Here is a 72,089-nt window from a genome sequence, read left to right as displayed (position 1 = left end):
ATAAATTGGCCTAAGTTTCTTGCAAGTGATCTTGCGTTCCTATGTCAGTCTGGTTGTTTTGCTTCATTGTTGATTTGTTTGATCAGAACCATAGCCAGACCTATGCAGTAAAAACATGCTGATTTTTGTTTCTTTAGTGTATGTTGCACTTGTGTTAGTTGATGTCTCTACTGCATCACACTTTGTTAGTCTGTGATGAGTTTAGTGTGTTACATCTTGTTATTTAATCAGCCATTCCATATATTTGTCATTCCATATATCTGCCCTATTTGTGCTGGACTTCTTTTGATTTGATTTCAATTCAATATCTTTATTCATTGATTCAGTTTGTGTTATTGAACTTATTACACTCTCTATATCACACTGAATTCTCTTGTTTCAGATTCTGCTTTGAATCCATTTTGTCTCCAACTGTGGTGTGACATTATAATGCATTATTTGAGGCTTTACTTGGCAGATTATTCATATTTGTGTGCAATTTGATGCATAGGTTGAGTGCATTTGTCTGCCTGGTCTCCTTACTTGTTGCTTTGTAGTCTTTGTTTTGGTCAATTACTGTGTTCATATCAGTTCACATTACTGTTGTTGGTTATTTGCCAAATTTTTGCTTGGTAGTTTCTATTAGCAGATTTGTGTGAACTTTGCTGCCTATTGTTGATTCTTAATATGCTAATCTGTTCATGCCCTGTTTTTTGTTCCTGCTCTGTTCTTTCTCATTTTTTTTAGTTGAATCATTTGATTTCCACATGACCGTGCCATTTCTTTTGCCCGCTGATTTGAAGTGAAATAAAAAATCTTGGAGTTGTGAATTGTAGCAAGATTATTTCAACATATAAAGTGTGAACTGTATGGCCTTGTGATCTGATAAAATCATAAACAAAAATCTTGAAAAGAAAAATATGATGGCTTGTTGAGTAAAAAAAAATGATAGTGCAATTCACAACTCCATCAAACACTCTTGATAACTTATTCACTTGCTAACTGAGCTTGCTTGTGAGCATCATTGAGTTTTCTTTCTTTTAGTTTCATTTCAGCTACAATCATTTTGTCATGTATGATTCAACTGGTTTTTTAGTCTTGTTTGATTTTGGTTTTGTTAATCATATTCTAGACACCTTCCTTATGTTCCTTTTATGTGCCTTCTTTATTTGTTGGCTTGTTTTCTGGCTTGTCTTTATTGATTACTCTTTGAGTTTGTCTGTTAATCCATCACTTGATGTAGTCTAGTTTTAAATTCGTACTTTTCTTGAGTTTCTATTTTTTTTACTCTCAAGTGGCTGACTTCTCATTTGCTTTTGTTCCTTTTTGGAAACTGGTAACTCACTGTGTTTGGCAGCCTTGTAGGTGATAACCTTTATTAAAGGTGCAACTGTGGTGAGGAAAACAATTGAGTGGCTACCCGAGCGGAATTGTGGAGTGAGCTGGGACTTCAAAGAAGACAAAACACTAGAGAGAATACCATTTTGGGGGCTGGACCGAGAGGGAGAATAGCAAAGAAAACTGCAGTCCGAGGCCTTTTTCTTTTATTGTGTTGTTGTTTTGATGTCACGACATTTTGAGTTGTATATATTTTTTTTTAGTTTGTTGTTTTGCTTCATTTGGCTTAGGTGAGAAAATGCTTTAGAGCAATCTCATCCTTAGCATTGAATTGTAATAGTTTTAACGTGTGTAGTGTGAAGCATGAAGGGGTTCCAAAGGCCATTTGCATCTTCCCTTAGGTGTTAATTTTTGTCTAGTTTATGTTTTCAGTCTTTATGTTTTCGGATTTTATGTTTTTTGTCTTTATGTTTTAAATGTCCAGGTTATGTGTATGATTTGTTTGTTTGCCTTTCTGTTTTAGGTCACCGTGATATCTAGGTGCCATACCTTTAACACCTAGTTTACCTTCTTTCGGTCTTTAGGTTTTAATTAGTCTACACACTTTGAAAAATTGCTTTTCACAATTAAGTTGTTTTTCTTAGAATTTTCATTGAGAAATTTTGTGAAAGTTGTTTAGAGATCTCTAGCTAGGAAAGGCTTGGTTTCTAAGTTTGTCCAAAAGACTCACCTCCCTTTCCTGAGAGTATTTCTAGATCACTTTCATTTCATTTTCTCTTTAGGAATTCTTCAAGTATCTTGTGAAAAATTGATTTCCTAAAAGTGTTTCAAAAACTTTTGAAAATAAGTTTTCCTTCTTACTGTAACATCCCAGCCGGATATTACTAATATAAATAATTAGAATAGGGATATAAGTATAAAATCACATTTATGATAATTCCTTTTCCTAAAAAGTGAGAAAATTTAAAACTTTATTTCAACGTGCCAATTATAAAATTCATACAGCGTTCAATTATTACAAAGATTAATTGTTCATAATATTCATTACAAAATAGTTCATGAAGAAAACTAGTAAAAACTCCCATAGCTGGCCTCACTCTGAATCTAAGCATCCATGTGCTCACCTGCATCCACATCTGCTCCCATGTAACAAGTTATATGATCATCGCCAAACACACACAGATAGGGTGAGCTCAAATACAAGAAAGATAAATATAACATAAGTAATAAAGCAATTCAAACTATGACCCAGGTTAGCACCCCAATCCTTAATCCTCAACTCCCAAACCTTATGTTGGATGCATCTTGATTCTACACCTTTGATGAGTACACTGATCGATCTTTGTTGCACGAGTGTCTACTCGCCCCTCCGACTACATGCCACCACCTAATAGTCCACACGTGGCAATAAATTACCACAGCCACAATCCACAACACCAAGTGGAGTTCCCCAAAATGAACCGCAGCCCGTAGTTGTCCCCAGACTACCAAACTCAATCAGTTACACTGAAGAGGGAGATCTTCCGGAACCCCGCCGTATGAGCCACAATCTTGCACACTCCATTGGACTTCCAAAACCATCAGGCTACAACCTCGAGGGGCCACGTGTTACCCCATTAAAAGTTACACTCGTAACTAGGCCCCAGTAAAGCATCGCCTCATGACCTCCATCCAAAGCGGTGCATGAATCCTCCTCGCGATCCAACTCTGCATCCAAAACTGCCTGACGCACCTCTTGCGTCGCTAGGCGGAACTTGGATCTAGATCGCTTCACAGACACCTTACACCGCCTGGCGGGATCACATTTTCCGCCAGGCGCCATGCGTTCCAAGCTTCTCTGGTTTTCCCTTATCACCTGGCAGCACACCCCAAGCCGCTAGGCAGCACACTCCAAGCCGCCAGGCAACACACCCCAAGCCGCTAGGCGCCACAGTAGTAGCGTCACTACTACTTGTTTTTGGCAATTTGAAGCAAGTTCCAAAAAACCCCAAGCACTATACATAAAATCCATAACATGAAATATGCTTATCTAGTCATAATCACATGACTGGATCATAGTCCAACACAATCTTGAACAACCACACAATATACAAAAGCAGGAAAAATACATAAAAATTGCCCCAAAATATCGCACGAACAATACAATAGTAATAATGATAATAATAAAAAAACAACAACAATAACAATAATAATAATAATACAAAACAATGTAAAAAATAATAATAAAATAAAATGAAACACTAATAGTAAAACAATAATACTAATAAAATAAAATAATAAAAATAAAATAAAGCAATAATAATGAATAATAATGATAATAAAATCATAAATAAAATAAAACAATGATAATAATAAAATAAAATAAATAAAATGATAATAATAAAGATAAAGATAATTATAAAATAAAATAAAATGAAATGAAAATAAAAATAATAACAATAATAATAATAAATAGTAATAAAAATAATAACAAAAATAATAACAAAATAATAATATAAATAATATAAATAATAATAATAACTATAATAATAATAATAGTAATAAAACGAAAATTTAAAAATAAAAATAATGATAATGAAAATAATAATAAAATAAAATGAAACAATAATAATAAAACTGTAATATTTGATGTGACCCCAACAAGCCCAAGCTCAAGTGCATCAACAAGCCCAAGCCCACATCAAGGTCCAATCACTAGAAGCATGATGAGGAAGATTCACATGGGCCTCTCCCAAGATGATCAAGTCAATCATGGGCTTTTTACATTATTCACATGGGCTAAAGAAATCTCTAAAATATGAGATGATCCATGAAGGACATAGTCTAGATTTAAATTGGGTCATTGTTTAAGCTTTGCTTTCAATAAAAGCTAGAACACTTTTTGGGATCAATTGGGCCGAGCCCAATTTGCTACCTTTTGCCAAGAATTGCTTGAGTGACTCTCCATTTGGATGCAAGCAAAGCATGAACTAAGCAAGAAGAATGTGATGGAAGCATGGTGCGTATGACTTGGGCAAGGAGAGTGTGATATGCCACTTAGCATCATAAAGGCTACTCTTCTACGTCACATGGTCTCCAATCAAGCTTCTTCTCCAAGCTACATTTGCATTTCATCTTTGTTGCATTTTCTTTTCATTTGGCCGACCATGTGCCTATAAATAGAGCCACTCAACTATTGTAATGGTAACTCTTCAATTGCTAATAGATGCTAGTGTTTGCGATCACTCTACACTTCTATTAATTTGAGAGCATACATGGCTAACCTTCTCCTTCATCTCCTCTAGCCATCTTCCATACCATAGATCCACTTCTACTCTTCATCTTCACCTAATTCCCCATTTTCGAGAGCTAGTTACATCTCTTTCTCCAAATTCCGCTGTACTCCATCTCCTCCTAATCATTCTCCATGGATTTCCTTCCTCTCCTCCACCAAGGACGTCCACTAATTGGTATCTAAAGCCATCCAAGCCTTTGGTGCATCCATCCTCTTGGTTTGGGTAAGGTTCTTGGTCCATACTTGTGTCTTGTTTCAATTTTCGTTTTGTCTCTTCTTCTCCACTGTTTTCTTCAATTTTTTTGTTTTTTTTTCATGTTCTTGTTGCTCTACACCGTTTGACATTGAGGCTACATGAATCTCCATTGATTCATCTTGTAGTACTCCTTGCTTCATTGGTGCAAATCTGTTTTATATTCCATTTTTGTTTTCCAACACTTGTTCTTTTTTTCTTTGAGTTTTCTTCATTTTTATTCGGAGAAGTCAGTTCTTCTTTACATTTTATCATTCCAGTTATGTCTAAGTCATGTTCTATACTTTGTTTGTGTTTTAATTCCTCTTTTCCACCGTTTAATTTCGTTGCTTATTGATTTGGTTTAGTTTCCAAGCCACATACATCTCACAACCAAAACACTATGATCTTTCAAGGAAGTGTGTGAATGTTTAAGGCCTGAATTCTCACTATTTTTCATCCATTTCATCGATTGGATTGTGCCTTTGAGTGTTTAAGATGTTCTTCTATGATTCATGCTTGATTTCAGTCCATAATCAAGTTCTTTAGCTACACTTTCCATAGAACATCTCTTTCAATTTCAGAGAGCAACTCTGCTCTAGTTTTCCTCTATTTTCTAGCAAATCACTGCACGCACAGTCTCTATTTTTGATTTATCATGAGTAACTCAATGCACAAAAATTCAATTTGAGGCTATGTACAAAAAATTTAGCTAACATCTAGACGAAAAATACAAAAAAATAATCATTCAAAAATGTTGAGTACAAAAAAAATGAAAAATCGCGCAAGTTGAGGCTCATGTTTCCATTTTATAGCACTGCAGTTTTCGAAAATTCACTGTTCCATTGCTGTTTTGTGTGTGTTTGTGTGTTTTAAGTTCTCGTTTTCACCTGAATTTTGGCTTGAGTTTGTACTCTATATTGCTTCATTATTGATTTGCTTTGGAAGTCATTTCATCACTTCATTTGTTACTGCTTTGCAATGAGTACTTCAGCCATATGATTGAGCACTTTTGTTTTGCTGTTTTTGTTGTTTTCATATATTCTAGCACATTTCTAGGTCCCTTTTGTGGTACTTACTTTTATTTTCCATCCTTTAATTTCTTGCTTGTCACTTCTTGAATCTCTTTCTAGTCATGTTTCATTGCAATTCTCTTTTGGTTTAGCATTTCTAATTAGCTTTTCTTGCTTTCTCCTTTGTTTGGGTTTATCTACTTGTCTCTCGTTTTGGTTGATTAATGATGCTATGGAGTTTAGAATGGTTTGTATGATATGGTAGCATCTTAGGTGGTGGATATTGAAGTAGAATTTTAGCTTGTGTGTTTTCTATAAGATTGTCTTCTCCTCACCTTTGAGAGTTTGAGAGTTTTAAGCCTATTCGTTTGAGAGAGTGTGTGCTAACTAGCTTACTTGCCATAGTTTGTTTTGTTTCTTTCTTTCACTCTTTTGCAGATTTGGTTGCTCTTTTTAGGTGTTGTAGTAGTGTGGTGTTGCAAAGGAAACTTTTACACACTTTGGTGCTTGAATTTGGTCATATACAAAGGCTACCAAAGCCTCATTTGCTCTCAGGATAGTGCATTTTCCAGAACCTGTGATCTTTGGAGAGCTTGTTTTGGTGCTATTTTGGAGTCTATGGCTGCACATTTTGGACCTCATTTTAGCAACACCTTTTAGTTCTTTAATTATGTATAATTTGGACACTTATTTTGGTACAATTGAAGCATTCTAAGGCATTTTATTAGTTCTCCAAAAAGCCTTAAAATCTTATTTTCTAGCATCCAATTTGCTCTCAGTTTGCTTCACTTTGTACCAAAACTTGTGCATCAATTTCTTTTGCTTTGAACATTCCATTGTATCCATGGCCTACTTAGGTGTCTTGGGGAACCAAAGGTGTTCAATCCCATCTCCTGAGTAGAACATTTTTCATATTATAGTGCAATGTTTTAGTAAGTGAATGTGTTGAAAGTTCTAAGTGCTTTCTCACCTTGCTTCTAGGCCGCATAGTTAGACGCTTAGTGGTTTAAATTTGTGAGACCCAAGTCTCTAAAATTTTTTCCATTTAGGGGTCCGTTCTTAGTGTTAGCCTTTTCTTTTCTGTGGGTCTTGTTTGTGTTTGTTTGTGCTTAGTGTCTCAAGTGATTCTATTTACTTAGCCTTAGACAATTGTGTGTTCTTTGAAACCTTTTGCAAGTACATCTTGGCAAGGATTGACCTTGGTACTTAAGAAGTCTTTTAGACTCACCTCGCCTAACCTGGAGGTCTACTTGTGCTTGGTTTCTTCTTTCACCATTTGTTAAAGTTTCTAAGTTCTTTCAATCACCATGAGTACATATTCTACATATAGTTATACGTTGTATGGGCATAGTAATAATGTGTTGCATCATACCATTCATAGTGACATTCCATTCTTTGGGGAGGATACAGGACCAATATCATTCATAGATTGGATGTGGGATACAAAGAAGTTGGTGCAACCTTTGTTTTGTAAATATAGTCAATCATACATTCTTAGCCATGTTATTTCTAGATTTGTAAGACGTGCATGTGAGTGGTGGCATCACAGGCAATTTCAAGTGGAAAAGGGAAGAGCATCATGCATTAATACCTTTTATGAATTGAAAGCATGCATGTACATTTTCCCCTCTTCATATAGGATCACTCGAGAGCAACAGTCTCGACTAAAAAACTTCATTGATATAGGAGATGCATTCATTCAAAATCTAAAAAAGTTTTCTCGTCAAGAAAGAGATTTTAAAGATAAACTTGACTTGCTCTTGAGTAAGAAAAGAGAAATTGAAAAACAAAGAGAAATTAAAAAGCAAAGAGACCATGTACAAAAAGAGAAAAAGGAGAAGGAAAGAAGAGATAGAGAGGACAACGAAAGGAAAGAATCTAACAGGGCGTTGAGAGAAAAGAGAGAAAAAAATAGAGTTTGAAAAGAAAGAGAAAGAGGAAGAAGAAATCCTAATCAAGAAAGGAGTGCTACTAAAGGCACCTCCCACACCCACAATTCTCATTGAATTAGGAATTTTAAAGGGAGTGCTCAAATCTTTTAACTTTTCTCATTTCATCAATCATTCTCATTTTTTCAAACCAATCTTTACTTTTGCTGAGTTTTTCAAGCCAATTTCCCTTCCTATTGTTTTAAACTCCTCAAAAGATTTTGCAAAATCATACTTTGAGTTAATGTTGCCTACTAGGTTTGAGATAACTCAAAGTACACCCAATTATTTTGGTGAAGTAGGTCTTGTTCATTTTCAACTAACTTTCAACAATACAACAAGAACTTCTTTTGTCCTTTACTTTAGATATACTTTTGCTTATCAATTAGATCTTCCTGATGAGTATGGTGTTCATTCCACTTTTAATATACCACATTTAATTCCTTTTGTAGGATCCATGGATGATGAACACCAAGATTTGAGGGCAAATCCTCTTCAAGGGGAAGAGGATGATGTGACCGCAACAAGCCCAAGCTCAAGTGCATGAACAAGCCCAAGCCCACATTAAGGCCCAATCACTAGAAGCATGATTAGAAAGATTCACATGGGCCTCTCACAAGATGATCAAGTCAATCATGTGCTTTTTACATTATTCACATGGGCTAAAGAAATCTCTAAAATATGAGATGATGCATGAAGGAAGTAGTCTAGATTTAAATTGGGCCATTGTTTAGGCTTTGCTTTCAATAAAAGCTAGAACACTTTTTGGGATCAATTGGGCCGAGCCCAATTTGCTACCTTTGGCCGAGAATTGCTTGAGTGACTCTCCATTTGGATGTAAGCAAAGCATGAACTAAGCAAGGAGAGTGTGATGGAAGCATGGTGCGTATGACTTGGGCAAGGAGAGTGTGATATGCCACTTGGCATCATCAAGGCTCATCTACTACATCACATGGTCTCCAATCAAGCTTCTTCTCCAAGCTACATTTGCATTTCATCTTTGTTGCATTTTCTTTTCATTTGGTCGGCCATGTGCCTATAAATAGAGCCACTCAACTATTGTAATGGTAACTCTTGAATTGCTAATATATGCTAGTGTTTGAGATCACTCCACACTTCTATTAATTTGAGAGCATACATGGCTAACCGTCTCCTTCATCTCCTCTAGCCACCTTCCATACCATAGCTCCACTTCTACTCTTCATCTTCACCAAATTCTCCATTTCCGAGAGCTAGTTACATCTCTTTCTCCAAATTTTGTTGCACTTCATCTCCTCCTAATCATTCTCCATGGATTTCCATCCTCTCCTCCACCAAGGACGTCCATCAATATTAATAAAATATTAATAATAAAATAATAATAATAATAATAATAATAATGATGATGATGATGATGATGATGATGATAAAATAAAGCAATAATAATAAAACAATAATAATGATAATAAAATCATCAATAAAACAAAGATAATAATAAAATAATAGTAAAATAAATAAAATAATATTAATAATAAACATAAATATAAAATAAAATAAAATAAAATGAGAATAATAGTAATAATAATAATAATAATAATAAAAATAGTAATACAAATAATAATAATAATAATAAATAATAATAATAATATAAATAATGATAATAATAATAATAATAATGATAAAATGAAACAATAATAATGATAATAAAATCATCAATAAAACAAAACAATGATAATAAAAATAATATGATAAAATAATACAAAAAAAATACTAATACTAATAAATATAATTATAAAATAAAATGAAATGAAATTAATAATAATAATCAAAAGAATAATAATAAATAATAAAAATAAAAATAATAAAAATAAAAATAAGAATAATAATAAAAATAAAAATAACAATAACAATAATAGAAATAATAATAATAATTAATATTATTATAATTATAATTATAATAAAATAATAAAATAGTAATAATAAAATAATAATAATAAAATAATAATAATAAAATAATAATAATAATAATAATAGTAAAATTAATAATAAGAATAATATGAATAATATTAAGTGTGCCATATTTAGAAGAAAACTTTAAATATCTCGTCAACCCAAAAAGAAGAATCATATAATCATAGCAATGATTGGGTCACAAAAGTCAAAAAGAAGAATCATGATAATCATAGCAATGATTAGGTCACAAAGAGAACTCAATACAACGGAAACCACAAACACACATATACTCTCTCTAAAACCACATACACCAAACATCAAGAAGTTAAACGATATAAGAATTTGATTCAGGATAAAGCTTTCATGCATCAATATATAATGCAATTGCATATAATATCATTAAAATAGGAACTGGCAACTCCCCTAACCTGGTACTCCTTGCTCAAACATGATGATTTTAAATTCCTTAATCACCAATGGCTTCCTTTGCTCTTCCTCAATTCAGCTCTCCCTCTCACTCGCTAAACACAATTGTTGCTCTACAACTCCTCTCTTCTTAGTACTCACCAAAAGCATCTTCCAAAACACATTGTATCCCTCTTAATTTTCCCCTTAGTTATCCCTTAATTGTGGTTTGTTGCAAGAAAATGAAAATGCATTGAAATGGGGTTTAATTGCCATTCAACAACCATTATGAGATGGTTTTCCAGCCCTTCCATCTGCTCCTCAAGATGGCTAGGGTTTTTTTATCCCCTCATTCATGCCAAAAATAATTTTAGCAAAAAGAAAACTTAATCCATGTGATGAAGGATTATCTTGTTCCTTTTTAAGATGATTGAATATGGTGTGAGTTGATTAAGAAAGCTAAGTGAAATCCCCACTGGACATTAAGATAGCAAGCTATCTAGATGTGAAAGTTCCTTTCACAAAGCTCAAGAGAAGAAGATGATGGATTGATTCAAAACAAAAAGGAAATGGAAAGCACATAAACCATAGAAAATCAAGAATAATTAAAGGAAGAAGAAAACATAAAATGGAATGGAAAGGAATGGTAAAAATGTGAGAAGCACGCCACTACAAGGCTAGGCTAGAAGCCATGGCAACCTTGAAGATGAGTGGATGTGTGCCGCCACTTGCTATGCAAGATAAGGCTTAAAAGTATTCACTCCCAAGGGAGGAAACTCTCACAAATGGTTGAGACACAAGAGTGTTTTTACTTCAAAATGTTCAACCCTTTTACATGTCTAGGAGCACCCCTTATATAGAAGAGTTTAGGGGCCTCTAAGCAAATAAAAGATACCTAAGGATGTCTCTACAAAAACCTAACCCCAGCTTCTAGAAACTAGGTCAAATAAGGTTACAAAAAATGAAAGACAAAAGAGCTAACTATGGTGTGTGCAAGGCTAATTTCGTTCTAGCACAAAAGGAGACAAAGAATGTGTCTCATATGTCTCCAAAAAGTGGCCAAAGTGCGCTAAAAACAAAGGAGACCAAAGGTACATAGGTACACTTGCTTCATGCCTTTTACTTTATGCTTTATGCCTTTGCTTTACTCTCTCCTCCACATCATTTATGCTCCCCAATCACCATGTGCCACCTAGCATTGCTTTCTTACTCCTAATTAACCTACAAAGCAAATAAACATAGATTAGCATGTTGGCTTAAGTCAAGTCAACTATAGTCAACAAGTCAAACCTAGTCAAAGGTCAACAAGTCAACTAAAGTTGAATCAACTAAGTCAACTTTGGGAATCAAAAATAACAAACACAAATGAAAGGGATGAAGGATTAGTGAACTTCCTTTCTAAACATGCTTATTCTTCTTAAGCATGTGCCTCCATCCTTGGTTGGGGTCAATCCTTCATCACCATGTCTACCAAGGTTCAAACCCACAACCATGTCAAATCCAAGTCAATGCACCACCATTAAGCCAATTCATGTTTCTTGACATTTCATGCGCACCATGCCTTATAACCTCTTATCCCACAACCATGCTTGTATGCAAAATAATTAAATAATAAAAATAACCCACAAATGGCATTCATAAGACTCAAACCCAAGTCATTCCCACACCATCAACATGCTCTACCACTTGAGCTACCATTGTTCATTGTCTTCTCTCTCTACATTAAATAACTTACGGATTCCCGCTGTTGCATTTATTAAATAAATATTTATTAATTTATTTAATTTTCCCGGGTCTTACACTTACAGTAGTGTGCATATAGGTAGGCATAATAGTAATGATTTGCATCACACAATCCATAGTGACATTCCATTCTTTGGGGAAGATATATGACCAATATCATTTAGACATTGGATGTGGGATATAGAGAAATTGGTGTAACCATTGTTTAGTAAATATAGTCAATTTGACACTCTTAGGCATGTTACTTCTAGGTTTATAGGACGTCCATCTGAGTGGTGGCAAAGGAGACAATCTAGAGTGCAAAAGGGGAGAGAATCATGCATTAACACATTTTATGAATTGAAAGCATGCATATGGAAACATTTCATTCCCCCTTCATTTAGGATAACTCGAGAGCAACAATCTAGGATAGAAAACTTCATTGATGTAGGTGATGCATTCATCAAAAATCTTACTAAGTTTTCTAGACAAGGAAAAGATTTTAAGAACAATCTAGACTTGTTCTTAAGTAAGCAAAGAGAGAGAGAGAGAGAGAGAGAGAGAGAGAAATAAAAGAGAGCAAGAGAAAAGCTTGAGAAGCTCCGTGCTAAGGAAAAGAAAAGAGAACAAGAGGAATGTGAGAAAAATGAAAAGAAGAAAAGAGATGAAGAAGAAAAGGCAAAAAAGGAGAATGTTAGAAAAGTCAAAGAAGGGAATGAGAGGAAAGAATTTGAAGAAAGAAAGATAATTAGACAAGAGAGTGAGTTTGAAAGAAAATCAAAAGTGGAAGAGTTAAAGAGCAATTCAAACCTAAGGGAACTCATTGTTAAGGATTTGGTGTTCAATCCTTCACCAATTCCCAAAGGGAGTTCTCCCCTCTTTAAATTCTTCTTACTTTTTCATTAAATCTTTTTTTTTATTTCCCTCTCAAACATTTTGTTCTCCATCTCATTCACTTATTTCATACTTCTCAACATATTGTGCCAAAACACCCTTTGACTTTAAAACTCTTTTCAAAAATCATCTAATTCAAAGTGCAAGACACTTTTTTTGTGAAGTGGGTCATATATCACATTTTCACAAATTTCAAAGACCATGTTCAAACATCTTATCTCCATATCTTATGCATGGTCTTTATGATTTTATTGTAATTTTATTTGATGACTATTGCAAATATGTGTTTGATCCTGGTGGAACCTTCAAAAGTGGTTGTTGTGAGCCTTTAACCAACCCTCTTGATCTGAGGACAGATCCTCTTCAAGAGGGAGGGGATAATGTGATCCCAACAAGGCCCATAGCTTGGGCCATTAGCCAGGCCCATTTCTCTTATTTTCTTTATTTTTAATTAAATAAATGTTGTTCTAATTGGGTTTGTTTTATTAAATGCAACCCATTTTCCAAACCATTTTCCACGTTGCCATTCAAGGAAAACAACTTCATCATTCCATTAATTGCAATGCCTTTGTACAAGGGCAACTCAATTGGGCTTGCAAGTAGCAACCCAATTTCATCAACGAAGCAGCCATGTGGCATCCAAATGTGAAACTAGTAATCAACTTTGCATCCACGTTCATAACACGTGTTAGGCTTCAGAATGTCTCTACTAAACAACAGCCCATTTTGATGAAGGCTTGATCCCTACCAATCATGATGGACCATGGCACGTGCCTAGAAGAAAGGGAGTTCCTTGATCACTTCCTTTGCTTTTATTTTCTTTAGTTTAAAATTCCATTAAGTTGGCTTGGTTGGCTATTTTTAAGTTGACTTGTTGACCTTGACTTTGGGTTGACTTGTTGACTCAAAAGATTAGCTTAACCATAAACCAACATGCTAATAATTTCCTTAATTTGCTATTGTAGGAATAAGAAAGGAGGAAGACCACATAGGAGACTTGGCGTCCTAAGGGAGAGAAAGAAGGAACAAGACTTTCTAGAAGCATCTAGAAAGGGGAGGCTACATACCTTGGACACTAAGTCTTCTAGAAAGTTCTTGAACCCTCCATTGGGAGCCTTGGCCATGAAAACTTGCCACCTAGATGGCTTGGACGAAACTTCACCCATGTGCACCCTAGGATGACCTACTTTCTAGAACATGCTAGGTTTCTTTTGTAATCCTTTAACTTAGTTATTTTGCTAAGGGCCCTCTAGACTTGTCTATTTAAGGGGACCTCTAACACTTGTAGAGGGGTTGAACATTTTGAAGAACTTATATACTTTGTTTTTCAACCTTTTGTGAGAGCATTCCTCCTTAGGGAGTGGAGTTCTTTCAAGCCTTATCTTGCCTTGGCAAGTGGCGGCATACACCACTCATCTTCAAGGTTGTCATGGCTTTTTCTAGCCTAACCTTGTAGTGGCGTGAATCCTTCATTCCTCCCCTTTCCCTTGCTTTTCATTTTATATTTTTTACCCTTCTTGGTTTATATTTTTCTATTATATGTTTTTCCTTTTGATTTCTTACTTTCCATCAATCCATCCTCCTCCTCTCTAGAACCTTGGAAAGGAACCTTCACATCTAGATAGCTAGCTATCTTAATGTCTAGTGGGGATTTCCTTGGTTTTCTTAATCAATCATCACCATATTCATTAAACTTCTAAAAGGAACAAGATAATCCTACATCATTTGGTATCTAGAGCTTAGGTTGTCCTTGAATATAGTGTTTTCGTGTTCTAACCTTGTCTTGTGTAGCTATCTTTGAATGGTTCACATAAAAACAGTGTTGGCAGCAACGTGTTCGATTTTCAAAAAAGCTAGCTCAATGATCGAAAAGTAACGTTCTTTATATCAAAAGAAAGCTCTGCGAGTCTAGTTTCTAACAATAAAAGAATGAACACATTTGGAGTTCTGTGGAGAGAGTTATGATCAAATGAGTGAGCAAAGGTCAGAGTTGTGGAGAATACGAAAAACAACGTTTTCAGGTTATGTTGTGGCAATTTTGGCTTCGGTTTTGTGACTCTTTTGCTCCTAAATGTGGTTGGATAACATGTCTTTGGATGCTTAGCTACATGTTTATGTCTTTGTGTATGTCATGTTGAGTCTTTAAATGTGCCTAACTTTTGCTTGAGTCATATGTCATATGTTAGCTTGAAGTTTTCTTGTTCTTGTTATTCCAAGTATTTGAATATTGCATTCACCTTATGTCTTGTTTGATGCATGCTCCTTGAACTTGATTTTGGCCTAAAAATTTGGGAACTAAGTGTCCAAGCCACCCAAAACACCTTTCTCATCATTTTGTGAAACTAGTTTTTGAAAGAAGAAAAATTTTGGTACACTTTTACAATCTTACCGAGAGCAATATGGCTCTTTGATGAACCAAAATTGTGTTTCCACTAAGTATTATGCTATTAGTTTTCATATTTGGATGTTGGGTGATATTGGCTAATTAGTTCCATGCTTAAAACTTGGTTATGATCTTTCTTGGTGTATGCATGATTTGAGACTTGGTGATGCATAGTTCAAGTATTTTTCCACTAGTGTCTATTCATGTGCTTTTCTTGCTTGTTTTGATTTAAAGTTTTGTCACCTTGATATCCTTTTCTTAGAGTTTAGCTTTCTTGGTTTTAAGTACTTTTATTGCTTATCCTTAGGTTCTTTGTTTTGTCTTAGTTGTTTTCTTCCTTTCCTTTCCTTTGAGTGTAGTGGCCAAGCCACTTGAACTTGTCTTGAAAAGGTTTCCAAAAACTTTGAAAGCATTTCACTCCTTTTTGGTGGATTTGAGTGTAGCCTTGCCTTGTTTCTTTGGAGGAGAGTGATCTAAACACTTGGGTGAATTTCTTTGGACCATACTTGGTCTCGGGTTTGGTTACCAATTGTCACTAACACCTCCTTTTCTCGGATTTTGAGTTTTGTTGTAGGAAAGTGAGATGGTGACTCCCATGGCCAATCAAGGTGCATTAGTAGACATTGGTAAAATCTTACAAGAAATGGAGCTTAAGAGAGAAAAAGATAGAGAACAACAAGAAAGAACCCTTCAAGTTTACATGAAACAAATGCAATAACAAATTCAACAACAATTGCAACCATTCCAAAGAGAGGCTAAGAAAAGAGAGCACTCTAGGCGCCAACCAACACAAAAGAAGGAAACTCCAAAGATTCCTAAGTTCTATGGTGGATGTGATCCCAAAATCTACCATGATTAGGAAGCTCAAGTGGAACAAATTTTCAATGAAAATCATGTAAAGGATCAAACACAAGTTGATATAGTAGTGTTAGGATTTTTTGAGTATGCCAAAACTTGGTGGCATAAAGTTTGTAAAAATTATGACCAAGGGTCACCCGTGACTTCTTGGATGGACATTAAAACTCTTATGCGCACTAGATTTGTTCCTCCCTCCTATAGGAAGGAACTTCTTTTGAAGCTTCAAAGGCTTCACCAAGGTCCTATGTGTGTGAGTGAGTACTTTAAAGAATTAGAGTCTCAAATGTTTAGGTTTGGAATAAAAGAAACTAACAAAGAAAAAATAAAAAGGTTTGTGAATGGTCTTAGGAGAGACATACAAGACCAAGAAGAGTTCTATGAGTACTCCGCTCTTCAAAATGTTTCACACTTGCCCTTAGGATTGAAACTCATTTGAAAAGAAAGAATAAGGCAAGGAAGAGTTACTCAACCACTACTATAGTCACTCATGGAAGGGAAAAGCTAAAGAGAAACATGATAAATCTCCTTCTAAGTCTCACCAAGCACCATCAAGTAAAAATAAGTCACCAAGTGGTCACGCTCACCATTCCACTTCTTAAAGATCAAGTTCCATTAAATGTTTTAAATGTTTGGGGTATAAACACATTGCTTTGAATTGCCCAATCAAGATGACAATGATCTTAAAGAAGAGTGATGAAAAGAGTGAACATTTTTCTTCCCCTTCCCCCCAAAGTACTTCTTCCCACACTTCTTCCCACACTTCTTCTTCTTTAATTGAAAGGACTCACTAGTGCAGAATGGGGTTTTTAACTCGCCTTATAGGCCTCGGTTACTGCGGGACCGAAGCCTATAAGGAGGCGGTGGCATTTTTGAAATTTTTCTCAGCATTTTGCCTCGGGTCCCAAATCAACCGAAGCATATAACCAGTTTTATGCTTCGGTTCTCAAACAACCGAAGCATATAACCCATCTGTGGCCCCCAAATTTACAAAACTGCCACTGACAGCGCACACTTTGGCCTCGGGTGACAAAGGACCGAGGCCTATAACTTCGATTTGGCCTCGGGTGGCGAAAAACCGAGGCCTATCATTCTTTCTGCCTCGGGTGTTTACAGAACCGAGGCCATATCCTTTATTTAGGTTCCCAAATCGCGCGAACCCTCACTGTTCATCATCTTCTCTCTCGCGAAGCGATCCCCCACCGTGCCCTCCGTCAGGCGCCCTCTCCATCGCCCTCTCCGTCGCCGATTGCGCCTCCATCCACGAAGTTTGGGTCGCCGGTCTTGCTCCGCCACCGAACAGCAGGCGAAAAGGAGGCAGCCACCGTTGCGCCACCGTCGAAAATGAAGCAGCCACCGTCGCGCCACCGTCCAGTCCTCGTTGCGGCCTCTGTCGCGCCACCGTCGCTCCTCCGTTGCGGCCTCCTGCGCGCCACTGTCACGTTGCCTATAGTTGCGCCCTCTTTCGCGCGTACGTCGCGGCCTCCGTCTCGTCCTCCGTCGTGCCTCCGTCGCCCCACTTCGCCACGGTGCCCCACAGCCAACACTTGGCGACAAACGTTGCACTGCTGCTCCGTGTGACTGCTCCGACGAGTATCTTGCGCCTCGTTCGCCATTTCCAGCCACCGTTGCACCGCCAATTCTGTCTGGGGTAAATTCAAAACGCGTTATTTTTTCTTTCGTTTTGTATATTTTTTTATGATTTAGGTAATTGTTTTGCATTTTGATGAGATTTTTGGTTGATTTTTGCGTTGTTCTTTTACTATTTTTACGGTCTCTTATTTATTTTATTACCTTTTATAGCTTTTGAAGACCTGAGTATCGTGGGTGTGCATCATCTTCCATTGTCATTCAATTTTCACGCTCCCAGGTTCTTAATTCTATTATTTTGTAAGATTTTGTTGTTTATTATGTATTAGTAATATGTTATATATATATATATATATATATATATATATATATATATATATATATATATATATATATATATATGTGGTTTATTATTTACTTAAATATTTGTTTGATTTGTGAGTTAGCCTTAGTTTCCCGTTTGAGATTCAATACGAAAATTATGTATTATCCCCGAGTTTTCATTTTGAAAAAACTACATATTTTTTAAATTAGATATAAGTGGATACAATACTAATAATTTAAATGTATTGAATCTTGAATTGTCGGATTGGACAGTTTAAGAAGATTAATCACTTTTTAGTAATTTATTAGTGCATATATATATATATATACATATATATATATATATATATATATATATATATATATATATATATATTTTAAAATACAGATCTTAAAATTCATGAATATTTGTCAATTGTGTTTTGTATTGATCTTCGGGTGCATATTTGATTGTGGTTTATAATCACTTTCATTTCGTGTATCCTGAAGGCCAATGCGAAATGCTGGCAAAATTTCGTGAAATTTAAGATTTGTATTTTAAAAGTAATATGTACCAATAAAATAAAAAAAGTGAATCTTCTTAAATGGGATAGGGTCACACCTTCATTACGACGTGAGCATTGATTCAAAGATTACTGAAATTATTCACGCAATTTCAATATGGATCGAGATTGGATTAATTTACCACGTATTAGCACTGAGTATGAGAATGGAGTAGAGGAATTTATAAAATTTGCGCAACGTTATGAGGGGAGAAGTGATGATGAGGTGAAGTTCAGATGTCCTTGTGTCAACTGTTTGAATGGAAGAAAATTGAATGCAACTCAAGTTAGGGAACATCTTATTTGTGATGGTTTCCTTAGAAGTTATACAATATGGACATGGCACGGCGAATTAATACACATTCCAACTGTTTCTCGGACTGAATATCTTGCTAATTCCTCCATGAAAGAGCGACGGGAAGAGCGACGGGAAGAGCAATTTGAAGAGCGGGTAGAAGTAGAAGAAGACAATATGGAGGACATGATACGGGATGTTGGCGCAGAAGCTTTTGCACAAGCGCATGTGTATGAGACGATGTCTGCTGATGCGGAAACTCCGTTGTATGTTGGTTCAACTAAGTTCACGCGATTATCAGCGGTTTTAAGACTTATGAATTTGAAAGCGACCAACAGTTGGACAGATAAAAGCTTCATAGAATTGCTCGTGCTCTTGAATGAAATGCTTCCCGAAGGAAATACTCTACCCACTCGAAACTATGACGCCAAGAAAATTCTTTGTCCGATGGGTATGGAGTATAAAAGGATACACGCATGTCCTAATGATTGCATATTATACAGAAAAGAATTTGAAGATTTGAAAAAATGTCCAAAGTGTGGATCATCACGGTACAAGCAGAAAAGAAACAGTGAATATAATGGTCAAATAGAGAAGGAAGGATCTGCTTTGAAAGTAGTCTGGTACCTGTCAATCGTGCCTGAAGGAATATAATTGGCTCACCACGAGCCGGGTTCAAAATGAGTGAACCCAACCCTGCTCACTTTCTGGTGAGCTAGAAATTTTGTAACCCGGCTCAACCCACCACGGGTTGGTGGGTTAAGTGGGTTGGCTCACCAACCCACCTAATTTTATTTTTTTTAGTATTCAAATATTTAAATAAATTTTTAAGTAATCCATGAGATGACAATCATAGTAAAATCAAGAACCAATGTTTTGATCATCCTCACCACCAATATATGAAGAATTATTTCCAAGAAAGTATCCATTAGTCTAAGATAGACATGTCAAAGTGAGCCAACCCGGCTCACACGGGTTGGCTCACCACGAGCTGGGTTGAAAATGAATGAACCCAACCCGGCTCACTTTCTGGTGAGCCAGAAATTTTGTAACCCGGCTCAACCCACCACGGGTTGGTGGGTTAAGTGGGTTGGCTCACCAACCCACCTCATTTCTTTTTAGTATTCAAATATTTAAATAAATTTTTAAGTAACCCATGAAATGACAATCATAGTAAAATCAAGAACTAATGTTTTGATCATGCTCACCACCAATATATAAAGAATTATTTCCAAGAAAGTATCCATTAGTCTAAGAAAGCATGGCTAATATTACAAATTTTTTGTCATGCTATTGAACAAAATATAAATAAAAAAACTATTCATTTTTTTATGCTAATTTAGAAAAAATTGTTTATAAGATTATTCGAGTAATTTATTATAAAGATTATACTTAAAGATTAAAGTATTAACATATATATAACTTGACAATCAAATTAATTAAACATTCAAACTATTCAAATATAATCAAGCAACATTCTAGCATTTAAAAATATGAAATTGTGAACAAATATAATAGGAGTAGTAAATAATTATTAAAAAAAATTAAAAAAAATAAAAGAAAATTAAAAAAAAATTAAAAAAAATTGTAAAAAAATGTTGGTGGGTTAAGTGGGCCAACCCACCTACAACCCGGCTCGAACCCGTTTAAGCCGTGGGTTAAGTGAGCCGGGTTGAGTTCAACCCACTTTTAAAAAAGTTGAATTTTTCTCAACCCAACCCGGCTCGAACCCGTGGTGAGCCGGGTTGGCTCACGGGTTGAAACCCATTTTGACATCTCTAGTCTAAGAAAGCATGACTAATATTACAAATTTTTTGTCATGCTATTCAACAAAATATAAATAAAAAAAACTATACATTTTTTTCATGCTAATTTAGAAAAAATTGTTTATAAGATGGTTACTTGAGTAATTTACTATAAAGATTATAGTTAAAGATTAAAGTATCAACATATATATAACTTGACAATCAAATTAATTAAACATTCAAATAATTCAAATATAATTAAGCAACATTCTAGCATTTAAAAATATGAAATTGTGAACAAATATAATAGGAGTAGTAAATAATTATTAAAAAAAAATTAAAAAAAATTTAAAGAAAATTTAAAAAAATTAAAAAGATTGTAAAAAAATGTTGGTGGGTTAAGTGGGTCAACCTACCTTCAACCCGGCTGGAACCCGTTTAACCCATGGGTTAAGTGAGCCGGGTTGAGTTCAACCCACTTTTGAAAAAGTTGAATTTTTCTCAACCCAACCCGGCTCGAACCCGTGGTGAGCCGGGTTGGCTCACGGGTTGAAACCCATTTTGACATCTCTAAGCGTTTGTTTGCAAATCCTAAAGACGCTAAAAACCTTAGATGGCATGCAACTGAGAGAAGATGTGACGGACTCCTTCGTCATCCAGCTGATTCAATGCAATGGAAAAATATTGATCAGGAATTTCCCAAGTTCGGTGAAGAATGTAAAAATATTCGTTTTGGCTTAGCTACCGATGGAATGAATCCATTTGGTAATTTAAGTACAAACCACAGTTGTTGGCCTGTTATATTATTCATTTACAACTTATCTCCTGGACTCTGCATGAAGAGAAAATACATGATGTTGTCTATGATGATATCTGGTCCAAAGCAGCCTGGAAATGACATAGATGTATATCTCAATCCTCTAGTTGAAGACTTGAAGTTGTTGTGGGTTGATGGTGTTGAAGTATTTGATGTTGTTGCTTCTGAAACTTTCATGATGCATGCAATGTTATTTTGCACCATTAATGACTTTCCAGCTTATGGTAATTTGTCAGGGTACAGTGTCAAGGGTCATAAAGCATGTCCTATATGTGAAGAAAACACTGCATCTCATCAATTGAAAAACGGAAAGAAGACCGTGTATCTGCGCCATCGAAGGTTTTTACAAGCTAATCATCCTTATCGAAAGTTAAAGAAAGCATTCAATGGACATCAAGAGAATGACAAAGCACCAACTCCATTAACTGGAATTCAAATTCATGAAAAAGTTAATAAAGTACATCATGTATTTGGTAAAACGTCCAAGAAGTCATCTGCATCGAGCCCTTGGAAGAAAAAATCAATATTCTTTGACCTTCCATATTGGTCGAAGTTAGAAGTTAGGCATTGCATAGATGTCATGCATGTAGAGAAGAATGTGTGTGATAGCTTGATTGGTACACTACTCAACATTCAGGGAAAGACAAAAGATGGAGTAAATGCTCGTTTGGATTTGGTTGAAATGAAGATCCGAGAAGACTTGGCACCAAGGGAGGTTGGTAGGCGCACTTATTTGCCCCCTGCATGTTACACTATGTCCAAACAAGAGAAGATAAGTTTTTGCTTATGTTTAAAGAGTGTCAAAGTACCTCAAGGATACTCTTCAAATATTCAGAGTTTAGTGTCCATGCAAGACTTGAAGCTTATTGGCCTAAAGTCTCACGATTGCCACATCTTAATGCAACAATTGTTACCTGTAGCTATTCGTGGAATTTTACCCAAAAATGTTAGACAAACTATAACGCGTTTGTGTGCATTCTTCTCTTCAATTTGTACCAAAGTCATTGATCCTTTAAAGTTAGATGAACTTCAAGCCGAAATTGTTATCATCTTGTGTCAGCTAGAGATGTTTTTCCCTCCATCATTTTTTGACATCATGATACATTTACTTGTTCATGTGGTGAGAGAAATCAAGTTTTGTGGACCAGTATACTTAAGATGGATGTATCCCATTGAACGTTACATGAAGATTTTGAAAGGGTATGTGAAAAATCAATATTGTCCAGAAGCTTCAATGATCGAAAGATATATTGCTGAAGAAAGTGTCGAGTTTTGTTCAGATTACATGGCAAAAGCAAAACCGATAGGAGTTCCTCACAGATCATGGTTGAACAGGTGTTCTATAAGTAACAGCATACGAGGTGTGAGTGTGGTTACCAAAAATCGCGAAGAGTTGATGCAAGCACACCTATACATATTGAACAACACAAATGAGGTAATGCCTTACTTATCTGCACACAAAGTCATTGTGAAAGAGAACAATCCAAGACAATCAGAGAAATGGCATTTGATGGAGCATAATAGAACATTCATGCCTTGGTTTAAATCTGAGGTTTTGAAAGATTCGCAATGCTCTGAGACTTTGATGTGGTTAGCAAATGGGTTGAAATTTGATGTCATCTGTTGTACAGGTTATGAAATCAATAATTGCACATTCTATACAAAGTCTCTTGATGATAAAAGCACAGTACAAAATAGTGGAGTCAGTCTTGAAGCTAAGTCGCTACAATTTTCTACATCTAAAGATCAAAATCCCGTAGTAGGATCAATGACATACTATGGTGTAATACAAGAGATATGGGAGGTTGATTATACCATGTTTACTATTCCACTGTTCAAATGTAAGTGGATTGACAATAAGAGTGGTGTCAAAATAGATGAATCAGGAATGACTCTAGTGGATTTTCGAAAGGTGGGTTATCGAGACGAGCCATTTATCATGGCACAACAAGCATCTCAGGTTTTCTATGTTAAAGATCCTGCGTCTGAACATTGGTTTGTTGCTCTTCATGGAAAAAAAAATTGATCCTAATGAAGAGAATATGAGTGATCTTAATATTGCTGTCACCCACCCATTTAGAAGAACGATAAATGTTGATGAAATTCATCTAGTTGATGATGTACATGCAATTCGAGAAGATCACGATGAAGGAATATACATATGATCAATCAATAACTTTATGTATGAATTTCATATTCTTGTTAACATTTAGGTGTTTTGTTAAATAATGTTTTATATATTAATTTACCAGTTGCTTATTAATGTTTTTTTATGTTTTCATTTCACAGATACATGGCTGAACATTATACTTCATCAGAGGATGAAGCACCTACTAAGAGACCCACCAGAGGAGCCACTAGGTTGAGAGAGCTCTTAATTAGAAGAGCTAAAGGTCAGAAAACACATGTTGATATTAACGTCGACACTGGTGAGCCTAGTGGTCGTTATGGGGACGTCTTCAAAAGCTATTTAGGAATGTTGGCACGAGAGAGAATATCAATCCTTACGCCATCTTTTGATCATGTCACTGAAGTTGATCGGGAAATGATATGGCAAGATTTATTGGTAACTAATATTAATGTTATTAAAGTTATACTTTGATTTTGTTGATAATATGATAAATATTGTTGATGAAATTTTCTATATTGCAGTTAACATTTGATATTCCAAATGTGCCGACGCTAAGTGCAAAAAAAAAGTGCACTTTTTTGTAACACCCCCGGATCCTCTTGGGCTTACCAGGCATCCCACCTGCCACCCTCAAACCGGTTGTGTTAGGTCTGCAGCCCAATACACCCAAACCCCTCACCCTTCTCCATCCATTCATACTGGGTGGGTTGTTGCCAGTGGGAATCGAACCCCCAACCTGACCTTTAACACCCCTGGCAAACCAGCAGATGCTACCAGTTGTGCTGCAGCGCAACTGGTAGCATCTGCTGGTTTGCCAGGGGTGTTAAAGGTCAGGTTGGGGGTTCGATTCCCACTGGCAACAACCCACCCAGTATGAATGGACGGAGAAGGGTGAGGGGTTGGGGTGTATTGGGCTGCAGACCTAACACAACCGGTTTGAGGGTGGCAGGTGGGATGCCTGGTAAGCCCAAGAGGATCCGGGGGTGTTACACTAAGACAAAAATGTTTGTCATCGGTGGCTGAGAAATTTTGTGGTTTTAAGACCAAGTTGACGTCAAGGTATGTCTTTGGACATAAAAAGAATGAAAATCCATTGTTGAAATACACTTGGATTGATGAAGACACATGGCGTCAGTTTCATGAGCTTCGGACATCTAAGGGATGGCAGGTATCTTTATTTGAAATCATCAATAGCACAATTGATAATTATGCAAAAATTTAAGTAATTCATAAAGTGGGTTTTATATGTTACAGGTAAAGAGGAAAAAGGCTTAAAGCATAAGTGCTCAAAATAAAAACCCGCACATATTATCTCGTGGTGGGTATAGAAAACTTGAAGAGAAGATAATGACAGAAAAGAAAAAATCTAGGCCCCCACCTTCTGAGGGTGAAGATACTGAGCCTCATTCACCACCATCACGTCATCAGAAGTGGAAGTTAGTCCGTTTACGCTCATCGGGCAACTACACTTCTGACTCTGCACGAGAAATCTCTAAGAAAATTGTAAGATACAATTCTTATCTAAATTGCTCGTTCATGTTTTATATTGTATTTTGGTTTATAAATTTTTTTGTTACATTGTAGGATTCATTGGTTGAGCAGACCTCCCAAGGAGGATTCATTCCAGAAGGTCGTCATGACATACTTGCTGCTGCAATTGGACGACCTGAGCACCCTGGACGTGTGCGTGGTGTTGGATCAGGAGTCGGCATACGCCAATTTTTTGGTTCCTCCTCTCGTCAGTCTTCATGCAGTCATGGTGCTGATTATGAACAAAGACTAAAGGAAATGATCACGGCGCAGGTGAGAGAAGAACTAATGCGCCAATTGAACATTATGGCATTCGTTTGCCAGTGGATCATCCGCCAGAACTAGACCCATTTGTGCCTCCCACAAGTAAATTTGTTTTCTATAAGTTATGAATTGAATAAATGATATTTAATAAAGTAATTGAATAACATTAATAAATCGTTGACTCTAACAGGTAGAAGCGGAAATGGGAGTTGTTCAGCTCCACCCGGGGATGACATGGATGACACTCATCCATGTCAGCTATATATTTGGGATGGTATACAGAAGACACTAGTGGCTCATGGAAAAGTATTTGAGGCAGCCACAGTTCTTCATGGCATGGAGTTATCAGAGGATGAGGTTAAGGTCACGGTAGAGGAGGTTCTCATGTCGTATGCTTTAGTTCCTGTGCCAACAGATGAGGTGTATACTGTGGCACAAGCATTCCAGTGTTTCCTCGCCTGGCCTAGAGATTTGGTTGATACTGACCCCCCGGTACAGACTCTTAAACCTACAAATATACTACATTTTTAAGTTTACATGTTTATTATATTCAAACTTAAATTATATTCCATTTTAACTGAAATTGCATCAATGTAGGAAAAACCTCAATCAAAGAAGATTCTTCTCTCTTTGGACGATCCTCTTGGTGCATTGCTCCAACTTGCAGAAATCATAGTTGATAAGCCAATGCAGGTTCCTTGGGATGCTAACATTTTTTGGAGAGATCTTGACATCCCACTTTACTTTCATTCCCAAGATGTCTTGGAACTTGCACGGGGACAAGAGGAACTCAATATTACCATTATTCAATTATGGATGATGTAAGTCTTTTAGTCAATATATATAGTTATTTGATATATTTATGTATTTACTTATATCAAATCAATTTTTGGTTTAGGTATCTGTCTGGTGTCACTGAAACTATGGGGCTGAATGATCTATATGGGTTTATAGACCCCCAACTCACCCATGAAGGCAACAAGTTTGATGACATCCAAGCATATGTGACCAAATGCTTTCAACGTGGAAAAGAAATTTATTTTGTCCCTTATGTTGCTGGGTAAGTCATTTTTGTCTTATGAATATAATCAGTCATTTTAATGCATAACAATGAATTTATTTTCTTATCAGGCGTCATTGGCAGTTACTTGTGGTTTCCCTAAGGGAGAACCTTGCTGTGTGGTTTTGCTCTTTGCATCGCCCTCCCCCCAACCATCTTAGACAAGTGATAGATTGGTAAGAACCTCAATATCAATCTTATGAATATGACATGTTATATAAAAATATCCTAACTTATTCCCTATATCATAGTTCAATTGCTGCACATAACATGTTGTTAGGGAGATCAACAGCTAAGGCAAAAGGTCTTGTATGGTGTTCTCTACAGGTTTGATATTTCTATCCATATCTTCATGATAGTTTGCTTGATTTTCTTCCTTAATTAATTGTAACGTTGTTAATATAATGTAGTGTAATAGACAAACCGGCTCATATGAGTGCGGTTACTATATAATGCAATGGATGACAACCACTGTGCGTGCTCGTATTACAACAAATTGGGAAACGGTAATATATATTTGAATTAAAATGAATACTTTGCAATATTTCCTTTTTATATACTAACTTAACTTAATCTATTATTTTGTAGACATTCAAGAGTCCTACAGCAATTCCTGCAAAGTCCATCAAGTTTGGTAGGATAGCATGTGCCAAATATATAATTGAAATGTACAATACTATTGATTAGAACATGTATCTTGATTGTAAATGATTTGTAATTGTCTTTTAAATGAATTTGAATTGTAGATGTGTTTTAAAATATTTTGTTCTGGTCTATTCTGGTCTGTGCTGGGTGCTAAACAAAATTTGCAGGTTTAAATGTGGGAATAACACCAAAACAGAAACTGCATTTAAAAAAAAAACAGCATATTAGGCCTCGGTTCATACCAGAACCGAAGCAAAAAGCGTGCTTTTGGCCGCGGTGCAACCAAAACCGAGGCCAAAAGGGTATCGAATTTAAAAAAAAAAAAGCCCATATGGTCTCGGGCGCAACCAAAACCGAGGCCAAAAGGGTATCGAATTTAAAAAAAAAAAAAGAAGCCCATATGGCCTCGGGTGCAGCGAAAACCGAGGCCAAAAGGCAGGGTCTATGGCTTCGGGTTCCAGTGGACCGAGGCAGAAGGGGCCTCTATGGCTTCGGTTCTTAACCGAGGCCAAAAACTATGCTTTTTTGGCCTCGCCCCAATATGCTTCGGTTCCCGAACCGGTGCAGAATATTAAAAACAACCGCTGCCAAAGGCCCTTCCTACACTGGTGACTAAACCCCTTGAAAGTGGATTGTTAATGGTAAGGCGCCAACTAGGGCAAGTTCCCAAAGAACTTGATCCTTCTCAAAGACAAAACCTTTTTTCATGGAGGGTGCCTTATCAATGACAAGATATGTCCCTTCATCATAGATAGTGGAAGTTGTGTAAATATGGCTAGCCCAAGGGTGGTGGACAAGTTTGGCTTGAAAACCATTCCTCATGCCAAACTCTACAAGCTATCATGGCTTAAGGAAGAAGAAATAAAAGTAACTAAACAAGTCCTTATTAACTTTTCAATTGGCAATTTTAAGGATGAGATATTATGTGACATTGTGCCTATGAAAGCCAACCATATTTTGCTAGGTAGACCATGGCAATTTGATAGAAAATTTGTTTATGATGGCCATGCAAACACCTACGTTTTATTCTCCCTAGAAAAGAAGTTCACAATCCTACCTCTACCACCTCTACAAGAAAATGAGGACAAAAATAAAATAAAAGATGACAAAGAAAAATAAAGGGGGCAAGCTTTCACTAAGGAGTTACTTGCCCACAAAAAGAGTTTTTCAAAGCAAGAGGTGCAACACCACTCTTCATTCTCTTCCCAAAGAAAGGGAGAAGTGGCATTGCAAAGAAAGAGGGCATCTCCAAGACTAGGGATGGAATCATCAAAGATGAAGAAAGTTTCATCAACTCAAGTCATCCTACATTAACAAAGACTTTAAAAATTTGAGGTCAAATTCTCTCCGACAAAGGGAGAAGGATGAAGGCTTGATCCCTACCAATCATGATGGCCCATGGCACATGCTTAGAAGAAAGGGAGTTCCTTGATCCCTTCCTTTGCGTTTATTTTCTTTAGTTTAAAATTCCATTAAGTTGGCTTGGTTGACTATTTTTAAGTTGACTTATTGACCTTGACTTTGGGTTGACTTGTTGACTCAAAAGATTAGCTTAACCTTAAACCAATATGCTAATAAATTCCTTAATTTTCTTTTGTAGGAATAAGAAAGGAGGAGGACCACATAGGAGACACTTGGCGTCTTAAGGAAGAGAGAGAAGGAACAAGACTTTCTAGAAGCATCTAGAAAGGGGAGGCCCACATACCTTGGACACAAAAGTCTTCTAGAAAGCTCTTGAACCCTCCTTTGGGAGCCTTGGCCATGAAGACTTGCCACCTAGATGGCTTGGACGAAAATTCACCCATGTGCACCCTAGGATGACCTACTTTCTAGAACATGCTATGTTTCTTTTGTAATCCTTTAACTTAGTTGTTTTGCTAAGGGGCCCCTAGACTTGTCTATTTAAGGGGACCTCTAACACTTGTGGAGGGGTTGAACATTTTGGATAATTTATACACTTTGTGTTTCAACCTTTTGTGAGAGCATTCCTCCTTAGGGAGTGGAGTTCTTTCAAGCCTTATCTTGCCTTGGCAAGTGGCGGCATACACCACTCATCTTCAAAGTTGTCATGGCTTCTTCTAGCCTAGCCTTGTAGTGGCGTGAATCCTCCATTCCTCCCCTTTCCCTTGTTTTTCATTTTATGTTTTTTACTCTTCTTGGTTTATATTGTTTCTATTATATGTTTATCCTTTTGGTTTCTTACTCTCCATCAATCCATCCTCCTCCTCTCTAGAACCTTGGAAAGGAACCTTCACATCTAGATAACTTGCTATCTTAATGTCTAGTGGGGATTTCCTTGGTTTTCTTAATCAATCATCACCATATTCATTAATCTTCTAAAAGGAATAAGATAATCCTACATCACATTTGCTTTCACGTTGAAGCCTCACACGGATCCAACGTACATTATTTCTGCATCAAACCCATAATTGCTTAGTTCTTCTCATGCCTGGTTCCTCTCAGACATTAGAGTGTATCAGTCTAGGGCTTCCGTTCACGATCTCCAATCCTAGGGTTTTTTCCATTAGGATTTGTTGTTAGACGACCACCCTCTATTTTACTCATAGTTCTTTTGTTAGCTCTCTGTTAAACTTTTATTTGTTCATGTCGTTCACGGCAGCTTTGCCGTTAGGATTCTTCTGCTTTCTTTCCGGTTGCCTTCATCTATAAAAGGCAGATTGCTAGTTTTTAATTGGTAGCTTGATGAATAAATGAGTGGTATTTCCCCATTTTCATCTTACTCAAACCCTAACCCTAGATAAGGTTTTTAAGTTCGTCGGGTTACCAAACCAGTGAGAGTTCCCCATTGGAACACAGTCTTCTGTTGCCTTTTTGGTGGTTTTCCACCGAACAAACGATTCACGACCTTGCGAGGAGCTTCTGCCGAAGATTCGCTAAGGCTCGTTCTTCAATTCCTCCTCTCCTATGTGACCTATTTATGAATTTTGAAATGTAGTCTTTTGTTAACTTCTTTTGATCAAGGAAATCCATATTGTTTATGCTACTTATTCCCAAGCTCCCATAAGATAAAAAGTCCACCAACTTATCTTCCTAAATATGTGTACATGCTTAATAAGTTATCATCTTTGCAAACAAAAGTACACCCACACATATAACTTTTTTATGTTTTTATAATAATAATAATAATAACTCTAATATTAATACTAATAATAACAATCACTCATACTAATATTATTAATGTAATAATAATAAATATCATAATACTAATACTAATATCTCAAATGCTAATTTCACTAATATTAATTGGGTAAACATATTAATAATGCCATTAATAATAATATAAATAATAATAATGATAATAATATAAATATACCTACAATCAATATCGTGATTGTCCATCATTAATAGGGTTGGTCCAACATGTAGGGACGGGGAAGGACAAAAATACATAAAAATTAAAGAACCTTTATATATGTAGAGATCAAAATTTTAAAGGTGTTTTGATAAATTGGAATAGCATTTTCGTAAATCGATAAAGATAATGCAAAATGATGAAAAATTCAAATAATTGAACACGTGTCACAAAGTTAAGCAAGGATATTTTGGTCAATTGAATAGTAATTTAGATGCGAAATGACAGAAAAACCAAAAGAATGATTTGTGAGAAATATAAGTGAGGTGGCTAGGTAATTTCCATAGCAATTAGTTTTCTTATATTGTCAAGTGGGGTGGATGAATAATTTCTATGGTGGTTAGTTTTCTTATATTGTTAATATACCAAATAACTGAACTTGTGTCACAAAGATAAGTAGGGACGTTTTGATCAATTAGATAGTAGTTTGGATGCAAAATGACAAAATAACCAAAATAATGGACATGTGTTACCGATATAAGTGAGGGATGGATGAATAATTTCCTTAGTGATTAGTTTTCTTATATTATTAATATAACAAATAACTGAACATGTGTTACAAAGATAAGTAATGATGTTTTGATCAATTAGATAGTAGTTTGGATGCGAAATGAGAGAATAACAGAAAAAATGGATATGTGTTAGAAATATAAGTGAGATGGATGAATAATTTTAAAGATGACAAAACGGGTTAGACTCGAGAGAGGAAATCAACCCTTAGAAAAATAGTAGATCGGATCAAGATCTTGAATCCGTAAACAAATATTAATCCAGTTTGTTTGATCCGTAAACTCGTTGAATAAATAAATAATAGATAATAGTTTAAAATATACATATTTATTTAATAATTAAAAAAAGTTGTGTAAATGTGTTAGCCTGTAGGATGTGTAAGTGAATTTTGTTGAAGACCAACTACAATGATGATTTACAGTTACATCATAGTTCTGCTATGCTTTTCGAAGGATTTTATTAGGCCAATAAAAAGTGTTTAATTTCCCCCTACGGTGAGTGTGATGAACCCTGAACCCCTAACTGAAATTTTCACAAAATTTTTTTAACAGTTAAATTTTCAGGTTTCATTTTCAATTTGCATCTCTTCCTCAACAACGAAGTTCGTTAGGTTTGGTGAAAACTCTCTCTTCGGGTAGTGCTTCTGGATTCAAATAAACCATAGTTCTATGCAATTCATCGTTGTCATAAATACTTCTCATTTTCAGTTACTCAAACACTTAATTCAGTTCGTGATTGTTTGTTTCGAACTTTCTGAAACTCATCCGGATGCATTCAATACTATATCGTGCTATTATTGTTGGTGATTCCCGTTGCATACGTTATAGATATAGGCATTTGTGTTCTTCTCTAGGAACTAGACATTTTTCCCATAAAGAACAATGTGAAGAAGAGCTTATCCGGTACCTGGACATTCTCACTTTGAAACTTGGCAAAGGAAGCAGTGAGGAAGAAACCCTTGACACCCTCTTGAGTGATGAAACTTGTGATGCCATACCCCTCTCCCAAAACCTGATTCACCTGTTGCTCCAGCGATACAAGGATGATTGGCAATCTGCATTGGGTGTATTTAGATGGGCTGGTTCACAGTCCAGCTTTAAACATTCGCCGGAGTCATATGATATGATGGTCGATATATTGGGTAGAATGAAGGTTATGAAAAAGTTGAGGGATTTGTTAGATGAAATGCGTAAGAGCGGTCTGGTCATTTTGAATACTGTGGTTAAGGTAATGAGACGGTTTGTTGGGGCAGGGCACTGGGTAGATGCAGTTAAGATATTTGATGATTTGCAAGCTCTGGGGTTGGAGAAGAACACAGAATCCATGAACTTGTTGCTTGATACCCTATGCAAAGAGAAATTTGTGGAGCAAGCTCGTGAAATTTTCTTGGAGCTGAAGCAGCACATTGCTCCTAATGCTCACACCTTCAACATATTCATTCATGGATGGTGCAAAATCTGCCGTGTTGATGAGGCACATTGGACGATTGAAGAGATGAAAGGATATGGTTGTCGCCCTTGTGTTATAAGTTATTCCACAATCATTCAGTGTTACTGTCAAGAAGGGAATTTCATCAAGGTGTATGAGCTTCTTGACGAAATGCAGACTCAAGGGTGCCCGGCTAATATGATAACTTATACTACTATCATGACTGCACTGGCAAAGGCTGAAAAGTTTGAGGAAGCTTTGAAAGTACCTGAGAGAATGAGGTCTTCTGGATGTAGGGCTGAGAAAATTGAGGATCTTATGAAAAAGTTGTAAATGCATGGGCCTCTTATTTGTGTGCGCACACTGCATGTTTACACATTATGTTAACCATTTGATACAAAACCAGGACATACAAAGAAGAGAGTGGCATGGAATTTTTAGAATAGTATATCAATGGCTTGAGTGCTCATACATTTCTTATCTGCTTAGACTTTTAGTTGCTTCCCTCTGATTAATATAAGTTTTTAAGATCCTTGTCCATATTTGCTCCCATATTGCATCATAACCTCCACTTTTGAGAAGACCTTAAAGGTCATGTGCTATGCTATCCTTTTTATTTCTCTTTACTTGGGCCATACTGTCTTCCTTGGTTTGCTAAAAAAATTTCTTCTTTGCAGGCATGGCCGGTTTTATTGCTGCCGACCTTAGATTGAATTAGATACTTGTCCACATAATCTTGAATTTAGAAATATCTTCTCCCGTGTTACATTCGCTGCATTGTAAAGCATATACGTAAAACATGGATCGGCCAAGGTGAAAGAATCTTGTTAAGCTATATGATGCAAATTTTGGCTCAAAATGTGCATCGAATAACTAACTAACAATTAGCAAGGAACAGGGGACTTTCGGGGCTTTTTGGTAGTTTAGGGTCTATTAAAATTCAAATTTGTATAAATGAGTCTGTTAATTTTATTTTTTTTTTCAAAATAGGTCAAGTCGTCAGAAAAGATAACGACATTAGAGATAAAGTCGTCATCTCTCTTACCGGTTTTTTATTTTTTTCTTTTAAAAAGGTGATGTCGTCATGCGGAGGAACGATTTCTTTGAAAGGAAAAAGTGAAGTTGTCCTCACACATGATGACTTCACTTTTTCATTTTTTTTATTTTATTTTTTATTTTTTTTATATCTAACAAAATTTGAAAAAAAATAATTATAAATTCAAAAAATATTATAACTCATAAGTTTTAAAAAAAGGACAAATAACGAAAACTAAAAAATTATAAAAAAATTAATCAAAACTGAAAAATAAAAAAAAAAAAAGCAAAACCGTTTTCTTAAAAAAAATCTGAAATATTTAAAAAATAAAATAATGAAAAAAGAAAAATAAGAAAAATAATAACTTTTCTATTATTAAATAGAAGTGGTTCTCTAACGCAACGACATTACTTTTTTATTAAAAAAAAAAACAAAAAAACGAAACCGGTACAGGGAGGACGACTTCATCCTAAAAGTCGTCTTCTCCAATAATAACTTGACCCAATTAAAAAAAAAACAATTAGCAGATCTTATTTTATAATTTTCTGGTCAAAGGGACCCTAAAATACAAGAAAGATCGACTTTCAGAGTTTTTTGAGAAGTGGAGTCTGCTTAGTTTATGGCAGCAAAAGTGAACATATATATAACTCATAGGACATTCCCTTTACAGATGAACATTTTGCTATTTGTGATCCGTTTGAAGGATTTTAGAAGACGAAGAAGAATAGGAGCACGACGCTGGTAAAGTAGTGAGCAAAATGAAGGAGGGAGTTGTTCTTCTTTCGGCCTATCCATGTTTTATTTATATGAAACAACTTGTTTCTGAATGTGGTGAAATAATATCATTAAGTTGCTTTTGCTGCCAAAAATATATTTATAGTTGGAAAATTATACTTTGACACCTTTTAGAAAAAATCACCATTTAATAACTCTATTTTAATAATATATTTAAAATAAAAAAATAATATAATTTATTGTAAAGTAGTTTTTTTTTCTTCTATAAAATAGGTGTCAAGACATGAAAGTCACTTCATCATTTATTGGTGCCTTATACACTCTCTGCAAAGTCTAAAATTGATGCCCAGGTGCTATATGACATGAACTTGTGATTTTTATAGGACATTGCATCAGTTCTTGAAGAGCTGTACCCTGTTTGTTTTTGCCTAGGGTAGTTAAAATTATTGGTTAATTGTGAATAGAAAAATGGGATAAAAAAATTACTATGCTCAGAAGATAGCTTTTGTCCCAAGCTTTTTGATAATTATTGTGTTGGTTGCTATGTCTTTTAAAGTTTTCATTTTGGAAAGTGGTGATGATTTTTAGTTAGGATGTAAATTCTATGAATCTAGCATTGGTGGAATTTACGTCGTGTCATTTTTTAAGTTGTTCTTCCAAGGAAAAAAGCAACTTTCAAATATTGTTATCTTGTGAGAACAAAAAACCTCTCTGATGAAAATATCTTTAGTTAGTATTTGTTATCTCCTTTTACATGGTCACTACTATTGATCTTTCCTTCTCTCCTTCTACAATCATCCTTTCGGTCTTGGTTTTTATTTTCTTACATTTTTTTTACTTTTCACTCTTCTACATAGAAGAGGTTAATATATTATATTTTCAAAATTATTTTTTTATATATTACATTTTATATAAAAAAGGACTTTAAATTATAAAATCAAATAATGTCTTTAGAATTTTTACCGTCTGAAAATTATTTTTTATATAACAAAAACTCCTGGGTGATGAAATTTAGAAATTTTCTTTTCATGTTAAAAGTAACGTTTCAGTTATGGAATCTCAAAAATACCTTTTACTTTCGGATTGTATTGTTTAAAAATCTTTTAGATTATAAAATTTGAAAATAAAATTAATCTAAAAGAATAAAGTGGAGATTTTCAGACGGAGTATAAAAGAAAAGTGGCTGTGAAAAAATAAATCTACCTCAATTAATCATGTCCGAATTTTAAACTTTGGGTGTTTCTTCCTGCACCCCCAATGGTTTCTCTTGTATCTTCGAATTTTTTTTTAATTTCTTCTTTGACGTCTAGAGTAAAAGTAAAAACAAATTCTTCTTCTCATCTATTTAATACAATAGTTCACCCATGCACTCCCAATATTCAATTTGACCTAGCCCATACGGCAACAGCCCTTTTCTCTCCACATCTCCCATATCTTGTTTCTTCTCTTTGCATTGCAGCAAACACAACCTCCATGCATTGTTTGAATGTGTTTCTGGAAACAGCGGAAGTGGAGTTCCATAAAGGAATTTTTTTTTCTCTATATAAGGCCATTAAGGATGTCGACATTTAGTTGAGGCATTTACATTGCGGATGTTGACATCCACAATGCAATTTTATGAACAGGATTTTGAAATCTGCAATGCAATTTTTTAAACCGGATGTCGATATCTGCAATGCAACTTTTTAAATCGGAAGTCGCATCCGTAGTGAAATTTTATGAACCGGATGTCAACATCCGCAATGCAATTTTCTGAACCGGATGCCGACATCCTCAATGTAATTTTCTGAACCGGATGTTGACATCCATAATGGTACAAAGAAAATTTTAAAAAATGTGAACTTGATGTTGACATCCGCAATGCACTTCTCTATATCCGATGTCGACATCCGCAATGAAATCTTATGAACCGAATGTTGACATCTGCAATGCAATTTTATGAACTGGATGTCGATATCCGTAATGGTACAAAACAAAATTCAAAAAATGTGAACCGGATGTCGACATCCGCAATGCAATTTTCTAAATCGGATGTCGACATCCACAATGAAATTTTATGAACCGGATGTCGACATCCACAATGCAATTTTTTGAACCGAATGTCAACATTCGTAATGATACAAAACAAATTAAAAAAATGTGAACCGGATGTCGACATCCGCAATGCAATATTTGAACCAGATGTTGAGATTCGTAATGATCTTTTTCTAAAAAAAAAAATGTGCTACGGAAGTCCACTTCCGCTATTTCAAATAACAGATTCAAAGCAGCATCTCATTTACAAATTTAAACATGCATTGTACAGATAAGACATGCAGGATACAACGCAGCACAAAAAATAAAGGATCTGGAGGTTGTGGCTGCTGCAATGCTAATTAATCAGAGGGGAGAGAAGAGAGAAAAGGAAAATGACGATATAGAGAAACTAGGACTTTCCTTTACCATAGGGAGGATGATAACTAAAGATTGGGTCCACAATTAACGAAGAAGGGGGAAAGGTCATTGGACAAACCCTAATCACTAACTTTGACCTGTTTGCATGGACGATTGACGACATCTCAAGAATCGACCCAAGGATAACGTCACATCGTCTGTCTATTTTTAAAGAGGTGAATTTTGTATGTCAAAAGAAGATGAAGTTATGAGAAGAAAGGAGAGAAGTGCCCCAAATGAAGACTAGTAAATTGCTACTAGTCGGTTTCATAAAGGAAGCAAGCAAGGTACACAACATGGCTTGCCAATGTCGTGTTGGTTAAGAAAGCAAGTGGAAAATGGCGCATGTGCTTAGATTACACAGACCTTAACAAGGCATGTCCCAAGGATGTGTATTCGCTACCAAACATTGACCAATCAGTGGATGGTACAATAGGTCACAACATTTTGAGCTTTCTGGACACCTACTCAAGATACAACCAGATTCCCAAAGCTAAGGACAATAAGGTGAAAAAAACTTTCATAACAAAAGATGCCAATTATTTCTACGAGGTCATGCCTTTTGGCCTCAAGAATGTAGGAACGACGTACCAATGATTAATGGATAGGGTATTCAGCCACCTAATCAAAAATATTGTAGAAGTGTTTGTCGATGATATGGTTGTGAAGTCTCTGACCCCAACATAACATCTCAAGACTTGTCCAAAGTTTTCATAGCCTTAAGATCATAAAATCTATTATTGAACCTAGGAAAGTGTGTTTAGAGTAGATGGTGGTAAATTTCTTATGTTCATGTTAACACATAGGGTATCAAGGCTAGCCTAGAAAAAGGTCAAGCAATGATTGATATGAGAAGCCTAAGAATGTGAAAGAGGTACAACGGTTAATTTGAAGACTAACAACAATATCACAGTTTTCACCAAGACTAGCAAACAAAACAAGACCCATGATCAAGCTATTGAAGAATATGACCAAATTCATTAAGGATGACACATGCCAAGAAATGTTCGATCAATTGAAGCAACTACTGACCTCACATCCAATTTTATGCAAGCTAGACACAAACCAGTCATTTTTGGTATATATAGCGGCAATCGTAGATGCCATTAGTGCAACATTAGTCCAAGAAATTAATAACGATCACAAGCTAATATATTTTATAAGTTGGATGCTATAAGATGCAGAGACAAGGTACTAGATAGTAGAAAAGGTAACAACATTCCTAGTGACTACAACAAGACGACTCCAACCCTACTTTCCAAGCCATTCGATTATCGTTAAAATTATCCTATACATAAAATCTTGCAAAAGATGGACCTAGCGAGTTGAATGTCTTCATGGTCTGTCGAATTTTTAGAATTCAGTATCCAGCAAGAATCACGAGGGTCAATATAATCACAATGTTTGACCAACTTTGCCATTTATCTAAAAGGTGACCACCTTGTCGAGGAAGAGTGGTGGACCTTGTATGTGGATGGCTCTTCAAATGTAAAGGGAGCGAGGATCGGTATAGTCCTAGAAGGACCAAACGACGTAGTAATAGAGAAGTCACTCCACTTTAGTTTCAAAACCTCAAATAACTAGGTTGAGTACAAGGCCATCATAGCCAACTTCACCTTCTACAAAAAAGTAGGAGTACAAAATGATGGCTTCTTATTGTCTCCATTGAAGCTTGCATGAAGAATGGAAGCTCCATGGATGGTGTTGGACACAAAAGCATAAAGGAACGAGGATTAAGGTGTTTGGATTGGTGTAGGTGAAAGGATTCTTAAGAGGTGAGACCAACTTCTAAGGAAGAAGACTAGAGTAGACTAGAGAAAAGTTTACTCTAAGTTGAGCTCAAAAGAGATTTGTGCACAAATTTAGGTAACATTTCATTACTCAATTTCAAGCTGAAAAATACATGAAAGGATGCCCTTATTTATAGCCTAAAAGGAGACCAAGGAGTCTCCCAAAAGAGAAGGAAAAAAGGAGTTTAAAAAGTTGAATTGTGAAGCCAAAAAGGAGCATGTGGGAGGTATGATTTGCCACCTAAGCAAGTCACACTTGTCTTGCCATGGGAAGTTAACCCTCATTCTTGGAGAGTAAGTTTTAGAAGCTTCTAGGCTTCTCTAGAGTAGACGCTCCACTCTAGCCCAATTTAGGTCCATCTCCCTTTTTGGTCCAAAAATGTTTTCAAAGTCCAATTTCCTTTATGGCCTAATACATGGCCCAAAGAAAACCTTATTCTATTAGGCCAAAAATACAAAGCCCAAAATATTACAACATATTCTAGTATTTAAACAATGTTGCCCCAAAAGCTAAGAGCTTGGGCTCTCTTAGCAGTTGAGGCCCACTTTCTTGTCTGCACTTGGCCAAGGTTAGGGCACTTGTCATCATCCCCTCCCTCTTACGAAGGATGTGTTCTCATATCTACATGATTCTTTATGAAAGCAGCCTTTATTATTGGTTTTGTTATGTCTTCTTCCTCCAGGACCAAAAACTATCCTACAATAAACACCAAACAACAAATTAAGTGTTATGTTGATAAACATCCAAATAATGTAGCTCTCAATGTTCATACACCTTTTATCAAATGAATGATAAGAGTATTTGTTTGTAGGATCATTTTCATGTAGTTCCTTGTTTGTCTTGTGTTGAATACATAAAATCTTAAAAGATATTTCTTATTTCAACACATGGTTTATTTTGCTTTTCTCCTTAAGAGGAAGAAGTAAGACTAACATTTTCTTTAGACAAGTCTTTGCCCCTTAGAATGATGACTCTTTTGTTAGGGCACTCAGAAGTCTTGTGTTTTCTACCTAAACAATTGGAACATGTTGTTTCACTTATATGATTATAGGTAGAACTTTCTTTTTCTTTATTTATTTTCTTTTTCACTTGCATTTGATCTTCTACCACTTGAGATGGTGATAAAGAATGCAAGACAAACTTTATTTCCTTGTGAGTGAAGATGATTTCATTGGTAAGACCATTGTGCATGGTTTTCTTGTCAAATTGCCAAAGCCTTCCCAACAAAACATGGCAAGATTCCATAGGTACTACATCACATAGCACATTATCCTCATACTTTCCTATGGAGAGCTTGACCTTCAATTGATTTTGGAATGTCAAATCCCTACTTTCATTAAGCCAATGAAATTTATAAGGTTTTGGATGGGAATGACAGTTAAAGCCAACTTATCAATCAACCTTGTACTAAAATAGTTGCAGCATGAACCACTATCAACAATAAGAGAATAAGTATTTTCTAAAATTTTACATCTTTTATGAAAGATGTTCTCTTTTTGTGTTGGCTCTTTTGGAATGCGTTGGTTGTTAAGAAGTCTTCTAATCATTAGAAGGTCTCCTTCACAAGGGTATGCAATTTCCTTCTAATCATTTATGATGTTTTTGCGTTTGGAAAAGCTTTACCAAGTAAAAAAGTTTGAAGCTTTTTGATTTTGCATGATTCAAATATTACTCATTCGTCCTTGTTATAATTGTCATATGCACATAGGAACAATCATGAAAAATTGCCAATAACAATATTGTTTCAAAACACACAATTTCTAAACCAGGGATTAAAAAAAAGGAAGAAGGGAGAAGGGAGGGTTCGAAATTAACATTGTTCATTCATTTAGAGAATCTAACATCTACAACAACCTTTAAAATCCAGGGGCCTTCAAGCTTAGATGGTCGAAAAAAAATATTTCGTTTTTGGAATAGTTTGTTATTAAATTAGATTAAATATAATTTTTGTTTTCTGATTGTTCGTTTATAAGGCATACTTTTAAATATACTTTTCTATTTGAATATTCAAAAATAAAAAAAAAATTATTTTGTACATAGGTTGGTGAGCCAACCCAGTTAACCCACCAATCCGTGGTGGGTTGAGTCGAGTTGTAAAATTTCTAACTCACAAAAAAGTGAGCTGAGTTGGGCTCACTCACTATTTACTATAGTTTTAGGCTGTTTTTTATTTATTTACCTTTCTATTTTATTATATTTATTGTGTTTTTCTAATTCTTTAATGTATGTTTTATAAGAATTAATTTATTAGTGATCATTTGACTCTGTGTTTTTTGAGAGATGATTTTAGTTACCTTTATTTTTACCAATTTTTTGGCTTATTGTCTTAATAATACTGATGTTGTAGTTTACTAGTATTAATTTGACTGCTTTAACGATAACATTATCAGAATCACTAGAAAAAAAAAACCATAATTTTTTATTTCTATAAATTATTTATAGTATTAATCTTTTCACAGTTTTTTTTTAATAATTGCAATATTTAAATTTTGAGCTTTCTTACTTTAACTAACATGTATTAAATTTAAATAATTTATTAAAATTGTTTGAGCCTAAAACTATTTATTTAGTTGTCTACAATAGTCGAGTATACCATTTAAATTACAAGATAAATGTCAGAAAATTCCCAAAATTATTTAGATTTTACCATTATTTAAAAAGAAATTTTCATTATCTAAACTGAACTAAAACTTTCAAGCTATTATTAAGTAAAGGCTAAAAAACTATTATTATTATTATTATTAACTAAAATTTGGGTTTTATGTGAGTAATACATGATTAGTTGATAATAAATAATAAAATGCAAAGTCAAATAAGGTGTCTGATCTGGTGGTGTGGAGAGAGACAAAATCCATGCCGACTTGATAACGAGAGAGAAGATGGGAATTTGGTTTCCTCGTGCTTACATTTACTCCTCATAGGTTTTTCTATCTACTTCTGCACCCAAACTTCAACTACTTCTCTTCCTCAAATTGCCCCATAATTTTCCCATCAACGATTGAGATTGATAACTAATCAAACCGAACCAAAATTAATTTCAGATTTGGTTTCTCCTTCAACGATTATGATTGAATATCATCACATATTTGTGAATGATTCAATATCCGACAAAATACACTTAACAAACTTTTTGGTACAATGGATTTTGATATTATATTCAAAAATAAATAGCTTCATACTTTCTTTTTCACTATTTATTATAATTGCTTAATATTGTTTTTAACTTCTTTTAACTCAATGTCATCCCGGTCTTCATTAAAAAAATTTAATGTTACATAATTTTTAACGACATTAAAAAATGATAAATTGACATTTTGTGTTTCTGTAGAAAAAAAAAGTCTATATCATTATGTTAAATCACCATCTTCTGATACGTTAATATTATTGAGTAAAATGTTTTCTAAAAATTATTCAACAATTGCTAAAACTATCTGAACCAACGAATGTATTAGAAAAAAAAAATTAAATCTAATTTATGCTCACAAAATCAATTTATGAAAGTAATACTTCGCAACCAAATTTATTACATTGATTATGAAACAAAAATCTGATTGCTTATTGATATATAACATCTCTTCCGTTTGTGCACACACACTTTGAAATTCATATTGCTACTAGGTTCTTTACAAGGATAACGTTAAAGATGTACAATATGATATTGAGTTCATTGATCTTGATGATCATGTCTAAGCTTTTCCATTAGCTGCAATTGCAAGACTTGTCTTTCTCTTCCTCTCACTGAAGCTACGGCATGAAGCCAAGCTTGGAAGGCACCCCTGCACAGATTTAACAGTTTTTTCTCTGAGGGATACATGATCACCATTCATTGTTCTTTCACTGCTACATACAGAGTTGTTGAACCATGACACATACGGAGTGCTGTGTGTAGATTTCGGAACTTCATCTGCACTTCTTGCTTTCTCTTCTTTCATTTCACTGTCAAAATTGTTCTCACCATCTTCACTTCGATTTTCTCTCACACTTTCGCGGAAGAGATCCAACAACTTTTTCTTCTGTGTTGTTGGGGATGGTTCAGGAACAGAACCAGGCTCAGAAGAAGGGGTTTTGTTGAGAAAAATGTGGTGCAATGGAGTGCTGCCACGAGATGGAGTAAACTCTGGATAGAAACAGGAATAAACACACAAGTTATTTGAAGGAGAAGAGAGAAATTATAGGAATAGGAAAAAAGTATTCAACTTGCCATACAATAAATCATGAACCTTTCATCCATGACAACTTTGTTTCTTTCTAATTATTAAAACAATGAAAAAGTTTCACTCCTAATCTCAGTTAAGTACACAATCAGGCCAATTAAACAGATTAAGATACTAGCAAAAGAATGTAAAAGGAAAAGCGTTGTAGGGCATCCTTACCACCCTTGACACTGTAGAAATCATCTTCACAGTCTGAGTCCAGCCAGGCTTTTGAGTCAAAAAATGATTCATCCTTTCCATCTGTGCAGTATAATAAAAATCCAAGTTCAAAAAGTTGTGTTAGAAAACCAACATGAATATTACCAAAAAAATAAAAAAGACAATGAATAATAAAACAGAATGCTATGGAAGAGGGATATTGTTAACATGGATTTCATTGGATGAGTTGGCTTATTGATTCTGACCAATTGAGAAGTATTTCATAAGGACAATGTTGAAAGGGTGGAGCATGTTATTGCTGTCAGAACTTTCCATGTCACTTAATCTTCCATCTCAATCACAACACACTAGACTCTGTAAACAAGCACATGATCCAATTCATGGCTGCATATGGGACTCATTTATTGCAGAAACAGCTGAGTCTACTTTCAGTTCTAGTGTGTTAAGAATACCCTACTCATAATAAAACAAAATATAGCAGTTCAAGAGCAATAATTGTTAGAACTGGTCAGAACAGGTAGATTACAATGTTTGGACATTTCTCATATTTTTCTACAATAACAGTCAGTCACAATGAACTACCAAACAACATCATCTTAATCGGTTATTAAATAGAATAGAAGTTTTTCTTTCACTCAATTTCAAGATATCACTTGTAATACAATTTTCCCTCAATAGTAACCCTCATAAGACTAACTTGTTGTGGTCCATAACTTGAAGTTGACTGCAAACATGCAAAATATCAAGTTAAAACATAACTTATTCACAGATAGAGGAACAGCCATAAGAGTGATGCTAAACTACTGGTCCACAATAGGATAAAAGCTCCAAAACGCAGGGACCAGGATCGCTTATAAGCATTACCAGAATATAGTAATTAACACTTAATACCATAACCATCATAAAAGCCTCCATCAATTGAACCTAAAATCACAAGTAGCAATCAAAGCATGTCATGAAATCAGGCAACAATTTGTCACTGAAATAACAACCTGGTGCGTGATGTCCATATACTATCTGTGTCATAAACACACAGTTCAACCTGGATTGGTAAAACAGCATGTTCAAGGGCACTCAGGGATTTTTGTCATATTTCAAAGCAAATAATTTGAGTAATGGATTCCTTGCTTAAAAATTACTATCAATGGACTTGTGAAGAGAAGGTATATAAGTAAGGACGAAAGATTCCTTATGCCTAAAAACAAAAAACTAAAGAACAAAATAGTATTCACCAAATTAATCATGTAAAAGTGTTAACAGATTGCTGATGTCAAAACTAGCTCTATCAATTTCGACCACCACAGACTCTCTTGTTAAAAGATTATAACTTGTTCAGAAAAATATCCCACCTCCAGTGAGACCATATAAAGGTAAAAAGATTCCATAGACTGCGTACACATGCCAAAAATCCATCGTAGCATTCTTATTATTATCCAACAACAAACAAATCATCATGGAACTGAAGAAGCAAACTCGGCATATTTTAAAGCATAGGTTCTATTGAAGACAGCAGAAGTAAACTGTGATGTGAAAAACCAGAATAATTTTCTAAAACAGATATTTAAGTTAAATATTCGGATCCAGATTGTGGAAAGAATCCAATTTAGAAGGAAAAAAGGAAAATCCCCTCCCTCACAAAAATCCACTCCAACCATGAAGAAAATATCTATCAAAATACAAATTTTATACTGCAAATAATCCCTTGACCAGGTCAAAAGACCAAAATTTGAGAAAATACCAAAAGCTCTTGTTATTACAAGAGATGAATAATAAAAAAAGAGTAATTTCAATAAAAGTACAATTTTTATATAACATAAAAGTAAATAAGGAAACCCCAGATAAAAAATTTCAGTTCTAACCATTTATATCAATAAAACAGCTTCTTTAAGGAAAAAAAAAACTTTATACCATGATGATCATGATGAAGGATGAAAATAAAAAATACAACTTTTTATGATGATGCACGAAAATAGAAAGGTTGGAAGGAAGGAAGAACCCCAGAGGGACCCTACCATCATCCCCACAGTCCGTGACTGAGAAGGTGGTGGTTGACCGAGAGGGTGACCACTGAGACTTAAACGCTGCATCATCAGTCACAAAGTTTCCGTTTTTGGGTTTTTCTTTGAAGGGTGATGAAGGAATCACGAGGTTTTCAGCTTTGGACTCCAAAGGGAGCGTGAGGTGCTTCATGTTGGGTTGCTGGTTTCGGTGGACAGAAGAGGACGAACCCATTTCACTGTTCAAGAGGAAAGAGCGTGCAGTATATAAGAAGAGTTCATGGTGCGTGTGTGTGTGTTTGAGAGAGAGAGAGAGAGGAGTAGAGTGGAAGTGAGAGAGAGAAGAGAGGTGAAGAATGAGCAAAGTCGGGGTGGGGAAGAGAATAGAATGAAGGAGTTTTGGCGTTATGAGAAGGGTGAGTGCGATGGGAAAGAAGAAAAAAATGCGTTCAAAAGAAAAGTAAAACGCCCCAATAAGAGTAGAAGAAACGATGGGTGAAAGAAAGAGGTGATTGGACTTCAAAGGAAAGGGGTTGCATCACAAAAAATATGCCAAAATTACATTTATAAAACTATAATCAATTTGTTAAATTTAGTATCAAATTATCTAAAAAATTCAATTTGGTTAATTTAGTATCAATTATTTAAAAAAAAATTCAATTTGATCATCTTAATTAGGTTGGAGTTAACACCATTTTTATACAGAACACGTATTAAGTCGTATAATTTTTAATTTTTTTTTTTTTTTTTAAATTTAAAAATTGTCACGTGTCAGCTTACCATCGTGCCACATGACAGCTTACAATCATAACATGTGGTAGTGGTAATAGTTATTTTTAATTTAGTCCTCTATTTAAATTTTTTGTTCAATTTAGTACCTGAATTGTTTAAAATGATCCAATTTCGTCCTTTCCAAGTTGAGACCAAACTAGTAAATAAGCTTAATTACAACTTATACATACATGTTACAATAACTTTTTTTAATATATACATCAAATCATTTCACCTAAATACTTAAATTATTTCATGTTTTACATTTTTTACCTTTATAATTTTTTACACATGAAATTTTTTACACTTGTAAAAAATAAAATATTTTGAATATTTAGGTGTAGTGATTTGATGTATAAATTCAAAACAATTATTTTAACATGTATATATAAGTTATAATTAAACTTAGTTACTAATTTGGTCTCAAATTGGAAAAGACGAAATTGGATCATTTTAAAAAATTGAGGTACTAAATTGAACCAAAAATTTAAATAGAAGACTAAATTGAAAACAACTATTACCAGTGTCACGTGTCATGATTGTAAGCTACCACATGGCACGATGGTAAATTGACATGTGACAGTTTTTAAATCTTTTTTAAAAAAAATTAAATTTAAAAAAAAATTAAGAATTATTTTTTTTAAATTAAAAAAAATAAAAAAATTTCATGACTTGACACGTGTCTTGTACGGACATAGTGTTAACCCCAACTTAAAGGAGATGACCAAATTGAATCTTTTTAGATAATTGAAGTACTAAATTGAACAAACCAAAAATATGAGAACCAAATTAAACTTAACCAAAAAATTGGGATACCAAATGAGTAATTATACCTTTTAAATAAAATATAAAAAAAACAATTACATTTGTCTTTTTTCACATGTTATGTTAAATGACTCTTACATCCATATTAGTAGTTCGTATAAAGTACTATTTCTAAATTTGTTTCATTTTTAAATTAAATATATGTTTTATGACTTTTTCAAAGTCATACAATACATATTTCATAAGAAACTATAAAACTATGAACTGCATAAAAGTTATATTTAAACATCGCTTGTTACATGATGATGAAATAAGTATATATTTAATTTAAAAATGATTTTTTTAAGAAAATAGTTTAAAAGATGAAATTATATTTAATTCTATAATTTATTATTTGTGATGACAAGATACATTTTTAAAATAATTATTAAAAATTATAACTTTTAATGTATGGCAATTTATACTTAGATAATAATAATATTAAATTATTTATTGTTAATATATAAGAATTAAAATTTTTTATCTTCTTACAAAATAGTTATAAAATTAAAGATAAAACAATTTCAATTTGGTTGAAGTCTTGCCTTAGATGTCTAAGGTCAATGATAAAATGACTTCAATGATAAAGTTCGACATTAGATAATTTGTCGATGAAAAAATGATTTCATTGTAATTGAAGTTTGAGCTTAAAGAAACTAAGGTCGATGATAAAATGATTTCAATATAACTAAAGTTCGACCTTAAATAAACTATGATTGACGATAAAGTGACTTTAGCTCAACACAAGTTTGACCTTATATAATATTAAGGTTGACGATATTTGGAATAAAGGTTTGTGTGGGAGACAATAATATTCTTGTAACCTATCAAAAGCTCTTAATTATATATTTTTTCATTTTTTTATGGTTATTGACATAGTTAGAAAAGGTTGTGAACAAATAGGCAAAGATAAAATGGAGTTGTTTCTTGTTATGAAAAATAATTAAAATATTAACTTGTTCCCAATAAGGAGCATTGCATTAAATGAGTCCAAATTCTTTGTTATTTTTTTGTGTTGTCTCTCTACTAAGCCTTAAAAATACACATGATATATTAACAACATCTTTTTTAATATATTTTAAAACATCAAAATCAATGTCCATTAGTATATTTTGAAGGCACAATAAGAAAACATCAAAAACTCAAAAAATATTGGGAACAAAGAAACATGTCGGGGATGTATATAACGTATATAGTAATATTTGTATGCATATAAGAAATGATGTTACAACATCAAAACCCTTTATTCAGGTATTGTAACCAAACTAGAATGTTGATAATATTAAGAATCAAAAAGTAGGTAGGAAGCCATTATAGCTTAATTTGTTAAAACAATTGATAAGTAAAACTCACTTGAAACATTTTAGCCAATTTTTGGTAAAATTATTTACCCCATGTTACCCTTTTAGGTTCCTTCATGAAATTTTCCAATTTTTCAATCTATTTATTAGAACACAACAATCTCAAATCATTAATTAGACATGCCAAAACACAACTCATTACTACTACATGTCTATAGTTATGATTGTCTCTGTATAGTACAAGTATCAATTCACTACTCACTAACTTTACACAAATTATAAAGACATTCATAGGAATAAACCTGAACTATAAACTTAATAATTATAGTCAAACTAAACTAATTCCAAACAGACTCAAAGAAACATAATTATTGCATTTGAAAATTGTTGATTTTTTAGGAAAGAAAGAGATATATTGTAAATCATCAAGATGAGCACATTATACTCTGATCCATACAACGAGCACATTATACTCTTGACTTGTGTAATTCTTCTCCATGCTAAGTCTAAATTGTATAACTCTTGACTATAATGAAGATGAGCACATTATACTCTGATCCATACAACGAGCACAAGGACACTAATATGTCTCATTGACAAACATTGCATTTTTTTAGAATATTGCAATAACTCAGAAACTCTTTTTTTCATACCCGTCACTAATGTGGTGTTCATTTATCCAGCTTCAATCCATACTACCACTAGTGCAAAAAGCATTTACAACATCACCAGTTTCACGTTGAATGTAGCAAAATTCGACGTTAAATATGCACTGTGGCATTTTTGTAAATATTTTGTCAAAATTGACGTCAAACACCCTCATAATAGATGTCAATTTTAAAATTGATGTCGGACCTAGAGTTGACCAACATCCTTTAACATTTGCTAACCCTAGGTCTGATGTCCTTTAACATTTGTTCTAAAATGGTTCAACATCAATTTGTCTTTTAAAATTTCAGAAACAACGTTACTGCTCTCACCTTTCTCTTTCTCGTTTGCGGAAAACCTCCAAAGTGCATCGACAATGGCAAACTTGTAGAAGGAAGTTTTTCAACCCATTTCACTACATCTTGCTATTGTGATGCTCGTTTGTACTCAAGCTTTCATTTTCCCGATTGCATTTCATATTAAGGTTGATTTTTTCATTTATGTGTGCCGTAAAGGTTGTACTTTTGTGTTTTTTCATTTTTACTCAAATATTTGGTATTCAAATGTTGAGTATTCAGGTTTGAGATGTTGGTCACATGTTCATAGTTTTGATTATTTTGGGGGGTGAAAAACTTCAAATTGGTCACCATCTCTAAGGTATTTTTTTTTATTTTTGTAGTATTTTTCACCTATTTTTCACCTTATTTGAGATACTCGGAGTACTTAGAAAATTCTAGAAATTTTTGTTGTGTATTCTTAAATTGTATATTGATTTTCCATGGGTTCAGTGGAGGAAAATATTGACACAAAATTTTAGAAAAATAACCCACAAATTGACATTTGTTGTCCTAGTAATACAATGTCAATTAATGTCTAATACAAATTTAACAAACGTTAATTGACGTATGTTCAAAGATAACAAACGCCAATTTAACGTCTCCTACTATTACGTCAAACTTTCAACAAACATCAAAAAACTTGAAATAACATACATTAAAAGCCCTTTTTGTGTTAGTGTACATTCGCCACTTGGGGATGGACTAACTAAGATGAGTGGTGGTTGTGTCTACTTGAACCAAGGTTCAAGACAAGACCAAGGGATAGGCTCTCAAAGACAAACACTCATAACCAAAAGAAGTTATAATAACTCTACTTCTTTCAACAATCCTTTACAAGTGGGGAGGAGGTCCTCTAAAATAGCCTAAGAGAGGGACTTCTTAGCAAGGATACAAAGATGATGGGCTACTTAGAAAAACACAAAAGAAAAGGTTATAAAAACCTCAATAATGAGGGAGAATATTCTCCAATCATTACAAAATAAATTAGAAGGTGTTTTATCTAGCCTGGGTGACTTTTGGAGACAAGTAGAACGACACAATTTTGGCAGCATTTCTTTACTAATCTCAAAATTGATCTTTACAATGGGAGAGGGCCTATAATTATAGCCTAAGAAAACCGCAAAGGTGTCTCAAAAAATGAGACAAAAAAACCCTATGACACAAGCACAAAGGGACCCACAAGGATCATGCAATCATGAGTGACTTGCCGAGTGGCAAGGCCATGCTCTTCTCGTGGGAGAAAGCTTGCACCTATTTAGGAAGACTTGGGGCCTAAGCAAGCGCAAGTTAACCCTAATTGGCGCATACACTCATGTCTCACATCCCTAGGCCCAAAACCCAACACTACAAGCCCAAGCCCCAATACACAGGCCAAAGAAAACCATATGCTACTTGATCCATAATGCAAGGCCAAAACAAAATCTACATTACTAATTATCATAATCACTAGCCTAAGAGAATAAGAGCTTGGGCCCACCTATCTTAGATGAAGCCCACTTTTCTTGTATGTGTTTGGCCATGACTCTTGTGGATTGTCCCTTAACTAGGGTTTTGCCATCAATGTCGAACATCACTTTCACCGATAATGACTTTCACACCACAAGTTTGGATCAAAACTATTGAAATAAACCAACCCAAGTGACCAATGAGATTTTGATGGTAACAAAACAATCACTCTACTACATGATGACATATCTCCCACCTAAGGTACAATTACTAGAAGTATGTTAAGAAGAATACAAGAAGGTTGAGAGAATGCAAAAACTAATGGGCTTCAACTCCTTTTCACTTGGGCCAAGGAGGACATCAAGATTTGATGGGTTTTTAATTAGTCCAGTAGTATATATTTAAACTAGGCCATGGTTTCAATAAACATAAATCATAATTGGAGACATAATGAAAATGGATCATAAAAATCACCTAACTATCGAATTGGATCCATTAAGGCAAAAATTCAATACTTAGGCCGAGAGCTCCATGCTAGCATGCTTCACACTTAAAATATTTAGCATATGGTGCAAATCTGAGTTTAAGCTCTTTCATGCTCGAGTAAAATAATAGGTGAATGAAAAGAAGACCTATACCCACAAACTTCAAGAACAAAGCGTTGAAATTCAAGGAAAAACGTCAAGCTCAAGAAATTAAACATGGCTCTACTCGAGAAGGAAAGGACTCAAAAGCAACCAAAGACTTAAAGGATGGAATTGTTGAATCCTTTAAGACATGCTCCATAAGGGCACTAGAATAGACTAAAGTCTTACATTCCAGTTGTGAATTTTCCATAATGGATGCATATAAAATAGTTGTTGATGGAAAACTAGTAGAAGAATAAGATAGATTGAGTTTTTGGTGTTTTCTTATTGTGCCTTCAAAAGACACTAATGGACATTGATTTTGATGTTTTAAAATATATTAAAAAAAACATTGTTAATATATTGTGTGTATTTTTAAGGCTTAGTAGAAAGACAACACAAAAAAAAAATAATAAAGAATTTGAACTCATTTAATGCAATGCTCCTTGGGATTAAAGTAAATACTTTAATTATTTTTCATAACAAGAAACAACTCCATTTTATCTTTGCCTATTTGTTCATAACCTTTTCTAACTATGTCAATAACCATAAAAAATGAAAAATTATATGATTAGGAGCTTTTGATAAGTTACAAGAATATTATTGTCTCCCATACAAACCGTTAATGATTTAAACGGTGTTAAAAAAAAACCAAATTGAACAAAATTGACGAAAATTGGGACCTATTTAAATAAAAATTCAAAATTATAAATGATTTCACAAAATTTGACAAAAATTAGAACCAAAAAGGTATTTTAACCTTTAATTTATACTTGATTGTCTTATTAAGTATATGGACACAATCATTATGGAGCAAGGCCGGTCAAACATGTATGGATTTATTGAGTCTCAAACCATTCAAATATTCTAGGAACACAAACTCAGATTGAAAATTATTTGCAAACATGGATATTTGAGTCACAAAGAGATATTTACCTTGTGCCTTACATTGATGGGTAACTCACGTAATTATTCATCTACCTATTTGTCATTTATTGTAGGTCTTATTGGCAACTAATGATTATCAACCAAAAGAATGCATGGTTTGTCTAGTTTTATTCTTTGCATTGGAAGATGAATGATGATTTGAAAACCATGCTATAAACATAAGTGTTACTTTTTTCATATCATGGAATTAGTATACATTACTACTAACATATGTTATCAATTAAATTAGAGTTGTGAGTAACACAAACATGTTAAGTGGAAGGATCACACAAAACAATTTCAAGTTATATATCCCAAAATTAAATCTCTTTCGATCTATAAATTCATAATTTTGGCACAACTTTTATTACATTAAAGTTTGATTATTTTCTTTATCATTTTTAGTGTAACAAACATAATGATTCATTCAAATGTGGTTATTACGTTGTGTTGGATGAAAACCATCATACAGGTAGTAATTAAAGAGAAATATGCAGAAGCAATACCTTTTATATGTTACAAATTACATCTTACTTTAAAAATTATATTGCTACATAGTTGTGTATTTTTTCCGACCTTCATGACCATCACTTATTTCACATGAGTAATGCAGCAAATAGAAAGAAAATGGACAACTTTCTCCTCCAACAATGAAATTAGTTCAGCCTAAGAATTAGTATATATTTAGTTTAGATTAAAAGGTTCATGGGACAATTTTAGATTATGAAATCTATATTTTATATTACAAAACCTTTTGTTTTGTGATATATACGTTGCATTGGATTTTGTTTTGGTTTTCAGGTTTAATTAATTGACAATGTATAAAAAAAACATTTTTAAAAAAAGAAGTAACATTTTACGTCCATCAAAATATTAACCGACTTAAATTTATGTTGCCTGAAATAAATTTACGTCGCCTAAAATAGTAATTAAAGTAAAATTTTAATATTCTAATAAACGTAAAATGTTGTCTTTTTTTATTTAAATTATGGCAAAATTCACATCAATTTCTATAACAGTATACGTCAATTTCTTTCAATTACATATAGTGTCCGATATAAATTTAGGTATGTATTAGCCCTGACATCAATTTACGGTACCAATAATAATGTCGAAGATTTCCTTAACATAATGGAGTAAAACTAACATGTGTTAAATTTTATAAATTTTCATATTTATGCTAACATTATTAAATAAATTATCCCTAGGTTTGTATTATATTATTGGATCACGACAATAATATTCAACAAAAAAAAATGTAATTATAAATGATAAAAATAAATAAAAAATATTTTTAAAATATTATATATATATATATATATATATAGTTTTTTAAAATGATATATAATAATGCATGATAAAAAACACAAAAAACATATTTTATATAGTTAAATTTTTATGTAATTTTAATCATAATAAAAAATTGTACTGGTAAATATTTTTAATATGCAAATATATTATATATTTACGATAAACAATATATATTGTGATATAAAATTATTATTATCTAGATATATTTTTTTAAAAAAATATTAAATTGCAATTTAGAAAAGAAAACGATAAATTTAAAGAGTAAACAGCTTAAGAAAAATTACAATAAATTATTTTTTAAAGATGCCTCTGAAAACACATTCGTTGAAGAATTATTACTAAAAAGGTTTTGATTTTAATTTATATTAAAAGATGGTTGTAGAAGTCAGATTCATAGTTTCGTTTTCTGATAATGTCTTATAATGTCACTTTATATTTCTTTCTTATCTTATATATATAAAGGAATTATTTCTTTCATATATAGAGCAAGGAGATGAAGTGTAACTTATTGAAATTATTATATCATTAATAAATTTTAAATATGATAACTTTATATATAGTGTAATAAAAAATCTATTTAACCATTTAATTATAATGATACATTGAGTAATTCTTTGTGCCAAATTTTATAAAAAAAAGAAGAAAAACAATAAAATGATAATTAAGTTATTCAAATATATATTTTTTAATATTATATATATATATATATATATATATATATATATATATATATATATATATATATATATATATATATATATATTTGCCCATCAAAACCTCAAGAGGCATTTATTCATCCTACTTTTCAATGCTTCGTTAATAGATAATCAATATTGAGCCATATCTCTTTGTTTGAGTAACATTTTTCAACAAAACTCCTTGCGGGTCTCCTTGCTTGAGCTATATTGCCATGCTAAAGTTATATTCTTCTCCTTGCTCAGTTATGTTCCTCTCTCAAACTATATGTTCAAAAAATATTGTTTAAGTAATAATTTCTCACTTAACATGTATTTCTCTCTTGAACAAGAAATGAAAGTTCAGAAGCTAAAAGCTCATGATAACATGACCAAAGTTACCAGTTTATCCAATCAAGTACTTTACCATATCATCTATGCTCAAAGTTTAATTAGATTGATTCCGATTGTCACGAAGATATAAAATATAACAGATAACCAAGCAGAAGCAATGTCAAGATCAAAATTTTCCTAAATAAATACTCTGCAAAATAATAAAATACATAAAATAGATAAGGGAAAAATCAACAAATACTAAAACTTTTAAATGTGGGAAAACCTCAATATGAAGGAAAAAGTCACAGAACTTTATCCAGTAAAAACTTTCACTAATAATAATTAATCGGTAGACCATAAGTTTTTTTAGAGATTCCAAGGATTAATAGAGCATTATTTCCTTCACCAACAAGGTGAATAACAAACCTCATTAGGTATTTTAAATAAACAATAAAGGGAACCCCAATATATGAGAGGAGGAATAAAACTTTTTCTCTAAGGTAGCTTCTCTGCACAGACTTGCATACGATAAACTAGTTGCTATTTTTTTCTTTTTCACTCTCTCTGATGGCTTCTCATTAAAGACACTCACAACTTCTGTTTCTTTGTCTCTCACTCTATTTTCTCTCATAACAAACCTGATGCAAAGGGTTGCATATTTAAATTGCATAATAGGTCTCGGGAACCTATGAAAAATACATCATCTTTTTTCTTCCTATTTTAATCAAAAACAACTCAAGACACTTCAAATAAAAAATCATATCTCCCTGAAAATAGGACATTACATTGAAAATCAATCCAACCTAAAGTGAGTGACTAAAAGCAATTTTAGACCTAACTTCTACACCTAGTTCATATATAATTTAGAGAACAACATACAACAGTATTTCGACATTCTACTTGTCCAAAACTCCAAAGTTCAAAGTCTAACCAAAATGTAATATGATGAACTCAAATGTCAAATTTTCATTACAATCTTTTTAAGGCAAAAAATTTCCAAACCACTAGAGAAGTTCCAAATCTATTTCAAAATTGCCAATAAAATTCAAGTGAATGTAAATAACCTTAACTAGTGGCAGATCTTGACCTGTATATTTGGTGGAGCCAAAATAATATGTTCAAAATTTATATTATTAATACAATAAAAATATAAGTATAATTGTAACTATAAAAGAATTCACACACATACATAAAATATATAAGTATATAAATGATTGTCCTTAGTTCCTTAAAATCCTTTACCAATAACTAAGTTCCTTAAGATCTTTCATCAATAATTAAAACAAAACTAAAAGTAATTGAATCAGATCTAAAATTGTCTCCAAAAAATTCATCTTTCATTTTATTTTGTAATATATATATATATATATATATATATATATATATATATATATATATATATATATATATATATATATATATATGTGTGTGTGTGTGTGTGTGTGTGTGTGTGTGTGTGTGTGTATGTATGTATATATTAATTTAAGATTGAAAAATAATTTATCATAATCTAATAAAAAGTTGAAAGACATAACTAAACATAAAATATATGATAATTAAGTCACAATTAAAAATCGATTATGAAAAAACACATAATACATTACTTTTTCTTCTATATTATAAACAATGAATATACCAAACGCTTATATTTCTTTAAGTGAGATAAGATACTTACCGTTTTTTGTTCGAGAATGGAAGAGAACAAAGGAAAGATGAGAGCAAAAATAATAAGTGTGTCTAATTTCATTATTTTTTTCATAAACAAAAGAAAGAATCATGAGTAAGAAAAGAGATGAGAGTAAAAATAATGAGTTTGTGTTTAATTTCATTTTTTTCATAAATAAAAGAAAAAAACACAGTCAGTGTGAGAAATCACTACAATATATAAGAAATTAAAAGATAATTAGATAAAAAATAAAAATATCTTAATATCTTATTATTTTTTTATTTTTTATTATATTTAATTTATAGTTTATTATTTATTAATATTAAATATTATACTTTATAAAATAAATAAAAATATATTTAAAATTTTCAATATATAATGCAAAATTTAAAATTTTTAAAATAAAATATATAATTTAACTTTTTTTAAATAAAATACAACTAAAAAATTTTCAAAAAAAATAGGGGGGCCATGGCCCCGCCTGCTCCTCCTATAATCCACCTCTTAACTTTTCGAGAAAAAAAAACCATTCAATAAATTACATTTTTATTAATTTGGTATGACATGCAAGAGTCTCCCCTAAAATTTTATACTCCAAGTTTCATCGTAACATGAATTCAAAGTCAAATAAGATTAAATTCCCTTTACCTTAATTTCCCTTTATGTAAGAAATTCAAGGTTGAAAAGGAAGAGAAGCCGAAACCATCATGACAAGAAAAAAAGAATCTTAGAGCACTTTAAATTCCAAAACCTTGCCATCCAACAATAAGAAAAGAAACAAAACCCACAAAACCTTCATACATCTCAAATCCCAAAAGCCTCATTTCAACATTTTTTTGGTTCCAGATCAAATAAGAAATAAAGGCTCATAATAAATATCTTAAAAAATAAAATACTTATACATAAAAAAAATACCCTGCATGGAAGGAAGTGTTTAATAATTGTGAAACTGTAATTTTCTGATTTTTTTAATATTTTTGAAGAAATTGAAAATCCACAACTCAATAAGATGAAGTTGAAACATATTATAACTATAATTATTAGTTTTTTCTCACTTCAAAACTTGTCTAAATTATTTTTGGGACCTTTTCAACCACGCGTCCAAAAGGGTGACCTCTTCAACAATATAGGCACATTAAACCTCACATATCATGTTGGTTTAAAAGATAATATTTTTTCTAACTATGTGCTTTAAAAAACTTCCAACTTTTTCCTAAAAGAGGAAGCTTTTAAATTTAGTTATTTATGTATGAGAAAAGTTTAAACAAAAAGAGGAGAATAAATTAAGTTGGAATCGCATATGTGAAGTGGAGGAATGGATTCAAAGTGGCTGAAATTGAAGAATGTGAATTCAACTTAGAATCCAGATTGTACGCATAGATTATAAAGTTATGCACATAATTTCCACTTGATGAATGCAATCTAACATAATTTAATGGGAACCTTTTTTACATTATAACTCACTTTCCAGTGTCTTTGATCTTAACGAGACACGTTTGCATGACTTCTATAAGGAAGACTTTAATATAGAGACTCATCTCAGTCTGTCACTAGACTAATCATTGACTCTGAAACCAATAAAGATTCTTTTCAAGAGAATTCACTCGAAAATCATAACCTTAATGAGATATAAATCTAACTCATATAAGAGATTGACACCACTTTCAATAAAAATTTTAAGATGATGAATTTATGAATTTTATTATTTCTCATCTTTACTCTAAGTGATTTAAATTTACAGATAATTTTCAACAGACTTTTTCATTTATCAATGAAACTCTGATTCTAATTCTCGTGAAAAAAAATTGTATAAACAATAGCATAAAAATCAGTTTTCATACCTTTATAAAACTGTTTTAGGATGGCTTTTTCTAAAAGTATAGAGTAGTAATAAAATTCTTACATTTAATGGAAAAATATGTTTCTCATGCAAAGTGTTTTGATAACTTTCATCTTTAGTGTGATAGTAACAGCAATGACTGATCTTCGTAAATAACATTTTTTTTTTAGTTTTATTCAGTGCCGTTAAGTTGTCGTTACTTGTTAAACTGACGTGACAATTGTTTCTTGAACGGATTTTTATCTTCCGTATAACATGTTTTTGATAATTTTCAATTTTAGTATTTCAATTTTATATTTGATAGTTCTATAATGTATTTTTTATTCAATAACGTCAAAGTTAATAATATTTTATCGGGTTTAGTGGATTTTCTTTTTTGATAAGTTTCATCTTGGAGAAATTACTTGCTAAAATTTTTTATTAAAAACTTTCTAGCGTCTAAAAATTATGAGGAGTCACCATACCTCATGTTTTCATCCTATTAGTTTCTACATCATGAAATAAAGAAGTGCACTACTTATAGCATATCCATCGTGGTTATGGGTTAAGGACATCGTACTACAAGGAGACTGGTAGTGTAGTGGAGGACATACATTAATTTGTGGGATATATTTTATGAAACTCCTTAACAATTCACGTTAGTATCATTAATGAAAAGTCAAACTCCATTAGGGAGAATGGCTTTCTGCCGGTTAAAAGGGTCGAGAAAAAATAAAATTGAAAGAGAAAATCAGCTATGAGAAATGCATATTGATTCTCTAGTTCATTCTTAATTAGAATTCTTTATCAATTATTATATGATTATCATTCATTCAATTTTCATACAGATTTGAATTAATTGAGTAAGTGTCAATCAATTTGTTAAGTACCTCTTACATTTCCAAGCATCTATGTTTGAGATTTATATAAAAATGTCTCATTAACAATCAATTTTAGTGATTAAAAATTGTTAGTCACTATAATAACCAATTTAAATATCAATTTACAAAATAAAAAATTATTGGTTACTAAAATAATCATTATTATGAATAAAAAATTATAATTGGTCACTAGTTAATTAGAGACTATAATTTAGAAACCAATTCCTTTAGTAGAAAAAACCTTAGTAACTAATGCTTAGTGACTAATTTCCTTTGGTAGCTAAATTTAAAAACTAATTTAGAAACCAATTTTAATTTTTTATTCATAATAGTGACTATTTTAGTAACCAATAATTTTTTACTTTGTAAATTGGTCACTATAATGACTAACAACTTTTAGTCACTAAAATTTGTACTAATGAGACTTTTTTGTAGTGTACCCCTTCAATTAAGTAAACAAAAGATTGTTAGAATTAAACAAACTACCGAAATTCCAATGAAAGTTCAAAACTGAAATTGACAAGTGTTAAAAAACAATTTTAATAACAAAAAATTAAAAATTAAAAAAAGAATAAACTATATAGACTTCCATATGGAAGGTGAGAAAAAAGTTACAAAAAGAGAAAATAGAAAAATGCAGTATGGAGAGTAATGTATAAAGTAATGATACTATCTTTTGCCTTGATTACTTTTGTAGTCTTTGGAATGAAATATTTTCAAATCTAAATGAGTAAACTTGATTATGAATAATCTCCATTATCATGTGTATCTTCATTATTTTTATTATTTTTATGGCATGAGACACTTTGAAGGGAAGGTTCTAATAATATCTTCAAATCCAATATGACACTTTTGAGGAATTAAATCAAATAATATCTCATATACAATTGAGAATAATAACTTGTTTATGTGTTTAGATTATGTGCCTTTCCCAAATAAAATTGTTCATTTAAAATCATCACATCAAATCATTCTTATCACATTCACAGGTCCATTAGATCATCTATCAATAGAACAGACAATCTTAACAAACTAGATGCTATATGACTTTAATTATCCCTCATCTACACAAAAGCACATGTTAGAATGTTAAGAAAACACATGTTCATTAAACATAAAATCCGTCAAACGGTTAATGAAATTCAACAAATTAGACTTTCTACTAAGTCTCGCCTTGTTAAACTCGTCTATTAAGGATTAAAAGCTAGTTTCAACCATTGGTTTCAGTTAAAGCTTATATAATACCAATTGGAAAAATTCCAATTAAAACAGTTGATTTAATCTTAATTACAATCCAAGAAAGCTAAAATTAGATGTTTGAAATGTGAGTAAAAATGTAGTCATCAAGTACAGAGCCCTTGCTTCAACAACATGTGAGTTGTAATGATTGAATTTTCTTATGCAAGATCTTCATATATCCTACTCACAACCTATTTATTGTGGTAATCTCTTTGTCATAAAGATTACATCTAATCAATTCTTCTATGAACGTACTAAACATATAGAAATATTGAACTTTCTATACGCTTTGTTTTCTACATTTAGAAATTTGTGTTCCTTTTCTTCCATATCTTTTCCTCTTTTTCTCTTGGCATTCTTTAGCTTTTGTTCATTCTCTATTTTCTCTTTTCTCAATGTTTGTCTATGTTTTTCTTTGTTCATCATGTAGCATTGATGGGAATGGCGGGGAAGATTCAAAGAATTCTGCATTGAGAAAACTTTCTACTCTCTTTGTTGTCTAACATTCCAACCACAAACTCTCTCGATTGGTAGAGTGACTGTTTTGTTATCACCAAAACCTTATTGGTTAGTGGGGTTCGTCTACTTTGAAAAAATGTGCTTAACTCACTAGGCGAGCCAAGTGTTAACTGAACGATAAAGTGTTTTATGATTTTTTTTTTAAAATGTAAGCTTTTAAAACTTTTTAATTGCTAATATTTGTTTATCTTTCACTATTTTGTTATATTTAATTAATATATTGTATTTGAATAGTATTGTTATGCAATGAAAAATTAATTGTGACGTATTAACATTTAAATTGAATTGAATATTTATGTATGAATGAAAATTGATGATGATATTTGAAAGTGATTTGAGATAAAATGTATGTGAGAATAAGAGTATGTGAATGAATTTGGTGTGATTTTATATTATATGATTTGAACATAGTTGTTCTCAAGGAGGAAGTATCATGTTGAGAGGTTGTAGGGAACATATTGAATTTGGGACCGTGAAGGAGATGTGCTTAACAAAAACATGTGCTTAACTCCTTGAGCAAGCCAAGTGTGGACTAAGCGAAATAGTGTTTTATGAACTTTAAAAAAGAGTTTTTGGATGTTTTAAAATGTCAATATTGGTTTATATTTCACTATTTTGTTATATATAATTAATATATTGTATTTGAATGTTATTATAATGTAATGAAAAATTAATTATGATTATTAAAATTGAATTAAATGTTTATGTATGAAAAAAAAAATGAATGATGGAATTTTAAAATGATAATAGATAAATGTATGTATGAATAGTATGTGAATGAAATTGGTGTGATATGATATACTATATAATCTAAACATAGTTATTTTGAAGGAGGACGTACTATGTTGAGAGGTTGTAGGTAGTGTATTGAATTTGAGATTATGAAGGAGATGATTCTAACTCTACACATATTGGAATAATGTATATGAAAATATCAAGTAATGAGAGTTAATGGAGGTTTTAGTGATCTAGTTTGCCATGTGTGATAACACATATTTTGTACACCCATTTATTTCTTTATTATACATTAATTTCACTTTCCATTTTTTTATTTTTGTAGTTCATTTTTCTATTAGTGATAAATTATATATATATATATATATATATATATATATATATATATTACTTTTGCATAATGCATTGAATTCTACATTTATATGGATATAAAATGGACATATGTATGATTAGATTTGGTTTTTTCTACTATTTTTTACAATTTTTATTTACAATTTTTGAAGTTGAAGTAGAATTGCTGAAAATTAGGATTTAAGTTCAAACGTATTAGAGACCACATTCTACCTAAAACAAAGGAACCAAAAGTCAATTACACAATTTTTAGGGTTTTAGTTTTCCTCATTTTCTTTCTATTTGTCATCTTTTCAAACTTTATCGTTTTTCTTGTTGTATTTTGTTATCATATAATGGAGAACTAAATCTCTAATGATCAATTCTCGAATTCAACATCAAACAACATGAATCGAGTTTTTGCATTGATCGTCTATTGATTTGAGTTTTTCTTAATTTTGAATTTGCGTTTCTAAAATTAGAATTTGAATTAGAAATAAATTGAAACTTAATGTGATAATTGAATACAAATTGAGTTGAATAATATTGAGATTTAATTTGTAGAAATTAGTTTAGTTGATTGATTGAATTGGTAAGTTATTCACATTTGAATCTAGTTTTAGAAAACTATGATTTTTAGATTGTTTGGGTGTTTGAGCATGTGGATTAATCTATTTTGATTATTATTAATTTCAATTTTAATATCTAATTTTGGTTTCCAATTTATGCTTTTCTCTTTAAACTAAACCTTCAATTTTAATTTGTACGGGAAAAATACTAAATATGGAATGCAATCTAATATGTGTCATATGGGAATCAACCTAAGTTATGTTCAATACAACAAGATTTAGAGAATTCTAGTATTATTTTTATTTCACCTATGATAGTGATATATAAGTGTGAAAAAAAAATTATGTTTTATAGGTTACAAGGAATTTACCTTATCATATGAGGACGACTTAGTTTACTTGAATGTACCTCTATATGAGTGAAGGTCGTACGAAAAAGCAAATCTCTAAGTCTAACTCAACATACAAACTGTAAGACCCTTAGAAATGGCTAAAGGTATAGTGGAAAACACAAGAGCAGATGAGGTGCATGGCTACTCTGGGTAGACGAGTTGAATATGGCTAGATAATGTCTAGTGTTAGACAACCCTTTGCGTTAGATGAATGCCTATTAGACGAGTGGAGTTTTAGACACTTAAGGGTGTTAGATGCAATGAGTGAGCAACATTCGTGGTATACTTTGCATGGCTGAGCTCGTTACATGAGGTCTAGTGTTTTAGGGGGATCTTGAGAATAAAGACAAAGGAAAGACTCAGGGAAGATACAGAAAAGATCTAGAGGAAGAATGGGGCCTGACACTTGATACGTTGTTGTCTTTTCTTAAGATAAAGGTGACCTAGGCATGAATATGATGTTATTTTTCTTTCTATTGAGGAACAAGTGTAGTGCACATCAAAAGGTATTGTGTTGCCCCCTTAAAATAGCAATACTAGACCATATTAGGTTAAGGGAAGCATAATATCAAGTCTTATTTTCCTATATTATCTTCTCTCGATCTTGTCAAATTCTCTATTTTCTCTCTAAGTCTTTTCTTCGTTGGTTTTGGTTGTGCTCGTTGAGTCACAACATAAGGGTGGATTGGTTCTTATAATCATTGTTGTTGTGATATGGCTCTAGAAGGAGAGGGGGAGGGAGGTTAATAGAGCATGAAATTAAATTCAAAATATATGCACACAAATATACAAATGTAAACGTATTAACTAATTAAACTAAAAGTGTAGGGATAGAGAAAATTCACACAACACATTATATTGGTTCACCACTCCCTGAGGCACTTAATCTATTAAGAAACTTGATTAAGAAATTGCGCTAATAAAAAAAATTGGTTAATAATGAGCATCACCTTTTCCAATTTACATGAGTTTCAGCCTCTCCATGTACACGAGTACAAACCTCTCCAAGGTACACATAATATCAATAGATTAATAACTCTCAATTACAATGAATAATCAAATAACACTCTCATAGTAGTAGTGTACAAGACATATGTTACAACTTCACTTAGTGAAGGATTTTACAATATTCAAGCTCTCAACCTAGTATTTCTCTAAATACTATTGATACGACAATTTCTCAAGACTTTTTCTTTTTCTATTATCTTGTCCATGTCCTTTTCGTATGACTACGCGTCCATCATCCATTACATAGTTGTGCTTTAGCTAACCATTGAGAATTTAAATTGTAGCTTTTCATTCACAATCTTCTTGATATGGAATGACTTGATCCATTTCTTCAATTTGATTTTCAGTTTGCATCTTCAATGTCATTCTTCAAGACTTGAATTTTGAATCAACTAATGCTCTTCAGGATATCTTCTTCCCTGTTATGATTGAGCTTATATTTGATTTTAATTCTTCTCTTTTCAACGTTCACAATTGTCTTGTTAAGGAAATTTGTGCAACTTGATTCTGCATTTGAATCGTTAGAGCAATAATATCTGACATTTAATCAAACAATTCATTCATCAATTATGTCCTAACATTTAGATCATTTGAACATTTGATTAAAAAAACTTTCTTCTTCTAGAATTTAATTATCAAGAGATAATTTTCTTAACTCATTGTAATTCATATTATAGAATCTTTGTTTCAAAAACTTAGATCAAGATATCAATTCATATAATCAATCAAAGATAAAAACATATATCAGACCATCAAAGCGTATTATAACTATTTCAATTGTTTATGTCGACTGACGCCTTGTTTGTCTAATTGCTTAAGCTACCTTGGGTCGTCTAATGCCTTAGTCGTCTTACACCTTAGTCGTCTAGCATAGTTACTTAGGTTGTCTAGAGACTTGGGTTGTCTAATGCTTTAAACCCGATGAACACACATTTTGCACTCGTCTAAAACATTGACTCGTCTATTGTTTGGACTTGTTTAATGCTAAGACTGAGCCTTTGCATATACTAGGCTTCCAACTTATTGTAACACACATAACTTTTGAATATTAACAATTAAGCATACATAAGCGTAAGTTTTGGTCACATATTTTGATATGTAAACGATATTAATCAAGTATTCAACCTTGTTATATCTGTTAGACATTCTCTATTAGTCATTTAACACAACTTCAACTCTAAGTAGACACTTAATCATCTGGTAACATATTTTGTTATCATCAAAACCTTATTGGTAACTAAGGCCCATCTACTTCAGTAGTTCTGTGAAAAGAAATTGTGTTGAACTTATAGTGATGTTGTGTGCTTATGAGAAGCTGAGTTGAGAGGTAAGGGAAGATAACATGGTTGTACATTTATTTATGATGTTTTTTTCGGTGGAAGTGATTGCCATGTTGTGAATAACATGTTGGTATGTCATATGTTTGTTGACATTACCCTATTGTGGTTTTTGATCTTGGATGATAATGAGATAATAAATATGAGGATATGTTATATTTATGTTTGAGCATGTTGGCATGCCAAAACAAGATGGTGTGTGTGAGAATATATTGATATGGTGGTGCTTGTATAAGATGTTTGAATGCTATGTTATGTAATGATATAAGCATGGTTATGGTTTCAACTATGTGGTGTATTGTGAATATGGGATTCTGTAAGACCCAAGAAATTTAAATAATTAAATAAATAATTATTTAATAAATGTGGGTAGTAGGAGCCTTGATGGCATTTAATGTGGATTCTTATGAGATAGAAAAGTACTAGCTCAAATGGTTGAGAGTACTTTATTATGTAAATTATATGATTATTTTAAAATGTGCATTATTTTAACGTTATGATTGAATGTGAGTAGTGATAATGTAATTCTAAAATTATAGGAATTATCATGAAACATAAATGGGTTGATTTGGTTGTGCATTGACTTTATAATTGAGTGGTTGTGGGTTCAAACCTTACTAAGAACGAAACTAAACTCTCTTTGTGCCAAATTTTATTTGACTTGAATATGAAAGGCAGAGAAAACCCTAGCTGCAAGAAGGGCAGCCTAGTGGGCTGGAAAGGCAGCCACTAATGGTCCTTGAAAGATTGAAAAAGTGAGGGAGCATAGGGTGAACGAAATTGACTTGAATGAAAAAGAGTTCTGAAAGTAGTCCTTGGGTGAACTAAACCATCAAGAGCATTAGAGAGGAGACAAAGGTTGGGCTATTGGTGGCACAAGAGAAGTCTTGAAAATTTTCCAATTGAACAAGAATTGTCCAGGTTAAGGGAGTTCTTTTACTTGTATATTTCCAGAAAAATACCCAGAAACCGCCTGGCAGTTTTGAATTTACCGTTAGGCGATGCATGAGAGTTAATCTAATTCTGGATTTTTGAGAGGAACTGCTTGGCGGATAGGGGGCAAGGCCGCCAGGCAACGCAAGTGTGTTTGTGTTTCTGTGTGCATTTTGATGTCTGTGATGAATTGGGTTCTCTGAGATTATTCATGTGCATGATGAGAATTCATGTAATGTATTAAATTACGAATGCGTATATGTGTGGACGAACCTTGAGGATTGAATGAGAGGCTTTCAATTGCGTTAACCATGATCGAGTTGGGAAGACGAATTAGGAATTTGATTACTTAAGTATATTCGTGAATCAATTAAGTTCTGATTTGATTAGTATTATGTTATAGGTTAAACAAGTACCCTGAAATGGAGAGATTGTGAATTTTAGCGTTGTGGGTGTATTAATGAAATTTTGTAGCTTAAACCGTAGTATCCTCAGACGTAGAAAACCTGGTATTTTTCCAGGTGTTGATGTGCTGCCTGGTGGCATCTTATTGGCCGCTAGGCGACAATGGTGAAACTACATTGTTTTGGGGTTAAATTGGATAGCTGGGTGGTGCGGTTTTAGAGAAGAATAGGGATGAAATATTACTTGTGGTCTTGGACAAAATGGGCACAGGATATAGTTATGACAAAATAAATGAAAGAAATAGGATGGGTGTTAATGATGAGAACAACACTGTGGTTGTATTTAATATGGAGACTAAATTGGTGGTTTTAGGAGTGGAGAAAGATAGAGAAAGAAGTAGTGGGATTGAACCTGAAAGGTGGGAAAGTTGGGGTGCCTTAGTGAGGGAAACTTTGGTGAAGTAGATTGTAGTAATTGAAAGGTATTTGAAGGAAAGAATTGTTGTCATTATAGTGCAGCAGAAAGGATGTGCCAGATGTTACCATAGTGGATCAGGAGTCATTCCATAAGCTTGGTTGAGCTACTATGAGATGGTAGAGTTCATGATAAATATTAAGCTTGAATAGTGGGGTTGGAAACTTAGAAGTATAGGCACTTGAACCATATGAGAGTTGCAGATTACCAATAATCTAACCTGGATTGAGGGGTTTCTATTAGGACTTTTGGACGTGGTTTAGACTACAAGTAAATTGTTGGGGGTGCTAAAACCAGTGGATTTTCGCTATTGATATAGTGCATGGCGGCACGGGTAGGTGCGCCAGGTGATAGGACTCCCAAGGGAGTCCCTGCACCACGTGGCGCCTGGCGGCAAGGTATGTTCTGCCAAGCGATAGACCTTAAAACAGTGAGTCTGTCTGGAGCATGGCGCCTGGCGACGAGGAGGTTCCGCCAGGCGGTTTGCATAGGTTTTGCCTAGCGGCACTTAAGCTGTGTCAGGCGATAATGCTGCAGGTATCTGACTTGCGTGTGTTGTTGTACGTATTGATGTGGACTTGGATCAGGAGATGTTGTGTCATGAGCGGGTAGGTTCATGGATGGTGGTGAACACGTGATGATATGAGTGGGAAGGTTCATATCCTATTACTCTCGTGTGAGAATACGAGCGGGTAGGTTTGTATGTTTCGTGCTCACACTTGAGAGATGCTGCATGCGGGGAGGTACGTAGCTGGTGGATCACGTGTGTTGGACTACATACGGGTAGGTCCGTAGAACAGGACTACGAGCGGGAAGGTTTGTAAAGGCAGGACCACGAGCAGGCAGGTTCGTGTGAGCATCATAAATCTTGAGTCCATGGCTAACTATTTGTGTGAAATTAAGGTTGAAAAGCCTTGGGGTATTAAGGTCTTGGCCAAGAACTAACTAGACTAAAGAAATTGGGTGTATTGTTAATTTTATTAAATTAACTGATTTTTATTTTGAGCTCACCTTTTCTGTTTGTGTTTGGCGATGAACGTGTGACTTGTCACGCAAGAGTAGATGATATTCCGGGTGATGTTGTTGACACATAGCTACGGAGCGAGGGATAGCATAGGGACTTTTTGATTAAGAGATTTTGATTATGTTTTCCATTATTTTGTCAGATTTTTGAACTTGTAATAACATTAAATTTTAGCTTTATTTTAAATATTGACGTGCTGAACAAAGCTTTAAATTTTCCCGTATTTGGGAATAATAAAATTATGTCGTTTGATCTTCATTTCTTATTTATTTTATTTAATTAAGTTATTTCCAATAGGGATGTTATAGATTCCAATGGAGAACTCTTGATGGTTCCAGTCAAAACATGTTAAGGAAGGGTTTTGAGGGGCATACTAAAGGGATGTGATGGGTGAGCCTTGAAATACGAGGATAAAGTGTGGAGTTTGTATTTGTTAGGCTGGGAGGATACTGACAAAAAAGGCCAAGCCAAAAACCTTGTGTTAAATGAGGGATCTGATGGACATGTGTGAATCTAGTGGGGGACCAGACGTGGTACCCATTAGACGACCTTGTGCCATTAGATGGCCTAGGCAAGTAAATGACCTTAGGCTATTATATGACTCAAACTATTAGATGACCTTGTCTACTAGACGACTCATGCTATTAGAAAACTTTGTGCTAATAGATGTTCTAGTTGATATGTGAGTGGCAGTCTAGTGGACACTAGACAAGGTACCCTTTAGACGACTCATGTGAGAGGTAACTTTGAGCTCATGCCATGGTTGTGCAAAGTCATTGGTATATGAGTAGACTAGGCTTGAGTAGTGTCTAGGCCTAAAGCTATTGAGATGCTTGAGTAAGAGACTCAAGGGTGCTTGTGGTAATAGGCTCAAAGGGAACCAAGAAAGTTGTTCATGGAAGTTGCACATATACAATGATTGCTGGTAAGGCTAATAGGAGCCTGGACATTGGGCCAAAATGCTCCTTATGTGGGCATGAAGAACATGATGTGGTGATTGTATTGATGATTACTATGAGGAGAATGACTTTCATATGTTTCGCGTGAAATATAACTGATTAAATGATACACTCAGTTTTGCACCATTAGACTTATCTAAGGGGTCATATACTAGTAGACGACTCTATTATTCATGTCTTATTAGACAACCTTTGGGATGTGATAATAGGGGTTATGTGACACCGATGTTCAAAGTGTTATATGAGTCTTCGAGAAGTAAAGTCAAGTGTTTGTGATGATATGATGTCAATTCTGTGACATGAGTTGTAGCCAATTGGGCTGAGAGGTTTAAAAACTTGATTTTGTTTTTATGATGCGATTAAGTGAATGTTTTTTTATTGAATAATATCTATTAAATGAATGGATGAGATGTGTAATTGTGTGATTGTATGAAACTTCTAAAAGAAATTTAACTTACCTTATTTTATTTTGTTTATATTGTCTTTTAATTGTTATGACCGTATGTTACATAGGAACAAAAGACATTTTAGGTATAGAACCTCAACCATTAATGGTTCAAGAGAGGTATGAAAAAAGAATTTTATATATATATATATATATATATATATATATATATATATATATATATATATATATATATATATATATATATTTTGCATGACATAGTTCATAATAAAATACTACTAGTATTAGTATTTTTAATATTTTTAATTATATTTGTATTTGTATATAAAACATATTATATAATAATAAATTACATATATTATTAATAGTATATTAAATATAAATAATATAATGATATATTAATTAATTTCAATAGTATAAATTTTTTCTTATCCTTCCGATTTCAATTGAAAAAATGATTGTCATGTGTTTTCTTATAAGAAAGAGAAAAAATAAAGACAAAAGAGGTACAAACATGTAATTAACAACACACTTTTTTTTTAATCTTTCAAATTTTAATTTGAGAAATGATACATAGACAGATGAAATATATGATAAATAATATAGGTTGAAAGAGATATAAGAGACAAAAAACAATAATAAAGACAGTGGGATAAAGTTATTGCATGATTGAGTGGATATGATTATTATTTAGATCCTTAACAAATTAGTCAATTCAATATATGATGTGGCCCCATCCGAAGAATTAATATCTAATAACAATAACAATAACAATTGGACTCATCACTTCACTTCTTGTAGCAGTAGTGACTCATGAGATGAGATCCCACACAGAGGCTTGTTGGGACGACAAGAGAGATGGAATATAACAATTATTCAAGTCTCCCTTTATACATACATATATATATATATATATTAGATAATCATTTTAATGCATCCGAAGATAACTATTTCTTAACACTTTAATGTTTGATATAAATTGGACACAGATGTTTTTGTTTTAATTTTGATATTATTGCGGTAGGTATAATACAATTTTTTTAAACAACTCTAGTTCACTTTTTATTTGTACGACAACTACAAAAAAATTATTGAAGAAACATAATTATTTTGAATTTTAGACCGAGTTTTATACGAAATTTTCATTAGATATTTTAATCTTAAAATTAAGAATTGACAATAATCGTGTATTAAAATAAAAATTACCGTTTCATGCATTAAATTAATTTTCAAGTTATAAAATAAAGTGTAAATAAAAATAATGTCAATATATATTTTTGTAAGATCTTGATATTTGAATAAAATTTATACAATATAATGAATTGTTAAAGATGATTTATCATAATAAATATAACTAAATTGAAATAAGATTATGTGTGAATTTTTTATAAGACTATTAATATTAAATTTCTCCTAAAATCATTACATTATAGATGTATTTATAAAAACAAATTCGCAAGAAAATTTATTGGATTTTAATCGGGTTTTACTCCGTATATTATTCCTAAGTAATGTTATAGAAAAGTAATAAATTATAAATTCTAATGAAATTTTGATTACTTTCTTATAATAAAGTATTAAAACATAAATATATTTTCATTTAAGATAATGATAATACAATGTTTTGTGTGACGATGATTGTAAAGATTTGGAAAAAATGTTAAGTATATATAGAGATAAAAGGTGCAGAGATATGTTTGGATGAAATATGAACAAAATTTGAAATATTAAATATGGATGAGTGTGGCAGACGGTACAACAGGAGATGTTAGGTACAGTTACACTGAGCAGATGCTATGTGTAAATGCACAAGGAAAACATTGTGTAATTGCAGATAGTAGACACTTTGTGTGATTACACAAGATAAACACTAAATATGTGTAAGCGTAATAGACATTCTAGAGCATGGTAGACATTATGTTGACAAGTATAACATACACTCTATTAGATGCTATAGTAGATACTGTGAGATAGTCTAAGGAGTAGACGATACATGTTCAAATGAAGCATGTATAAATGCTATGTTGTTAAATGCAACAAACGTTGAGTTGTTGAGCTAAATAAGCTATACAAGTGTAAGAGAGATAGAGTAGGTGTGTCAAAGTGGATGGGACATGTTTGGATATGGCATGGAACTTTATTAACCTAGTATTATTTATTATTTTAAAAGGCTTCAACCATAATAGAAAAACTAAGCAACCAATAAGAACTTGATTAACCTAGTATTATTTATTATTATAAACCTTAATCTCTTTCAAAAACACATTCCTCTTTTCTTTCTCTTGCTTCTCTATAAAAATCTGGTGTGGTTGCTCTTCTGGTTAAGGATCATAAAGCATCATAAGAGTTGTGGTGATAGATGTTATCTTTTGTACCAATTAGAAGTTGAAATTGAGCATTTTTAGGGATGTTCTTTCATGAGGATTGATCATGCTTGCATGTGACTCTATTCAGTTCAAAACAAGTCTTTAATCTTGAAGTTATGTTAAAATTGTTGATCTAACGTTTCTTTTATGGAGAGCTACATATACTCTTTATAAGTGTTGAATGGACGAATACTCTCTTGACCAATAATCGTTCAGTGAAGTGTTTTCTTGATGAAGTATTGATAACATTGGCGTTAAAGAGATCACATTGATACTACTTATAACAACTTCAATATTGTTAAGAAAGTGGCCAAAAATATTAGTATAGGTAAAAATAACCCAAATTTGTCTTCCAATGAACACAAAATTTATTTCTAACAAATCAGTTCTTATAAAATCTATCCAAAAGACTTAGTCAAATAAAAAAATAATAATATAAGAAGATAAAGATAAATAGAAGATTAAATAAAAAATAATAGATGAAAGAAAGAAATAAAATTGCAAAAGATAAAAAGGCTTAAAATAATAATAAAGAAAATAGGTTAGTTCTAGTGCTTTTCAAAATATGATTCATCATTGGTTTTCTAAAGATTATTGTTATTGATTTCTTGTTTATGATTTAAAATTAATCAATGTAATTTCTCAATTAATTTGTTGGTGTCCTCTCTATTGACCAAAGTAACTTCTCAATTAAATATTACTATGTCCAATCATGTTTATTCTTTTACTTCTTATATAGTGTAAAATCTAATTAACTAAAGTATCTTTTCAAGTATTGACAAAAACTCATTCAATCATATGAAGGATTCTAACTTTAATTAAACTAACTTCTCAATTAAAATTAAAAACCATTGGACTCATATGATTGTTATGTTATGTAGATTTAACATTTTGCTAACTTGCTATAATGAAAAAATCATTACTTTTATTTGATTAAGAGACAAAAGGCAAAGATAAAAGTAAATCATAACAAGAATAAAAAGAACAAACAAATTTGTTTCATCTAACTTCGGAATTAAGTTAAGAAATTACAACAGAATCAACCCCAAAGGCTTAATACTCCATGGAAGCATAAGAGTGGAAGAAGAAGGAGGCAAGAACATGGAAAAAAGACAGGGAAACGGGGTTAAGAAGGATGGCTACACAAAATTAGGTCCCCTTAAATGGGTTTCTAAGCCCTTTATGTGTTTCGACCAGGTTTAATATAGAAATTGGAGTGGGTCTTTTTCTGCCTTATTTGTTTTTGTAATCTTTTTTTAGATAATAAATAT

At 33.0% G+C, this 72,089-nt stretch overlaps 1 protein-coding gene, 1 long non-coding RNA gene and 1 pseudogene across 4 annotated transcripts; 2 read left to right on the top strand and 1 right to left on the bottom strand.

Moving 5' to 3' along the window:
- Positions 1–25,948: 25,948 nt before the first annotated feature.
- Positions 25,949–26,509, top strand: LOC146888774 (uncharacterized). Its single transcript, XR_014993703.1, has 3 exons — positions 25,949–26,014; positions 26,092–26,253; positions 26,325–26,509. It is a non-coding gene; the product is annotated as an uncharacterized LOC146888774 (long non-coding RNA).
- Positions 26,510–31,162: 4,653 nt separating this feature from the next.
- Positions 31,163–32,865, top strand: LOC114163647 (pentatricopeptide repeat-containing protein At3g04130, mitochondrial pseudogene; annotated as a pseudogene). The gene is made up of 2 exons (XR_014984047.1): positions 31,163–31,275; positions 31,345–32,865. The product of XR_014984047.1 is annotated as a pentatricopeptide repeat-containing protein At3g04130, mitochondrial pseudogene (transcript).
- An 8,830-nt stretch (positions 32,866–41,695) lies between these two features.
- LOC114186384 (uncharacterized protein At3g27210-like) lies at positions 41,696–45,013 on the bottom strand. 2 transcript variants are annotated; one of them, XM_028074436.2, is made up of 3 exons: positions 44,590–45,013; positions 42,578–42,658; positions 41,696–42,321 (listed from the first exon to the last, which is right to left on the bottom strand). In XM_028074436.2, the coding sequence occupies exons 1-3, from the start codon at positions 44,807–44,809 to the stop codon at positions 41,891–41,893; spliced, it is 732 nt and encodes a 243-aa protein (XP_027930237.1). In that variant the 5' UTR covers positions 44,810–45,013; the 3' UTR covers positions 41,696–41,890. The 2 variants fall into 2 exon arrangements, with proteins under 2 accessions (XP_027930237.1, XP_027930238.1); XM_028074437.2 differs by lacking the exon at positions 44,590–45,013 and adding an exon at positions 43,927–44,576.
- Positions 45,014–72,089: the final 27,076 nt, after the last annotated feature.

The sequence above is a fragment of the Vigna unguiculata genome, chromosome 1 (assembly GCF_037176805.1).
Source record: "Vigna unguiculata cultivar grain cowpea cultivar isolate G323 ecotype 2 chromosome 1, ASM3717680v1, whole genome shotgun sequence".
NCBI lineage: Eukaryota > Viridiplantae > Streptophyta > Magnoliopsida > Fabales > Fabaceae > Vigna > Vigna unguiculata.
Note: the sequence above shows the minus strand (reverse complement) of the source record. Positions and strands in the feature narration are given on the sequence as shown.

Coding starts and splice junctions, on each gene's coding strand:
- LOC114186384 (XM_028074436.2), bottom strand. CDS start 44,809: ATGGGTTCGTCCTCTTCTGTCCACCGAAACCAGCAACCCAACATGAAG. Junction 42,659..44,589: donor CACGGACTGTGGGGATGATG/GTAGGGTCCCTC, acceptor TATACTGCACAG/ATGGAAAGGATGAATCATTT. Junction 42,322..42,577: donor TTTCTACAGTGTCAAGGGTG/GTAAGGATGCCC, acceptor GTTTCTATCCAG/AGTTTACTCCATCTCGTGGC.